Source organism: Emydura macquarii, unplaced genomic scaffold (genome assembly GCF_026122565.2).
Source record: "Emydura macquarii macquarii isolate MOO-44397 ecotype Brisbane River unplaced genomic scaffold, CSIRO-AGI_Emac_v2 contig_1483, whole genome shotgun sequence".
In the NCBI taxonomy this organism is placed as follows: Eukaryota; Metazoa; Chordata; order Testudines; family Chelidae; genus Emydura; species Emydura macquarii.
Window position 1 is genome coordinate 24,341,523 of NW_027131620.1, and position 58,636 is coordinate 24,400,158.

Sequence of the window (58,636 nt, forward strand, 5' to 3'; positions counted from 1 at the left end):
TCAGGAACAACTATTCTATTTAGATACCTGAGTTCCTGACTGCATGGTTCTTAGATGTCTACACTGCAGATTTTGTGCCTGCAAATTAACTGGGGAGTGAAAATTATTTGGGGATGTTCATTATGCATTTCCATACATTAAAGTATTTGGATTTCTTTTCAGTTTAACCTTAGTTCTGAATTCCCTAGGTTTATAATGCTTGTTTGGGGATAAATATACCAATCCTTTAATGTACTTTACCCCCACATTACTGATATGTTTTCTAAAGCTTAACTCCTTCTTAGTAAAGCTATTTGTCTGGGAATTTCCTTGGTTCTTTTAAAAAAAAATATTGAAATTTTCAGACACTACTCGTAAACGAGAGACCCAAAGAAAACGCTGCCATGTGGCATTTCTAGGGATTTAAGATATGTAGTATCAACAATAACACATATATTTTTTAATTATTTTAGCTTTTAGAACCAGATTCATCAATATGCATTGGCTGCGTCACACTGCACAGAGCAGCACCTGGCAGTCAGAGCAAATTGGTTAGTTAAATTGGATTTACAGCTGCTTTACCTTGCCAGGGTAGCACAATGCAGCTGGAGTGCATTACTTAGTTCCCTCCCCACCCCTTTCAGCTCTCTACATTCCCCAACCCAGCTGCATCCTGGCTGCCACCTCCCTCCTGAATTCCCCCTCCATGCACGCATGCGCTCATGCACACACCACCCTCATTCCCTCTCTACTGAGTAGATCTGGTGCAATGGGTAGTTTGGGGACAGAAATTTCTAGGATGAATGGTCACTTTTTGCGGTTTTTATTTAGCAAAGGCTGGTGCATGAAAATCTTCTCCTTTCAGAGAAACTCACCATTAAACTGCCCTCCTTCAAAATGGCTGCCATCTCCCACTATTCTCCTCAGGTCTGAGGCCACAGGGAGTAACAACAAGCCCCTTTAGGGTAGGCGATGACCCCCTAGGCTGTAAGGAGAGGAGCAGGTGATTAGAAGTGGCTACCATCTTTGTTGGGGGCAGTCTGTGGCCTCAATCTCTTTGAGAACAATGGGAGCTAGCACCATTTTTAGAAGGCCACGTTAAGTGAAGGCAGCCTATGGCCTCCATCCCACTGAGACCATTCGGTGATGGCAAGGCAGCTGTTTGGAAAGACGGCAGTTCCAGGTGAATTTCTCTGAAGGAGAATGTTATTCCTCAGGCTCTTCTCAAGGAAACGCTTTATTTTATGAAGAATAATGGTTACAAAAAAAATTTAAAAAATAATCTTCAAATATTACTTGTTGCCCGAGTTAGGCAGCAGTCACCTTCCTGCCAATTTTGGTGCTGCTAGACAGTGCCCCGGTTGAGATCATTTGGGACAAAAATAAAAAGGCCTGGCCCAGGGGGCTGAATTTCATAATGGATCCATTTAAAAAATCATTTTAAACAAATGAACAGTCTGTGCTCAAACAGTAAATAGTGTATAATTTGGGGGCAGGCATGCGGTGTTCTTCAGACGAAGCAAAAGAGGGAAATCCCAGCTTTCGGTGCAAAACTCAGCTCCACTTTTCTACTGAGCGTGAGCGGAACCTCAAAGACGATAACTATTGTTTATTGTTTGTATTACAGGTCATGCCACGGGGCAGGAAGCAGGGAGTGAGACCACATGGTGGTAGGCACTTTACACACATTAAATGATCGTCCCTGCCCTGAAGAGCTCACAGTCTATGTAAAAAGAAGAGACAAGAGGTAGATGAGACCACTGGTGGATTGAGTGGGAAGGGGAGGTGGCACTAATGGTGGATTGTGGCCGGAACTCCAAAGCTAACGCCCTATTCTCACCTGTGAAAATTGCCACGGGCTCATTACCATTCATTCAGTGCTGACACAGAGGGAAGAGTGCCAGCTTCTGAATTACTAACACTGCTTGCTGTTGCCTCCAGGTTTCCTGTGAAGGTCACCCACCCAAGTAGTGAGTAGGCCTGAGCTACTTGCCTTGCGAATCCTGAGGAGATCACAGGCTGACGTGGTATGGCTGCAGGCTATTATCTTTCTCTCCGTAGTTCCTTTCTGTTCTGTACCTTCCTCTCATTGATGCATCTTCACCTCCGTCTGCCTGGAGGGATCCCTGTGGAGCAGCACAGGCAGACGTGGTCCATCATTCGGCTCAGAATTAAACTCTGTCTGCGTGGGTTATTTGTATGATTGTTTCTCCATTATCCCTGGGAACAGTTCGCCTCCTCTCTGCCTGCCATATATATTCTTCGGTGGATACTAAAATAATTTGAGTAGCAGACATCCAATCCAAACTTCTCCTGTGGATAATCAGTGAATCAAATGACCGTAAGAAGAGGGTAATTTTTGTGCTCCTTGGAGACTTCACTGCAACAGATATTTTATTACCTGCACCAATCTAGTCATTACCCATGCGAGCTGTAAAGTCATTGAGACAATAACAAAGCCATTGACTTGTAACAGTCCTAAATCAGAAATTTGTTAGTCTTTAAGGTGCTACAGGACTCTCCTTGGTTTTTTTTAGTCCTAAATCAGTTCCCTATAATAAGACCTCACTGAGTCACAGCCTAAATAAATGTTTGGCTATTATGAGTCAAATATCTTCTGTCACCTAATCAAAGTATTTGCTTGCAAGGTCTTAAAGACAGGCTATATCCAAGCAGAGGATGCACTTACAAATAAATCTCTCTCTGACTATAATACTTGGCACTTCTATATTTACTTCTTTCAGTTTGTAAAAATATAATATGACTCTTTTCCTCAAAGGATCTCAGAATGCTTTACAAACATTACTGAACTAGGTCTAGTCAACCTCCCAGCTGGCATCTCTCTTCCACTCTCTGTCTCATCACTGCATAGCTGATGTAGGCAATGACTGTCGTCGGCTTTCTACCAATGGTGAAACTGAGGCACAAAGAGGTTAAGTAGGGGGCCAAACAGCCAGTCAGAAGCAGAGCCAGGAATAGAACCAGGGATTGGAGTTTTTGTTGTGTGTTTGTACAGCACCTAGCGCAGTGGGGAGCTGCTCCATGGCTAGGGCTCCTTGGCTATACAATAATACAAACAACAAATAATGGCAATAACACCCAGCAGCTGCGAGTCCTAGTCCCTGATCCAACCACTAGACTAGACTGTCTCTCTAATAACTACTTCAAGCACATTGATGTTTTACTATGGGAGCAAAAATCTCATTCCTTTTCTTCTGCTTCTCCTGGAGAAGTCACAGAGGCACAGGAACACAGGAATTTAGTCTGCAGAAGAGAAGAGTGAGGGGGATTTGATAGCAGTCTTCAACTACCTGAAGGGGGGTTCCAGGGAGGAATGAGCTAGATTGTTCTCAGTGGTGGCAGATGAGAGAACAAGGAGCAATTGTCTCAAGTGGCAGTGGGGGAGGTCTAGATTGGATATCAGGAAAAAAATTTTGACTGGGAGGCTGGTGAAGCACTGGAATGGGTTACCTAGGGAAGTGGTGGAATCTCTATCCTTAGAGGTTTTTTAGGCCTGGCTTGACAAAGCCCTGGCTGGGATGATTTAGTTGGGGTTGGTCCCGCTTTGAGCAGGGGGTTGGACTAGATGACCTCCTGAGGTCCCTTCCAACTCTAATCTTCTATGATTCTATGAATTGCCAGACTGGATCAGCTCCAGGATCCATCTAGTTCAGTGGCCTGTCTCTGAGAGTGGCCTTCATGACAGATGCTTCCAAAGAAGGTGCAAGGAACCCAGCCTTGGACAGTTGTGGGATAATCTGTGTGTCGTCCCCCCCTTTCCTCCTCCCCACTTTTGGTCTCCTTCTAAACCCAATTGCCTTAAACCCTGAAGCATGAGATTGACGTTCAAACCCAACATGAAGCTTTGAAGGCCCAAAGGGTACTCTACTAGCAGGCAATACCATTGCTATCTGTACCATCTCTGACACACCTTGTCATCCTGCCTCCTCCACTGACTCCTAGTCCCCTTCTGCTCCAAAGACCTTGGTCCTGATCTTCAGAAACACCAAAGGTCAGAACCAGCTGCATCAGAGCCTGCCTGTCCAGGCAGCAACTGTAGCCGGTACCTTCCCACAGCTCTTCCAAAGCCTCGCTGAAAGCAGCGCCTGGCTGAAGAGCAGCTGGTCAAATCAGTCCTCAGCCTGGGACCCTGGAGCCCCAGTGGCAAAAACACCTTCTTCCACTAAGACAAGCCAGAAAGTTGGGCCTCCTCCCACCAGACACAGACCTGGCCATGGGGATTCAGGCCCCCAGGCCTGTAATAATATAAGCAGATATACCCTGTTCTGAGAGGAAAACCCAGCACCCACCTCCCCTCCCGCTGCTTCTCCACCACCCAGCAGGCACCCATTCCCTGACTGACAGTCTATATGTATCCCAGGCCCCCTGCGTGAAGTGGGGGATAGGATATGTGGGAACTGGTGGGGGCTCAGGGAAGGGACCAGGGGGGTTGTCCCAGGCTTGGACCCAGAATGCCCCCATCTCAGCATCCTTAGGGGAGGCAAGAAAAGAGAAGGCAATTGTTAGCACAGCACAAACCGCCCATGGCAATGTGATGAGCTGTCCCGCCAAGCACAAGGTGATCAGCAGCGGAACAGCAGTGAAAAGGATACAAGCGCCTCCTCCAGCACCACTGCCCAGGGGTGACAGTGCTCATAGACCGCAGCCGCCCCAGAATCAATGGGGCAACAGGAGCTCTTGACCAGGGTCAGATTTACACCTTACGCACTCCCAGGCACAGCATCTTCAGTGCCCCCCGCCTACAGCCGACCTTTGTGTTTTCCATGGGGGTGACAGGGGATAGAGGTGCTGCAGGCCAGAGCCATCTGGGGCATCCAGTGGAACAACCCATCACCATGAATGAGTACAAGCAGACATTACATACTGCAGACATTCACATCTGCTCCCGACAGCTGTGCCAGGCACGGGTGCGGCAATCCACAGGCCCTGCAGCAGAAGCCGGGAGTGCTGGGGGTGCGTGCAGAGCACTGGTGTGCTTTGCACTGGCTCAGCCACACCGCTGCCATTAGCACTGGTACATTTCTCTAATGCAGCCAAGACCTAAAAGGATGGATCCAACTCCCCCTCGCATCATTGGAAAGACACTCACGGGGGTCAGGCTCACAATGCAAATCTAAAGACCCCAGGTGGCCCGTGATCCCAGCCTTGCACACAGGGCCATCTCTTGCCTGCGGGCTGCTATGTGCACCTGAGTAAATCAGACTGCAGAATCCATGGACCAGAAATCAAAGCAGTGGAACTCATTGGTAATAGGTAATAAAGGTTGCTCAGCTGGGTGGCTCTGCTCCCCTCCCTCCTATTGTGGCTTTTTAGTTCCTGATTTCAGACGTTTAGAGAGAGAGAAAAAAAATGGTTTTAATTAACAGCGGCGGCTGGTGAATGTCTCTCCTGTAATGAGCTATGTTTAAAACATTAGCCTCTAATTTATGAAAATTTAATGCAGTTTAGAGGCAACGTCGGAAATATTTTACAATTGCAAATATCGTTGGGAGGTGCCAGGAGCTTTCAGCAGCGGATGGTCTCGTGCCAGGGACAGAGGCAGCAACGAGGCAGGGCACACTGATGCCGCTTCAGCACGCACTGCAAACACTGCCAAGTGCTCCTAGAACATTAGCAAATGTAGAGCGCTGGTGAGAGGTACTGACCTGAGAGCCCTGCAGCCTGATCAGCACCCGTGGCACCTGGCAATGGGCTTCTGGCTTGCTCAGACCTTCTCTACAAGCCTAGGGGTGAGAGATGGCCCTTTCCATCCCTGGTCTTGGTGTTGAGATGTCCAGTGAGGTGGTGGCTTGGGTCATGTGGAAATTTATCCACTAGGGACTGGACTGAAGACCTCCAAACTCTCTTCTCAGGGAATTCCCATCAGAATTCCCTCTTTATCCTGGGATTCATCCCAGATGTCAGAGGGGTGGGAGTAGGGGTGAATGGCTGGGAAATCTCTACGTTTAGATAAAAATGCTTTCACATAAGCAGAGATTGAGCCTAGGAAATGGAAGAGCCCTTGTGTGAAACACAAGACCAATTCTGGAAACCCCATAAATGGGGCACGCTGTCCCATTCCTAGCTAGGAACTGTGGGGGTGGGTTTTACAATAGAGGCTGACTGCTAGAGGGCAAGGCTTCAGAGAACATCCCTGGTACAGCGCTGGTCCAGGGAAGTAAGCATGTGAATAGCCCCATTAACGTCACTGGAACTTCCCATGTACTTCAAGTTAAATATATGCCCAAGTGCTTTGCTGCTTGGCTGGTTCAGAGCCTCCCCACACCAGGCGTCACGCACCACCAGGGCCCGCAGGAGTCTGTGGCAGAGCAGAGACCTGAAACCAGATCTCCCTACTCCTAGGCCATTCCCCTAACCCCTAGACCAGCCTTCCTTTCTGCTGACGTGGGGGGGTGCAATGCCACAGACTGGACTTCCCCAAAACCCTGAGATTTCTCACATTATAGGTTCGGTTCATGCTGCCCCTGTAGCTGAGGCCTGATTTGATACAGACCCAAAGGCTCCACCTACCAACACCGTGTGATCTGCCGCCTGGAGCTCTGCACTCAGGTCAACATCAGGGGCAGACTGTCTCCAAAAAATGCAACACTACACAGCATTCACCTCTGGGAACAGTCACTGGGTACACAGATCTGCAGCGCCAAATGAAGGCAGCTGCAGCACATGTCTGGGAGGAGAGTGACACCCGCAGGTGAGCCCATGCCACAGCTCACAAGCTTGCTTGCACTCTGTTCTCATGGACTGGAGTCTTGTTACCCGTAGGAGGGCAATGCCTAGAAGGCTGGATTGAGAAACAGGGCGCCAGCGTGAGGGGTACTGTGCAAACACCCCTAGCGAAAGGGCAGGCCCAGCCCCAGAGGACTTACCAGCTAAATGGCTCTTTTCCTTTTTTTGTAGCTTGGAGCCACCTCTGCAAAGTTCGGCTCCAAATCCAAACAGTCCCAAAATTCAAGGGCTGGGGGTCGGTTCCAGGCCCATCTGTGCTCATTCATTCTGACCTGTAGATGCCCTTTTTTGGTTCTGATGCCTTTAATGTCGCTGGTTCACAAGGTATCTATTTATACTAGGTCTCCCACTTGTATCCGACGATCAGAGTTCCACTTTAAACCCCGTTGGGTTTATCATATAAAACAGAAGGAATAAATACACCTAGATCTCATCCTGGCCCTCTGCACAGGGGTAAATTTCACCTCAAGTGCCATAGAAGAGGGTGTATGAGGCAAGAGAGCTAAATTCTGCTCTCATTTATACTGTGCAAATCCAGAGCAAATCCACTGAAGTGAATGTAGCTGCTATACTTGGGGTTTACACTGGTGTATTTGAGGGCAGGCTTTGGTTCCGTCTGTCCCCAGGTCATTCCAGGGCAGTCGCCTCCCCAAAGCACAGAGAATGCACTTGGCCTCCCCTAATGAGAGCATACTTAGTCATCGGGCTGTATTGGCTTTCCTAAAGAATCTGCAGTCACAATAGCTCTGCTCCATGGCCAGGTGATAGTTGATTTCATGGCCTTGCAGTGTGGGTTGCCAGCTTTGCTTGGCCGTATTTCTGGAGGTTTCATCACATACATAGTCCTTAATTAAGAATTCCTCTTTAATTCCCGGAGACATCAGGGAAATCCGGGAGGGCTGGCAACCCATCAGTTTCCGTTGTTGGAGAGATACTGATGTTACCGAATTGGGTCTGGGTGATTTGCTCATTTAGGGTCTGTGCATGGGCCTTGTTACTCTGATGCAAAGATGGACTGGCCCCGCCTTGCACAGATAGCTCTGGTGATCCCAGCATCATTGCTGTCCTTCCAGCTTTCCAGCCATTCTGCCAGCAGCTACAGGACCGTCCCCTCCCACCTCCATGGCACTCCCATCTGCAGCCAGAAGTGCCGTGAGTCACCCGACTTGTCACACTGCCCACAGCTGGCCTATTGCTGCTCGGCCCATTCATTACACTGTACGCAAAACATTGTACAGGAGACAGAAAAGAATGGGAAAGGCTCTCCCAGGGGATTCTAGTGCATTGGCCATTCCTAGACAGTGTGATAGGAAAATTGAGGTTTGTGTAAAGGAGGTGATAAGCGGAGGGGAGGCATGACTGCTGCCTTGTCAGTAATAACATTTTATTAAACCCCTCTGTAAGTGACCATGCAGATGCATCTTTCCAATTTTCCATGGGCAACAGCGATAGCAAAGTCAGCTTGGTTTGTGACACACACAACTACGCAGACAGGTCAGGCACCTGCTTTCAGAACAACTGTCACCGCAGGGAATGCAGCGCCAAGGTGCTGGCAGAAAAATCCCAGATTTGGATCACTAATGACAGATGGGGTTAAGGTGCAGCAAGGGGCACTAAATGCGCATGCACAGAAGTGGGGGCTGTAATCATGTGGACATGGCTCCTGGGTCGGCCCCTTACTCAAGACGTTTTAGCGCTCCGTTCCAGACAGCTGGGAAATTCTACTACTCAGTCTCAGCTATCTGAACTTTGACTCCCAGGAATCCCTGTAGCCAGGATCATGAGCTAAGTTACAGAATGAAGGCAGGGATGGGCAGCACAAGGCTGTATGGGTCCCCCTGCATTGTGGGACACCTAGCACTAGGAGTTCCCCCAGCTTGTAGAAAATGTGTCTGCAGTAAATGCAAATCCTGTAACACTTCTGTCCCCCTCTCCTACTCCCTGCGCCTTTTCGCAGCCCCAGGAAGCATCAATTTAAAGCAAAGTTTGGGAATATTCCAAGAACAGCATCAGGCTGAGTCATTTTGGTTTTGGACTCTGAGACCATGGCCGTTGCTGGTGACTCGTGCTGTGTTTCTAGTCATTAGCCTAGAAACCCTTCAGCAATTAGAAACATGGCCAGCAGCAAGGTCTCTTGCTTTCAGCAACACAGGTGAAAATACACCGGCAGCTACAGCTTTAGTGCATCTACCACTAAAAAAAACAGCTCTGTTTAAACAAGATTCATATATATTGAGGAAAAATGCTTATTATGCATGCATGTCCCACTGCTTAAATTGCCTCTGCTTAGCCACTTTAGGAATAATAAACCTTAAAAGCCAGCAGATGAAATCAAGAGACTGTCCGTTTATTTTTTTATTTCTCTGCCCAAAGGTTTGTTTGGAATGGTGCAGCTTTGCCCCCTAGTGTTCAGATACAACATCACACTTTTTGTGGCATTAGCTAAGCGAAGCCTTTGAAACATCATCCCTGCGCTAGCGTGCGGCGGTGTGGAAGAGACAGACAGCGCGCTATAGGGAGGTTGAGGGCAGCAAGAAGAGGATGAAGGGTAAAATTTACTAATGACGCCTCAGTCCCATTTTCTGTATTTTAGGCACCTAAATACCTCTGAGGATCTGGGCCCATCTGCCTCCTCAGGCACCTACCCCCCTCATTTGGGCACTACTGACGTTTTCAAACCCACCACCCAGCTGGTGCCTGACACTCTGGGCACCCAACTTTCCACCGGTTGGCAGCCTATGTCCTGACACTGCCTCACAGCTCACAAGCTGCGCGGAGTCTCAGTGCAAGCCAAGTCCCGCAGGTGGATTCTCACACTAAGTGGGGGAACGTCTATTGCACCAGCAGGGCCCAGTCCCATAGGTCCCCTCTGAACGCACCGGAGAGGTGATACTTGCCAGAAACCACAGCAGGAGCGCTAGACACTGGCCACCAAGAGGTGGGGGGGGCATCCACCTAAGGCAGCCAGGGGCACAGAGACACATAGGACGAGCAGAACAGCCTTGAGAGCAAGCAGGAGACAGGCAGAAAGAGAAGGTTCTGGCTGCCTGCTGGGCCCGAGCTACCACTACATCCAAGCCAAGTCAGCCACTTACCTGCAGGGGAGGGCTCACAGCTGAGGAATCTGAATGGATGGGGGCACCCATGTCTGGCCTGTCCGCAAGGGGCACCAAGTCAGTCACTCAGGGTATATCCACACTGCACTAGAAGACCCGTGGCACAGCCCTGGCTGGCCCAGGTCAGCTGATGGGGGCTTAGGCTGTGGGGCTACAAAACTGCAGGATTTATGTTCAGACTCAGCCTGGACTCCGAGACCCCATGAGGCAGGAGGGTCTGAGTTTCCAGCCTCCACCCGAAGCCCGCCCATCTACATTGCAGTTTTAGAGCCCAGGGAGCCCCAATCAGCTGACCCAGGATCTGCGACTCAGTGCCGCAGGTTTTTTATTGCAGCACGGACGTACCCCTTGGGATTGTCACATACTCCTTGTTCGCAGTCAGGTGCAGGGCTGCTCTTAGCAGGTCACGCCTCAATACCAGATATGGACTGGCTACAGAGCTCCCATCATGGAGAGAGAGACAAGAGGCATGTTCTGTCTGAGACACTTCCATTAATAGCCAGGCGTGGCATCACCTGCCCAGGGAAGGGATGTTACACATGGTGTCATCTACTGGCTGAACATTGCAATGCAGAGTTAGAATTCCACCGCAGGTACCTACGCTCCTCTCCTTGGCATTTCACTCCTGGCTGTCTTAGGCAGCTCCCTGCTCAGCATGCCAGCTTCTGAAGACCACTTTCTTAGATGCCTAGGCTCCTCATACAATGCATGGGGAGAGATGGGCACCTAGCAGGGCTGGGGATGGCAGGCGGCAGGGCCCCTACGGGTTAGGTGCAATGCATAAGTACCTTTGAGGATCAGAGCCTTAGGAGCCTAACTCCTATTGACTTTCACTGAGCCTTGTGTGCCCCAGTGCCTAAAGCACTTCTGCAACTAGGACACAGGCTCTTAACTCACTGAAGTGCTTTTGACAATTGTACCCATGGCCTGTCTGGCAAACAAAAAGGCCCCACCCTGAGGTTATGAACCAGATTTTCAAGTGCCCAGCAGGCAAAATTGGAGCCAGTTTTTCATAGGTGCTCAGCTCACATTTTGGCACCACTGGGCGCTGAGCTCGTCTGAAAATCGGTCCAACATGCATCCCAAATTCTGAGCTCTTCTGACATTCTAGCCCTAATCTATCATCCAACAGTTAAGGGCCTACCTTAAAATGGCTGATGCAGGGAGGAGGAAAGGAGAGGTGGGGAAAATCCTTTCTGATTCTATATCTCTGACCCCAGGGCAACAGTCACATAGTGACACTAAGGCCAGTGTAACTTGTCATAGCAAATCCCACACACACACACACACACACGGCAATCTGGGCCCTGGACACACCATGACACAGGGTCCTCCTTTGACCACCCCCACATGAACCATCTGCTGGAAGGCCCACCACCATCTTCTGTGAGGAGGCTGGGGCAATCTTCCTCCTCCCACCAGCAAGAGTGGTGGCAGGGAGCTTCTCCTTTTCGCTAGGAGTAATGGCAGTGGCAGAGAGGCCACTCAGTACTTAAATAGCAGCCAGAGTGTCTCTGGGAAGGGAAGGGCCCTTGCACTCTTCCCTCCTCTGGTGGGAAATCTGTGTCACCCGGAGATACCATGCTATTGAAACACACTCCAAACCTCCCACAGTTATCGTTTCAGGCTCTCTTCAAACTCAGGAACTCGTTACTGCCTCAATTACACTCACATCAAGTTTCCAAACTTTTCATCCTAAACCTGAGGACTAGACACTTTTTAAAAAAAAAAAAAAAAAAAAAAAGGTTCACTAATCCAATTTGCTGACACAAAAGTCTCTGGGAAGAGAATTCCAGCATTCTCTCTAGAAGGTGCTACTTTAGGACATGTTCACCTAGGGCCCAGTCCAATCAACACCTATTGATGTCTCTCCCTGACCTCAATGAGTGTTGCAGCAGGCCCCCCACTCTGGCAAAGTGGTGCTGGAAAGCTGCCAGCTTTAGGCTTCAGAGTTAAGGCAGGTGTGGGTAGTCTGTGGTGTACAGTAGTAGCGGTGGAGTTATAAAGGGAGGGTTACAGGACAGTGTTGATGGCTTCACTTTTTATTTAATTGCTGTTCTAGGTTTGTCTCAGGTAAGTTGTGTATGGGCAGCAACCCTAACCTTGGTCAAATAAAGGATTGGGTGTAGTCACTTCCTGCTGGCAGAACTCGTCACAAGCACTAAAGAATTTTTGTGGAAAATGTAGAAATAAAAATAAAAATAAAAAATAAACATTTCTGTTCTGCAGGTTTTGAAAAAACAATTTCTAGAGCATTTCTGAGGTGATTTTGTCCCCCCAACCATAGTTTTCTTTTCCTATTTTGCCAGAGAAAAGGGAGGAAAAGGAGCAGAAAAGTTTTAAAAATGTTTAAAAATATTTCTAATGTGTGAAAAATTGCATTTTTCAAGGTACAAAATGGCATTAAAAGTGACAATGAGTTTGATTCCCAAGGTTTTTTAAAACTGTTTAAGCAATAGGTGCCACCGCTGCCTACAGTCCTGTGTAACTTCCGCATCTCTCTTCTCCCCTCCACCCCCAATTCGCTCCATTTTGTACAACCACAAAAACACCAATAATTTTTTCACTAAAACTGTTGATAAAAGTGCTACGTTTCTGGCATAAAACAGAATTCTTTGATAATGTCAAAATAGTTGAGAAAAAGACTTTCTTTTCAATGAAAAACAAACAAAAAAGCCCTTTTCATTTGAAAACTTTCAGACAGTTCAAATATTACCAACACCAAATGTTCAAAAATCATGAGTCAGGCTCATCAAAAACCATGAGATTGGTTTTAAAATCATGAGATTATGTAAAAATAATATGATGATCTTTTTATTCCCCTTCTGCTTTTGGCGTCTATAGGATGCACTAAGGTGACATTTTGAAGCTTTCTCCACAATCATGAGGGCTAGAAACTTTTTTTTTTTTTTTTTAAATGAGAACGTAGGCTGGAATCATCACATATCCATTTGACTCCAGGAACTGGGGTTTTAAGAAAAACAATCATCATGAGACTCATGACATAATCATGAGAGTTGGCAACACTGTCCCACAGCCAGGGTTGCTCTGGATTCTCACTTGACACCACAAACAGGAAATCCCACATTAAGTCCCATCACTCTCCACATCTTATTTAAACGTACCCCTCTTCCTAGCCCCACATCCGCCAAACAGCAAACAAGACTATTGCAGCAAAACATAATTCATCCTGCAAACTCTTAGCATGTGTAGGGGACAACTTGACAAATAGGGGGTCATCCATTTTGGATCTGGTTTTCACCAAGAGGGGTGAATTAGTTGCAAATAGTGAAGATGGTCAGGAACGTGGAAGGATGTGATCATGATCTGATAGAATTCAAGATCCTATGGAAAGGAGGACATGAGAACAGCAAAACAAGGACACCAGACTTCAGAAAAATGGATTTCAAACAACTCAGAGAAATAGTAGACAAGGGCCCATGGAAAGACCAGTGAGGAAGTAAAGGAGTAGAAGGGGGCTGGCAGTTCCTAAAAGATGTAATATTAGAGGCCCCACAGCAAGCTATTCTGATGAAAAGGAAAGATAAGAAGAGCCACAGGAGGCCACTTTGGCAGCACAAGGAACTTTTTAGCTATCTAAAAACTAAAAAGGATACATACAGGAAATGGAAGGAGGAACACGTCACCAAGGAAGGACACGTGGGAATAGCGCAAGCTTGTAGGGATAAAATCAGGAAAACCAAGGCAAAAGTGAGTTACAGCTGGAAAGGAATGTTAGAGACAACAAGAAGTGGTTCTACAAATATGTCAGACAAAAAAGAAAGATCAGGGATGGTGTGGGTCCGCTGCCCAATGGTGAAGGTGAGCATAATATACCTGGGCTTCAGCAAGGCTTTTGACACAGTCCCACATGGCATTCTGATAAGTAAGCTGGAGAAATGCAGGCTTGGGAGAACTATCATTAAGTGGATATAGAATTGGTTAAACGACCGGAAACAAAGAGTAACTATTAATGGAATGATGTCAGAGGTCTCTAGTGGGGTTCCACTGGGATCTGTTCTGGGTCCGGTATTATTTAATATCTTTATTAATGACCTGGATGTAGATATAGAGAGCATGCTGATCAAGTTTGCAAATGACACAAAGTTGGGTGGGGAGGGTGGCCAATACTTTGGAGGATAGAGTTAAAATTCAGAGGGATCTTGATAAATTGGAAAATTGGGCTACAGACAACAAAATGAAATTCAAAAAAGACAAATGTAAGGTGCTACACTTATGGAGAAAAAATGAATGCACAAATATAGAATGGGGGATAACTGGCTTGGCAGCAGCAGTGATCAGAAGGATCTGGGAACTGTGATGGATCACAACCTCAACACGAGTCAGCAATGCAATACTGTTGCAAAAAAAGCAAGTGTTATTTTAGGTTGCATTAACACAGACATGGCATGCAAGTCACGGGAGCTGATAGTATTCCAGCCTAACCTAGGGCTAGGTTAAGGCCTAACCAGTGCCGAGTAGAGAGATACTGTGTCCAGTTGTGGCCACCAATGTATAGAAAAAATGTAGAGAAACTGGAAGGATCCATAGGCAAGTGACAAAGATGATCAAAAGGATGGAACGCAAGCCATATGAGCAAAGGCTGAAGGACCTGGGTATGTTTAATTCAGAAAAGAGGTGATTAAGGGTGGACATGATAGCGGTCTTCAAATACTTGAAAGATGGCCTTAAAAAAGATGGAGAAAAATTGTTCTCTCTTATGACAGAGGGCAGAACAGGAGGCAATCGATTCAAACTACAGCACAGCAGATTTAAATTAAATCTCAGGAAAAATTGCCTACCTGTAAGAACAGTAGGACAATGGAGCAGACTTCCTAGGGAAGTCATGGAAGCTCTTTCACTGGAGGTTTTAAAAAGGAGGCTGGATAGCCATCTGTCTTGGATGGTTTAGACACATCAAATCCTGCATCTTGTCAGTGGGTTAGACTAGACGCCCCTTGCGATCCCATCTAACCCTATGATTCTATAATGATTCTATGAATCCTTCAGCCTCCATGTCACAGACACACACACTATGTGGGCCCTAACTTTGCTTTTAAAAAATAATTGTTTGATTCTTTCCATTGCTTTTCATTTGAGTGTGACTGAGGGGGAAATGCAGGTGAAATACTCCAGAGGCCTTGGTTAGCAATTCCATAGTTAAATCAATACAGAGATTTCAAAAGTGACTTTTTTTTTTTAAGCACTGTAATTTAATAACTATATTGTCAGAAAATTCAAACATGCCAAGCTTTAGAATTTCAAGTACCTTCTTCAAAAAAATATTCAAGACAGAACACGCTAAATGTCCCATTATCTTCAAATGTGGCCTACAGATGAGATTTCAATGAGTTTAAATTGGGATGAACAGTTGAAGAATCAGTTTCTTTTCAAGACCATTCCAGACAAAAATGTCTCTGACATGGGGCTGAATTTCTTAAACGATATTTTAAAAACATAATTTAAGTCAGGGTGGGATTGAGTTTCAATAGGGCTTGTGCTTCTCCATCCCGCAAGTATTTTGAAAAGCTCCCATTCTCAGACTCAATGGATTCACTTGTAAATTCCTTGTACATCCACACTGGACTCCAAGAGGAAATGCTGTCACGGTAGGGAGGACACACTGCATTTGACCCACCTACCAAAGAAACCACAGTGCAAAATTCAACTCAATCTTACCTAGTAAGACAGAAAGCCTTCATAATTGGGATAGTGTGTACAGGCCACTAATCAGACTGAGGCTCTGTTGTGCTAACCGCTGTATGGACACATGGTAAGAGAGCATTCTTGCCCTGAAGTATTTACAATCTAAATAGACAAAGAGCTGGTCTACACTAGAAAGTTAGATCAATCTAGCTATGTCACTCAGGAGTGTGAAAAATTCACACCCCAGCAGACATAGTTAAACTAACCTAATCCCCAGCATAGACAGCACGAGTTCAATGGAATGAAGGATTCTTATTACCACGTCTTGGAGAGAATTTACCCTTTCTGTCACTGTCAGTGTCTATGCTACAGTGGTGCTGTGCTGCTGGAACATTTCTAGGGAAGACATGCCCCAGTGTAGACACGCCCAAAGGTAGAAGATCCCCGTTGTCTCTTTTTGTGCTATCAGAGAGATTAAGTGATTTAGATTGTCAGGAATTGAAATTAGAGCTGCTGTGTGCCTTAAACCACAAACCATCCTTCCTCCCCAAATGCAAAATCCCTGACACACTAGAACATTTGAAACACACCCATCCTTTCCACACAGGGGAAGAAGGGAAACACTTTAATCCTCCAAACACACAACTGTGATTTCTGCCCATATAAAACTCAGAGCCACAAACGGGTGCTAGGAGCAATAGGTGAACCTTCCTGCACAAGCAGAGAAGACACCCCTGCAGCCTTGAGTTCCCAGGAAGCCGGAAAACGAGCACCCACCGTGAAAGGACTTCATGGATTCCAATTGAACAGCCAACATGAGCACTTCAGAATGACATTTGGAAGCAGCATCCCCGGTGGTAGATGAAATGCCGGATAACCACACCGAAGAATATTAGCTCTTGGCTGACAAGATAAAGCCAGCCACTGATAATCCAGCCTGAGCTGAAACATGAAAAACAAGGGGAAGGGCTGGGATGTGTTGCTGAACATAGCTGGATCTGGAAAGCATCGTTTCTAGGCAGCAAGACAGTTTCAGACTGAGGCGCATTTATATTTGAAAATTAAAATCAGGGAAGCAGTTTATTGACAGTAAGGCTGAGTGTGATCTGAATGTGAGCTGGCTTTAGCAAGGGGAGCAGTTTTCCTGATTAAATTTTATTAAATTTAATAATGGAGAAAAGGAACCCGACGTCTTTTAAAGAGGTGTGAAAGCAGCACAGAGATGGCATTTCCAATTCTCCCAGCAGGAGGGATAATACAAGCATTTAACCTATTACATTGATTAGTGGGATTACAGCTCTCTTGATTGAAAAGAAACTCCTTCTTAAAGGCAGGCTAATTTCATAAATGCTCATCAGCCTTTTGAAACCCCCAGCTGCCCAGTTTAAGGATAGGGCTGGGTTTTAAATATATAGCTGCAAAGGAATTAGCAAGAGCTGCGACCATGAATGGAATCGCTGGGGATCCGGTGACGTCACCGTGGGAACCAACACACCCAAACAGGAAGGGAAAAATGACATTAAAAACCTCCTTCATAGAAATCACCAGAGGGGCAGCAGCACTGCATAATTTCCAGGCAACCGCAGGCCTCAAGCCAAAGAGCAGGGATGTTGTGGGGGCCTCTAGACTCTTGGCCACAACTTTGGAACAACTAAAGGGGAGAGCAGCCTGGAAACCCAGCCCAGGATTTGCATTGAGCCCATGTGGAAGCTGGGCCAACATGATGGGAGCTTCATGGGTGGAGTGGAGTAAGATCAGCAATGCCCAGAGCTAGGGGGGTTTCCTGTCTAGGCTCCGTGCTGTGATTTAAGGAGCTCCCAGTAGCCAGGGCCACACAGGGCATCATAGAGAGCATGCAGCTGTCGCTTTGTCTGGTGCTCAATGGAAGCAATAGCGGAGCGATTTTGTTGTGCCCTTGGGGAAAGCGATTCCCCCACTGCAATTTTGAGCTCTCCTTTCACACCCCAAAATATTACTCCACGTGCTGGGGTGGGCCAGGAAGGTGGGTGCTGCAGCTTCTTGGTGCCAGTCCAGGCTATGGCTCTGACACCAACTCTTTAAATATACTGTGATACCCGCAGTTACTCAGCACCATAAACGTACATGGTACTTTACCTGTCACAGAGGGAGATTCTCTAGCCTGCAGAGCCTAACCGGGCCAAGGTGAAAGGTGAGGCACAGGAGGGAAGGAGTGAAGGGACTAAGGATGAGGAGATCTGCACAGGAAGAATCGACAGAAGCAGTGGAATTTCCGGAGAGAACCGAGGGCCAGAGAAGGGGCCTTGTGTAAAAGAAGGGGAGGGGGCAGCATGATTGAACGCACCAAGTCAGGAGTGAAAGGTGAGGGGAGCAGTACGGAGCACAGGCCGCCGAAGTGGGATGGCCACCATCTTGGGAACTGAATCAGGGACCTTCAGAGCTAAACACGAGTCTCCACAGGCTGAGCTACAGTGCCAGGTTCTGCGAGCTATAACAGTCTCCCAGCTCCCACTCCTGAAAGAAGCGTACCAGCACGGGGACCCCCCCCCCCCGTTAGACAGCTGTGTGGGTGACAAGCACCAGAGAAATGTAAAGCACTTTACAGAGGAAGGGAAGTAGCCTGAGTCCCAGTTTACAGGAGGGAGTCTCAGCTGGGGACAGATCAGGCAGCCTGAAGCAGTTAAGTCACTCTCTAGAGAAAGGATGAGGGCAGTTGCCAGGGAGGGAGCAGAGGCAGGGACAGGCCCTGTGAGAGGCACTGCAGCAGTTGTGCCTTCTGACACCTCGCCGGGGAAGTATGAGCTTAGGTGAGATGGATGTGTCTCTACACTGTTCCATTGCTTTTCAGGCTTTTCCCTTATGCTACACTATTTGTGCGGCTAAGAGCAAACAATACATTGGCTTAATGAAACTGCAGGGTCACTGTATTTACCACTGGTCACAGCTCCCTCCCCACCCACTCCCCTCCATCCCCCAAGGAAAGGTTTGCAGCAGCCAAGCTGAGATGGAGCAGCTGGGAAATCAGGGCTAGCGTATGGGATCTGTAAGACAAGGACCAGCCTAGATATGGGAAGGAAGGCCAGGACAGGACAAGGGAAGTAGCCTAGCACTCAGAGGGACCAGACACAGGTACAGGTGAAACTAGCCCTGTACCAAGGGATATTACAGATCTACTTGGCATTCACAGGTGCCACAGACCCGTGGTATCACCGAAAAAAATCAAGCCTCGAGTGTCAAAATACGAGACTAGAATCTGCGGCAAGCAAATGGAGAAGCCCTTTGTGACTTACAAACAGTTGACCAGCGACAGAGCCAGAAATACAGCTCCCAGGCTGCTCCTTCATGCCTCACAGGCAGCCCCTGAAAGGGAATGAGAGCTGCAGCTTGGCCAAGAAGGCAGGAAGGGATTGAACGTGGGACAGCACTGGTCAGGAGTGACAGGAAAAATGGCGTTCAGATTAGCATTTTAGATAGAAAAGTGCGAAGGCTCAAGGGGAGATTTTGAGATTTATACCACCCACACACCAAAGAGACACTGGCTTTAATTCTTAATTGAAACTTTGAAATGCCATGCTCTGCACTTTTTCAGGCTGCAGCAATTAATAAAATGAATGAAGGAAACGTTTCCCCTCCCTCCCAGTCCATTGCAATTAAATACATTGAAGTCTGGAATTAAAATTCCTTTGTTCATCTCTGTGGCCTTCAGAAAAATTTGGCTTCAAGTACCTCAGAAGATTTTTGTTTCTCACTGAAGTCCAGGAGAGTGGCACAAAGTAGGTGCTGTAGTTCAAGACAGATCATAGCCACTTCCTGGGCTCAAATGTGGAAGTCTGCCCATTGTGTGACCAAACTTGGTATTAAGTGTCATAACTACAGCTGACACCTAACCAAGAGAATTAAAACAGCTGGTCAGATTCTGATGTAACCTAGGTTATAAGCTCTTTTTAAAGAAACATGTGTACAGCACCAAGCACAATGTGATTTGTATTACAGTACAGCTAGAGGCTCTTGCCAAGATTAGGGTCCCATTGTACATACACCTGGTGAGAGCCCCGAACCCAGCTTACGATCTAAACAGGTTCTATAAGGCCCTGCTTCCTGAATGGAGCACTCAGATACTACAAGAATAGAGACAGCGTGGCCAACCAGTCAAGAGTACTGCATAGCATGTCCGGGGGGACTTGAGAGGAGAGGGGTTTCCAGTTAGATGCCTAGCTTAGTCACTCTGATTCCTCACCCTTCACTATCTTAATGGATTCTCATTTTGGCCCCTTTCCTTCCCCCACAGGCTACTGCAGCCAGGCTGCAGTTCAGGCTGTGGTCTCCTCAGCTAAACAATCAGACCTGGTCAGTAGTTGGATGAATGGCCCAGAAAATCCCAGAATGGATTGGTGCCATTTTTAGACTCATCAGCATTCTGCCTCACCTCAGTACCAAATCAGTCTTTCCATGCATATGGACAGAGGGTTCTGTGCTTCTGGAACATAAGAATGGCCATACTGGCTCAGACCAATGGTCCATCTAGCCCAGTATCCAGTCTTTCATAGTGGCCTGTGCTAGTGATTCAGGGGGAGTGTACAGGACAAGGTAATTTTGGAGACATCCACTCATCTTCCCCTCCTGGTCAGAAGTTTAGGGTTGCCATGAGCATGAGGTTACATCCCAGACCATCTTGGCTAATAGCCATAGGTGGCCATATCTTCCATGAGCTTATCTAGCTCTATTTTGAACTGAGTTATATTTTTGGCCATCACAACAGCCCATGGCAATGAGTTTCATAGGTTAATTGTGCATTCTGTGGAGTCGCCCTCTGCTCCAGAAGACAAAGGTCCAATACAAATGTGGTCATTAATGGCACTTTTTGCGATTCTGAATTCATGTTTTCATTGGCTTGGCTGTATTGCCCTGGGGGCTAATTCAGTGGTGAAGTGATTGCTATGCACTGGTGAGCACAGACATCCTTCTCTATTCGGAGGAGCAGGTTAAACTCTGAAGCTGTGCCTACACTCTGAAAGTTACTCATTGCTGACAACAGGTGCAGTCCAATGGGTGCAGAACTCCATTTAGCTACAAGTGCGACAAAACAAACAAGCTTTGACCCCATATCAGGAACCAGCTCTTAACCAGGCTTTCCGACAAGGGGGCATGGGCTGCATTGTTTGTCCTTTGTTAGGCTTGTAGTTAAAAGATGCTCAGCAGCAGTTCAGTCCAGTCACACCTGGAACCGACACTGGCTGTCACTTTCCTAGACAAGCTTCATTGACCAAGGTACAGTACCTCAGCACACTGAATTTGAACCACTTCTATTTACATGGGGAGAAAGGAAATTGACATTAATTCTCTCGGTACTGGAGCGATTATCCACAAACCAAGTCCATGTATACACTGTGGGGCCTATACAGGCATAGCTACAGCTCCAGAGTGATGCTGGAATAACCCTGTAGGGTACACCACTGAAAGAAGTTTTTTCATCGCTGTTTTTCACCGTCTCCCAAGCAATGGTAGCTAGGTTAATGGAAGCACTCTACTGACCTTGCTGTTTCCACACCATGGGTTAGGTCAGCATAGCTACGGCACTCAGGACTCTGGATTTTTTCACACCCCTGATCACCATAGCTGTGATCACCGAAATTTTAAGTGTAGACCAGGCCAAGGTGGGCCATTTAACTGCCAGCTAGCGAAGAGGAACGCCATTAATTCATGCAGTAATGTTCACACTGTATTCAGCATCAAGGGCTTTGACCCAAGTGCGGCCATTTTAAATTAAACCAATTAGGCAAGGGTAAAGAGGGGGATGATTTGCAGTTGTAGTGCCTAGTGAGAACCCCCAAGCCACTTAACATTTACAGTAGACAGGGAGTTTGTAACGGTTGTAGCCTTATGCCATGCAGAGGTGTGCGGTTGCATCTTAAATTCAGTTCCAGGAGTGATGAATATAGGTAAGAATCCTGTGAAAGTGGTTTCCAGAGCTAGGATGAAAAAGTTCAAGATCAACCAAACGATTCTTTACATATAAAGTAATCTTAGCCAACAGCTGAGGTCAACCATGGATTTTTGATATTCCTAGGATGGTCCTGGACAAAGTCGATCATTATATCTTTATCGCCTGTGGAAGCTCTTCCTTCTCCAGTAGAACTCGAGGATGACAATAAGTCATTCTGGATTTCAGTGGTGCTACCACTACAAGCTGTTCAGTCCTTACCAGGTTAGCGTTACATGTCTATCTAACCAAGGATGCCTGCACGACCCACGGTAGCCTGCATCCTTTGATTCATTGCCTGCATTCAGACCCGCAGTCCCACAGGTGTAGGCTTGCCGAAGTGGGCCCTTTATTTCCCTAGTTCCTTTTATTTACTACTGCAAAAAGCACAAACTGCTCTCCTTGAACTCCAGGGTGGTGCTTTCCTGCAGCCAGCCCCCTTGTCGAGGCAGAGCCGAGAGCAGAAACAACCCCTCCCCCCCCCCCAAAATGAGAATACACTTCATTATCAGAACCAGTGCCAAGAGGATAAATGAAAACAGCTACTGCTTCCTCTCCCTCCTCTTTTCATGCCAGCTTCTACTCCCTAGAGCTGGGATTAAACAATCCTCAGCCTAATATCAAAGATGACTTTATTAATCTCCATCAGCACACTTTTCTTACACCACTCCTCCAACCACATAAGCCTTATTTGTCAGCCTCCTCTCTCACTGTTCCCCCGCAAGGGCTTTCAGAAAAAGCAAGGCTTTTTGGGAGCCTAATATTCTTGCTGTTCATGCTCAGAAATAGGAGAACTGCCAGATGCAAGTCCTCTTAGAATTAGTGTATTGCAACAACAAATTCACATGAAATTAGTCTGCCATTTTCTAGGAGTAGCTATCCTCACTGGTGGACTGGCGATAATACACGATCATCACAAACACTCAGGGGATATGAATGTGGATGGTCACTCCATTAGATGCAAGAACTTCCTTCACAAGCAGCATAGTAAATATTGAGAAAAATCCAAAGTGCTCCTTGCTCTCTGCATTACAAAAACCACAGGCCAGTGCAATATCCTGGCATGTCTCCAGAGATATTGCCTTTTCAATTCTCCTCATTGCCCTACCCTATAGCAGCATCACTTTGCCCTGGGTTTATTTTGGGTGCAAAGACATTATCTGAACCACCCAAACTGGATGGGCACATGCCACTCTGAATAAAGAGCTTGAAAGCAGGATTGTTACAGTCTGTGCTTAGACAGGCAGAGAGATTCCACCGATATACTATAGGCTAGAACCAACAAATCCTGCTGAGCCAAAGGTTATTATCCAGAACCAGGTACCAACTACCTACTCGCACAGGCTTTAGCCATGGATGATGTTGCTACTTTGGCAAAGGGAGAAGCACATACCTAAAGGCAGCCCTGTTGTGGCAGTTCAGAGAGATACTGGGAACCCATTTATACCCTCAAGTTGTCCTTCCTTAAAAAGGATAGGGGGCTCATGGGATTTCACCTGCAGGGAGTGCAATGGGGCTGCTAAAGAGGGACCGCCTCTCTGTAAGCCCTACTGCAAGAGTTTGGGCATGTGTTATTGGTGAGAAGTTTTACCACTTTTCTGCAACTGGCATATTGCAAGGCTGGTGCTCTCTGCAGACAAAGCCCAACCACTAAGTCTCTACACTTGCCCATTCAGGGAAGGTGGTGACAGTGTAAATGAAGCCATTCCAACCTGGGAGATGTCAGTAGTTTACACCAGTCATTAGTGCTACTCTGTGCATTCTCCTGCTCTGAAGCCAAAAAACAGGCACTTCATATAACTGAAGAACAGAACTGTCTAATGGACTCATCATCAGATGACATGCTCTCCTGAACACAAGATAGCACTTAGCTACAAAAGGGCTTGAAAGACTTATCACACTCTGTCATTCTAGTTTTTTCCTGATTAACTTGCTAAATGACCTTAAGGTCAAGCTATAACTTCTGTGCCTCAGTTTCCTCATCTGTGCAGTGGGGATAATGCTTACCCTCCTTTGAAAAGAGCTGAAACATCTCCAGATGAAAAGCACTATGTAGGAAAGCACTGAAGACATACACCAGCCTGGATTACATTTTCCCCCTATTGTAGATGTTGGTAGGTTCTTTACTGGTATTGCAAGAAAATACAGAAAAGAAACTAAGCTTTAGCTAGTGCAACTGTTTATGCTAGAAAAATAAAAGCCTAATTGCATATTTAAGAGGTGAATCAAAGGATTTAGACAGCATTCTCCTGTTTGCCTACTGTAATACAGAATAGTGGATATGCAAGACAAAGCTGGCACAACGCTGTTAAAACCTCCAGTTCTTTTAAGAAAACATGACACTCATTTCGGATTATGAAATTGCATTTTTTGTAACTAGCATTGTGGAATTAGCTTCACCAGGAAAAAAGGCAATCGTAAGCATCCTGTTTACAGCCACAGGAAGATTAGCTTAGGAACAGTTTACCTTCTTTCAACATTGTTTGGCTGTTGTTCAGAGAACAAGACTTACCCACAGAATGAGCCTGGACTTGTTAATAAAAGCACAAGTGAGTGATGTCTATTTCCTTGTTTTATTCTTTAACAACCTTGTTTATACATGCTGGCTATTCACTGATGTAGGAAGGGGAAGTTGGGAAGAAGAATCAGGAATACAAACCAGAAGTGAGGCTCCTGACCAGTAATTAAAGAAAATCTCATATGAGCTAGATAAGATACATAGAACTGACCAAAATAAGGCTTCAACAGTCTGTTATTCTTCAGAGGAGACTTCTCAAGGTGAAAGTAAAAGTGCAGGGCTGCAAGAGAGAATACTGAATTATTCCATCTGTCTGCCCAACAGAAAACAACAGGCAAGAGTTATGGCGTTCAGTTCCAATTCTTGCAGTCATTCCTTATTGGAGGAGTTGTATTCTTTCCTTGTCTGAAGAAACAGGATGATGGTACAGATCAGAACACAATATTGACTCAGCTCCACCTTCCACAACTTTGGGAGCAGCTAGTGGTTCTGCCACCTGGGTCTCTTTGCCTTCTTTCCATTTAGGGTTTCCAGGCTTGTGTGTCAGTAACCAAGATAACAATATTGATGTTAAGGTGACTACTTACCTTGAGGTAGGCTTGCAGATTTCCAGTGAGTTTCACTGCATTTAGAGGTCAAAGCATAAATCCTAATGGAAATATTAGTGCGGTAAAATACAAGATCTGCTTACTAGCACAGAATATGCAACAAATCGTGAATGTCAAAGATCATTCTTAGGATAATTTACATTAGGGTAGGCAGAGAAATATAAAGTCAAAGCTACATGTTCAGTCTTTAAACCAATTGCTTCTACCTCAATTAGAGCCGCTCTTTGAGATCCCAACCAGAGAGCCTTATCTGGTGTTCCAGCCTATCATTACACTAAAACAGTCAAGAGTAACTGAGTTACAGGAATACTCTCAACCATTTTTCTCAGCTAAGGTTGGAGTTTGTATGGTAAATTGCCTGACTCTATCTGTTCCAATCCTGGACATGGCTACAATTATGGATTCAAAGATAAAAGAGTGTTTATTCCTCTATCAGGCAGGAGCAGACCAAATTTACTGTAAATTAAATTTATTTAAATGTAATAAATAGATAATTGACGACACTAGCCAAGAATGAAAATTAATCAAGGTATTTAATAGAGTGCAAACCATAGTTTCTTACTTAAAATATATGTGTGCATGTATCTGAATGGGCTATCAGTTATCACAAATAGCAATGAACACTGTACTGCTACAGAAAAAAAAATGTACAGCTGCATTTTAAGTGTAACTCTCCCTTACTTTCAAGGTAGTGTTTATCAATTTCAAATCAGTTTCACTAATTAAAAATGGGAACAGTGACTAGGTCAGTGCAGTGATGAAAGGGTGATCACACAGTCAATGGATATAAATACAGATTGCAAAGAACAAAAAACCTAATGCATTCTTATATCTAAACATGAGAAGACAATGGTGGCTTATGACATTTCCTTTTTAAATGCCTTACAAGACTTCTAGACACACCTTCAACTGACTTAAAATTATAGGCTGCGTATCAGGTCATTTAGATTCAATACGCCCAAAACTACAGAAGATGAAGATCCAGCAGTGGCGTTAGCATAGTCTGGAAGCTGAATGTTGGATTTCGCAAATACATTTTATTTTACAGAAATTCAACATTATCAACTGCAGGCAACTTTCCCCGACCCCCTTTTTGTTTCCTTTGTGCAGACCATGCTATGCAGAGTACAGCGATGCAGCACCCACTGCTTTGGGTTAAGATTAAAGAGATAAAGACATTTTGCTTTTTTTCTCCCCAACACACTACACGTGCACCTAGAATAGGTAGCCAAAGTCCATTTTGTTTTTCCAGCTGGTTGCTGCTGTAGTTATATGTTTCCAGCCCAAGCTTCTAGCTCTTTCATGTCATCATCATCTTCCTCTTCTTTCTTCTTGGCTGTAGCATAAAGAGAGCATGAAGAGTTAGGAGCTGATATCTTGATGTAAACCTACAATGTCCTGCTTCCCTTGGATATGTGGCTCTGGACTGCACAAGGCATTAGCTCCCATAGAAAAGCAAATATACCACATGTGGTTTTCAGTAACAAGAGTCACGTGCCTTTTTAAAAGCGAGCCAGGTTAAACTTCCGGAGGCCATATTTCAGAAAGAGAAAAGAAAAAACAGTGCGAAGAATGCACATGTGCATTTTAATCACACTGATACACCAGCAGTCCATATTTTTCATAGTCACCAAATTTCAAAGCTTGAGAAACTCTAGACCTGTTTATTTTAGGAGCTCCATTGGAGGATGTACTTTAGAGCCATGTAAACTCAACAGAAGAAAACTTCAGGAGTCAACTTGGCTAAATAGTAGCCATTTGGCAATGGGTGTCAATACTTTTTGGTTTTTTGCTGTTCAGTATGCTTAAATTAATCACTATGCAGTTTGTTTATATTTTAAAAAGTGAGTTGGGGCTATTGGTCTTAGACTGATATGAATGCAGCACTAACTGAAAGAACAGATGGAGTTGGGAGCCAGGAAATCCTAACCTGGGCTCTCTCAGATTCCTTTGCTGTATGGCACATATCACTTCACCTCTGTGTCTCAGTTTACCTCTCTGAAAATGAAGGTAATAGCTACCTTACAAGAATATTGGGAAGGACAGTTAAAAACTGTACAGTGCTTTGAAGATGTAGAACGCTAAGTACTATATGTCTCACCTTAAAAATTTCTAAACACTACACATCCCCCAAAGAAATTCCTGATGCAGCGAGATATAGAATTATTTTTGATGTAAAAGGCATCCATTCTCTCCCTATAATGAATCCAGACAGCAGCTTACAGTATTTTGGGTATTTGTGTGCAATTTGTAATACAAAGCCGGCACAAATGGGAAATTCCTAAAGTACGACCCTCGAAAAGGGAGCAGCCAAGGAATGGCAAGTCTGTTTCAAGGTTTCTCTTCTTAGGCAGGCCCTAAATTAAAGGGTCGTGGAACAGTAGAAATCAGGATAGATAAAAATTGATTTTTTTAAAATTTAATTTAAATACATATTTTCTTTTTAAAATAAGCTTGTTAAAATTAAACGTGAAATTATGACAAAATATGCTAAGCCTTACACTTACTATAATCTATTAAAATCATTTAAATGAAAAAATATGCTGCATCAGTCAACATTAAAATTTTAATGAATTAAAGGTGCTGCTTTTTATTAAATTATATACAGAATTGGGGGGCAACATCTTTACCTTTTTACCTTAACTCAAGCTTTATACATATGGCACAATGTCTTGCATTGCATTAAGTATCTATATTATTTTCATTTTTGATAATGGAGCAAATGCTGGTATTTACATTTTTACCAGATGTCTGTACATTTAGTTTCTGTTGTGCAGAAAAGCTTTTGCCTTAATTACTTTTGGTTTCAGGTTAGCTAGGAAGTGCGGAGAAAATATTTTCTTCATTTGGGCTAGCTCATTCAAAGTTGAGAAACCAATTGAGATGACAAAGCAGAAAAGCTTGTTTTCCTCTTTTAGTCTATGAACAAACACCAGGAGGGAAGAGGATTCACAGATTCTAAGACCAGAAGGGATCATGGTGATAACCAAGTCTGACCTGAATAACACAGAAAACTTCCCTGAAATAATTCCTAGAGCAGATCTTTTACAAAACACCCAGTCTTGATTTAAAAATTGTCAGTGATGGAGAATTCACCATGACCTTTCGTAATTTTTTGCAATGGTTAATTACCCTCACTGTCAAAAATTGACACCTTATTTCCAGTCTGAGTTTGTCCTACCTTCAGTTTACAGCCATTGGATTATGTCATACCTTTTTCTCTGCTAGACTGAAGAGCCCATTATTAAATATTTGTTCCCCGTGCAGTTATAGACTGTAATCAAGTTATCCCTGAACCTTCTTTTTGTTATGCTAAATAGGTTGAGCTCTTCGAATCTAACACTATACGGCTTGTTTTCTAATTTAATCATTCTTGTGGCTCTCTTCTGAACTCTCTCCAATGTAACAACATCTTTCCTGAACTGTGGGCACCAGAACTGGACATGCTTCCAGCAGAGGTTGCACCAGTGCCAAATATATGGGTAAAGTAACTTCTCTAGTCCTATTCAAAATTCCCCTCTTTATGCATCCCAGGATCACAATTTCTTTTGGCCCCAGAATCCCATTGAGAGTTCACGTTCATCTGATAATCCACCATGCTCGCCCCCCTCTTTTTCCAGAGTAACTGCTTCCCAGAATAGAGTCTCCCTTTCTGTAAGTATGGCCTACACTCTTTGTTCCTGGATGTATACAGTTAGCCATATTGAAACACATATTGTTTGATTGTGCCCAGTTAACCAAATGATCCAGATCACTCTGTATTAATGACCCATCCTCCTCAATATTTAGCACTCCTCCAATTTTAGTATCATCCGCAAACTTTATCAGTGATGATTTTGTGTTTTCTCCAAGGTCATTGATAAAAATGTTAAAAAACGTAGGGCCAAGAACCAATCACTGTGGGACTCCACTGGAAACACACCCACTTGATGAACATCTTTTTACAATTACGTGTTGAGACCTATCAGTTAGCCAGTTTTTAATCCATTTAATGGATGACATGTTCATTTTATATCTTTCTTGTTTTTTAATCAAAATGTCATGTGGCACCAAGCCAAATACCTTACAGAAGTCTAAGTATCTTACATCAACTTTATTACTTTTATCAACCAAATGTATAATCTCAAAAAAAATATCAAGTGAGTTTAACAGGATCTATTTTCCATAAACCCATGTTGTTTGGCATTAATTACATTACCCTCCTTTAATTCTTTATTAACGGATTCCCACATCAACCACTCATTATCTTGCCTGGGACTGATATCAGGCCTATAATTACTCAGGTCATCCTATTTATTCTTTTTAAAAATGAGCACATTAGCTTTCTTTCAGTCTTCTGAAACTTCCTCAGTGCTTCGAGACTTATTGAAAATCAACATTAACTGTTCAGCATGCTCCTTAGCCAGCTCTTTTAAAACACTTGGATGCAAGCTAACTGGATCTTTTGATTTACTTTAGTAGCTTTTGTTTAACAGTCTCCAGAGATACTAGTGGAACTGAAAGACTTATCACTATATGATGAGATTACATCATGTTTCCCCCCCCCAAATACAGAACAAATATTTACTGACTTCTGCCTTCTCTGCATTATTGTTAATTCTACAATTTCAATCTAGTTATGGACCAATACCATTATCATGATTCTTCCTGTTCTAATATTTTAAAAACTCCTTATTGTCCTTAACTCTGCTGGCCATAGATTTCTCCTTGTGTGCCTCTGCTTCCGTTATCCATTTACTATAATTCCTAACTTCTAAATTAGGATGAGATCTTTTAATTCTAAAAACTAGAAGGACAGAGTCAGACTTTCAAAGGGATTTGATTTCAATGGGAGGTAGCCATCTAACCTGCTTAGATAATTTCAGAAATACTGCTAGGCAGTTAAATACCTTTGAAAATATGGCTCATGGTGGCCAGAAACAATCAATTCACTAACTACAGTTAAGAGTTCCTTTGTTTAATAAGTCAGTTTTAAATAAAAAAGGTTTTCTTCAACTTTTCTTATGTATATAGCACATTTAAAATTTTTATTAGTTAAATAAAACAATTGTCATCCAAATGCATTGTCATCCAAATGATGTCATCCAAATGCAGCTTGCCACAAATCCCAGGTAAAAAAAATGATCTGATAAGTAAGAAATACATCATTCACCATTTTCTAAAATAATCAAAAATTAAATGTCTGAGTAAGTATATGTGATGCCATATCAATGCTTAAATAAATGTGTACAGATACAGTATCCTCCTGTTTAGCAAAAAGTACCAACAAATTTAGTGTAAAGAGTATATTTGGATGCAAATAAATGTTTTAATGATTATACCAAACCATAAGAATGAACCTCTCTTTAGGAAAGTAACTAAAAAGTAAAAAATGCAAAACAAGATTAAAATCAATTATTTAAATCAAAATTACCTGCTTGCTGATTTAAATCATGTTTAAAATAGGTGATTTAAGTCAATCCACCTTGGCAGAAGTTTCTAAACTCCTCTGTGGAATGATTTTCTCCAAAGTGAAACATACTTAACAGTTATAAAAGACAGAAATATAGCAGGCTTTGTAGAGTGCCTTTATTGAATCCAGGCAGAAATCTGCTGTACAGAAATATCTGCTATTTACAGGTCCTCACCAGCCGTGAGAAGACAGACCCTGATGTGGTGAGTGGGTAGTGAAGTTTCTACACTTTGGCTTCATAATAAATGCAGTAAAACTGCACATTTTGTCTGTGGCATATCTGTATTGTATGAATACAGAGCCTGTAAAGCAGATCCAATAAGGCTACATATTACATTATGGACATGCACACAGCCAAAGACGTTTCATGTCTGCCGGATTTCATTAACTCTGACTTTTACTCTACATATAGGATGAGGAGTCTATGAAACCCTATATTATTAGCTTTGAACCAAAACTGTGTAAATACAACACTCTCCCCCATTCTAAAACATAAGGTTTTCATGCAAGCCAGTGAAGAAGTTGGTAATGGAGACAGAGATACTATAATCACACCTGCCCAGTGCAATGCAGAGAATAACACTGGTTTTTCTCTCTCCCTCCCTCCCTTTTACTTTTTCCTATTAATGAGTCAAATCCTGACCCTGACAAAGAATGGGTAATGAGTCCAGCCAGAGCTCTGTCTCTGGATCATTAAATCAGGCTATGAGAGAGCTGCTCTCTGGCCACTCACCTGCATCCCTTACATCTGGTTCAGAGTCAGCGACTGCTCTCACATGACTGCCATTTAGGTCTGATGAGGCACTGGGAAGTGTAGTCTGGGGAAGGCAGTGCCACCTGTGTGGCAGCTAGGGAGCTCCTGAGGGGACTGAGCAACAGGGCCCAACAGGGATAAGCAGGAAGATAAGCAGCACAGGCCAGGCCCTTAAAAAACATCTCTACTAGCTAGGTTTTTGTGTGTGGGATCACAGTAACCCTCCGCCAGAACTTGGCTCCTCTTTCTACCTCCTGAAGACTGTTTTGGAGGAGCATCTTCATCTTTGGCGTGCAACAGTGGTTGCTGCACAGAGATGGCAGAGGGGACAATAACCACGGAGCCTGTTTTCATGGACCCAATGGCAGAACTAACAAAGAACCCCATCACAACAGAATCAGGTAGCATGGAGCTTCTCTATGCAGCAGTAATGCACCTGCATCAACCAGGATTTGTCTTTGTGATGTGCCTCCCCAGAGGCTTTTGCTCCAAGGTTTTGCACAAGACTCAGTTTGGTGTCCTCTGTTTTGAGTATCACCCTTAAGGTAGGGCCCCATGCACATTGGGAAGACAGGAATCAGCAGCATTTCCCAAAACAAGATGCTATGAAAATAGATGGGTCAGCTATGTAAGGTCACAGCCTCCCAGTACAGATGTGAGAGGCAGACTCAAGGGCCTTGAAGCATGGTTCAATCAGGGCACTGAGACCAACTTGCAAGACTAAATTCCAAGGGCTATTTTTCACTCAAGTCTCCCTTGATTTTATCTATGTGTTTGGTCTTGTCAGGATTGCTTCCCATTAAATCAGCTGCCATTAATACCACAAGACTCCCAGCCCGCATTTCCTCCTCCTAGATCTCTATTCTACCCTGAATCTTGTTTTTAAGATATTATAGGATAAACTAAAAGTTCAGGAATACATGCTAACTTCTCCAGTTACAGCCATTAATTTTCATGGATCTAATGAAAGGAGACGGAGGATCCTCTGAGAATAACACATCATGTGATTCATGAAACAATTCCATATTAACTCTACATGCTGCTTATAGCTAGAAAATTCAACATTCAAATTCTTATTAAGAACTGCTGATTTGATGAATGCACATGTTAATGAACTAAGCTGGCTTTGGCAATGGCAGACAATTACCTGGCTTTGATGGTAATGATATTGAGGGCACATTTGGTAGTGGTACTGTCTCGGGACCACTGATCTCCAGCAGGTTTTTGTCTAATTCTTCCTGTTCTAGTTCCTCTAATTCTGCCATCAGTTCATCCTGGTATTGTAAAAGAAAAAGAATGATGCAGATCACACTTGCCACCATGTAGCACAAACAGACAAAGACAGACTCAGCTAGTTGCATTATTATAGGAGATGGCCTAAATGACCCAAACACATGATCCTAAAACTGTGAGGGCAGGGACTGAATCTCAACCTTCTGAATTTATAGCTGCACTTTCTGACAGGAACAGAAAGTGATCTGATCCAACATCCCCCAAAACTTTGGGGGCTTGAAGTCCCATCAGAATTTTGTAGTTGACATGCACATAATTTTCCGAGGTAGAAGAGACCACTTGCTAGGGAGAAATTTTACATCCTAGAACTTGCACTGTGTCTGAATGCATGCAGCACACAGATCACACAGAGATGGGTTTTAATTTAAAACAGAGCGAAAGCTGTCTGTTCTGCTACACTCTTACCTCATCAAAGTCTTCCCCAAATCCTACAGGCTTTGAAATAGCTGTTGAAATCTCATCAGCCAGCTCCTGCTGCTCTGCAATATCCTGCATCAATTCATCTACTTTATCGATGTCCCTGTAAAGAGAAGTGTACAACATATTAGGTCATTAACTTGGTTTGCACTGCCCATTGACTACATTTGCTGATTCTTTGGCAATGCAAACTCCACACCGTGATGTCATTTCAGCTGTGCATGATCTCTCATCTCCAGCCATTGCAGAGCTCCTTCCCTCAACAGCTCCATCCTGAGCAATCTCCATTCCCTACTCCCCACCAGTGAAATGCTGTCACTCAACTACCCGGCATTTTTACCCACTGCATGAAGCTTCCTCTAAAGCATATGCCATTTCTGTTGTGCGGATTGGGCAGGAGAAGGTGCTCATTGCCTTCCTCCCTCCTCCCCAGTAGATTACCTCCCTAATGAGTCTAGAAATCATCTGTTTGCTGTTCTTAAATTTTTCTCTTTGGTGGAAATTTATAGAGCCCTGTGAGGATATAAAAATGTGGATCTGCATCCGAACCGCACCCTCCAGAATAAACTTGTATCCAACCCATGATCCGCACTCCATATTATATCTCTATGGACATCCACACCATCAGCAGTCCTGGGCTGCCAATCAGCTGTTTGGAAGCCAACCCCTCCCCATCAGCTGTTTTGCCGGAGCCGTGGCCCTGGGGATGACAGCTGCAGCAGCTCTGCCCCAGAAGTCACAGAGGTCCTGGAAAGCCACAAAATCCTGACTTCCATGACCATCTGCATCCAACCCATGATCTGCAAAAAATAGTCCGTGGATATACGTGGATTTGCAAGGGTCTAGAAATTTAGTGCTGAAAGATGCACTGAGAGCCCTGGATGGCAAAAGCCTTCCATTTGCCGACAGAACAGACAAACACATGGCAAGATGGACCAATTCATTTCACACAGGTAGCCAAGCAGCCATTGGATAGCATGGCAACTACTTTTGATTACTACTACAGATCTAGGTCAGCTTCAATTTGTCAGAGGTGAAAGACTCCTTTATCCCATTATCAAGCCTGTAAGCCATCAAGATCCAACTATCAGTTCGTTTTGAACTCAAATTCTCAGTGTAACTCTTATCCATTTGCTTTAGTCAATGCTGGGAAAAAAAATGCCTTCATAGGACACAAAATCATCATCATCAGTGGCAACTCCCTAATTAACAGTGAGCTGGGTTTTGCACTTGAAACTGGGATTCAACTTCTTAAGTATGAAAAATACAAGATGTCCTCCCCAAAATTCCATGGCTTACTCTCCGAGCATAGAATGACTTCTGAAAATTTACAAGCAAATCCAATAATTAGTTCTAATTAAATTAAAAATGGATTCTTTAAGAAACTTGGCACTTACTATGTCATGCTTTTGTCACCAATGACCTTAATGAAATAATGCACTTTTCCAACTTTCCATATATTTAACTCTGGAATCTTGTGCATGAATTATATTTAAAGGGTTTTGTTATTAGGATTGTCATTCTCCCCCCATTATTCTTCATAATCAAGTTTATCTAGGGGCAGAAATTCAATATACTTCAGAGAATTCCATGAAGAACTAGCCTCTTTCAAAATAACCACTCTCCCCCATTAACTTCAATGGGACAGAGGCCACAGACTGCCCTTAGCAAAAATGGCCACTGTAACCACGCACCTATTCCTCAGTGTTATTCTCCATATCCTGACAGCATAGGGGGTTATCTTTCCTGAGGTCAGTTTACATTCACTCCCATTGGGGACAATGGAATGTGGTGGCATTTTGAAAGAGAATACATTAACTGAGGTCAGCATGTGGCCTCATTTTCATCGCAAAAAAAATATGGGATGCCAGCCATTTTGAAATAGAAATTCGTGAAGAATTGTACTCTGGAGAATATTTTATGCACCAGCTTCTCCTAACTGAAAGCTTTTCTGTTGTGAAAAACAGCAAAAAAAATTTAAAAGTTACCTGTTGCACCAGAGTTACTCAAGAGAAAGGGAAAATGAAAGGTATGCATGCAGGAGATTGTAGGAGATAAAGAAATCTGAGGTGTATGTGACACAATGAAGGGAAAAACCTCTTCAACAATCTCATGCCTTTAAAAATCAGTTTAATTTAATCTAGGCCCACAAACACAAAAATGCCTTAATCACTGGTGTCACTACAGGGCTGAGTTAAGGTTATGTAGGAGCCCTAACTGTGCATTCCTATAGCTGAACAGGTTTGGATCTCTTAAATTTAACCAGCGTTTCCTGGTTTATAAATATTGGCTTTGTGTTAATTACAACATGTAGTTGTAATTAGTCATGTAGTTTACTCTTAGTTACTGATATGTACTCTCAAACATAACTCCATCTCAAGGCCATTTTTTACTGCAAATTATATTGAGTAGAAGAAAAAAAAGGAACAAACTATTAACCCCTTTTAAACAAGACTTTAAAAAATTGTGCTGGTATTAGATGGATCTGTGACCAGTTCATCTCTGAAGTCACTTAAAACTATTATTGACACTATACTTTAGCTAGACTTTGTGCTATACCCCAGGAAATGTTTCTTGGTTGAAAAACCCCAGTCTTTTGTAGCTTGATCAATAAGCGAATGTGTCTTGTATCATATTTTAGAATTTTTTAAAAACACTTTTTACTGGTTTGTCTGTAACCTCTGAAAAATTGCAGTTATTTCATGTCAACATGATGCAGAGCATTTTAACAGATTGCATGAGACTCAGCTCTTTATTCTCTTTCTATAATTTCTAGTTTGATTTTGATAGAGTGGACACTCATTCAGGGATACAATAAGAAATTTCTTACATGTTATCATGAGCAGCTTTCATCGCTTTAGCAGCCAAGCCCATATTCTTGAGAACTTCAGTATTGGTGTTGGCATTTTCAAGAGCTTCCCTCTGGAATTCAATTGTTGATAACGTGCCATCTATCTGCGCAAGCTGCTTCTCATACCTCTTCTTGCGTTTCAGGGCTTGAAGAGCAGCTAGCCAAAACAAAAACAAAATAGGATTTATGTGATTTGTGTCCAAAACAACCATTCAAATGTGTACCAAATTCCTTTCACAATACAGAACAATGTTTAATTCATTCTACTACTTACACAGTCTGCTTTTCTTTCTAGTTTAATTAAAATTCATTACTGTTGTGTGTTCCTGCCTAAACAAATGTAACAATAGCCAAGTCCCTGATGTCCACTCCATGTTAAAATATAGACCATAAACCAGCAACTACAATGTTGGCAGTCTAAATACTCAGCATGGATGATGCTATAAAGTACTGCGTTTTATAGCAAACACCAGACATACCTCAAAATGTAAGCATGCTTATTTAAAAGTATCATTTTCCTCCCTCTTTTCCCTTGGAACACAAAGCAGGCCATGTTATAGTAACTGCCAAACATGGCTATAACGATGCTGCAGGATCAGGCAGCAGCTGCAGCTAGATAGGAGTAACTGGGAGAAAGCATGTATATATTTTACTTGCCGTTATTACTCATGTTTGAATAAGAGCAGTGGTAAAGGAAAGCTCATCGTATAGAAACACTCTTCACATCTCCCCTGGTGTAAGGATCTGTCACACTAAACCTTCTAAACATGATTTTTGTAACCAATTAGGGGTTAACTCCTTAACTGGTTACAAGTAACCCTATTAGTTTGCATCTATACAGCAGCTTTTCTACTGTGTTTGCTTCTAGATCCACACAAACATGAATAGACATCACTAATCGCTTTCTACAAAATTATGGGCAGTTGAGCTATCCCACAGTGCCTTCGCATGTGAGAGTACCTAGAGGAAATCCACACAGTGACACTAACACATGGGTCTATGTACTCTGAAATGTACCACTGTACAAAGAGCTGGGAGGAAGGAAAACAGTCAAACTGGATACACAAACCAGATCAGGGTTTTCAGTTCACACTAAGCACGCCGCCACTCCTCCCTGGTGCATTTGCACAACCAGTTACAGGAAGACGGTAATACCCCTGATTACATCACTGGCAAAAGTGAAACTCTGCTAGCTGCTCTGTATCAATTGTGTGTAGATTAGAGCCGGGTGGAAAATGAAAATCCCTGTAAAAAATTACATGTTTTTCCAAAAAAATATAATCCCAAACAGAGACAAAATGGCAAAAAGATAACATTTTCCCAGAAAGGAATTTTAGGAAAGCTCCGTTTCAGGAGAGACGACATGGAATTTCTTATTTTTCTAAGAAAGTGACAGTGACAAGAGCTTTGCAGTCAAGGAACAGGAAAAGCAGAGCTTAGGCACTTAGCCTCCCTGGCTCTTGTGGATGGGGGAGCTGAGCTGAGCAGCTGGGAGGAGAGTCAAGGGAGGTCAGCACTGCCATCATTTTGATCGTCCCCACGGAAAATTTCAGTTTTGCAAAGAAGGCATTTTTTGTTGAAAATCATTCTAATAAAAAACTTCTGGGGAGAGTCTACTGAAGGAGCCCCCACCTCCCTCCCTCAGTGGACTCTCCTCCCTGCCAACTTTTCTGACTAATTTTAGTGTGGATACAAAGTAGGTTTAGAAATAACCATGCCTATAAGTGGTTACAAATTTAATTACAAGTAGCACTGTGAACAGGGCCTACCAAAGGACAGATTGGGTGAGGATAGAAGGACCAAAGAAGGACCAGACCTAAAAGTTAAATATTGTGCACAACCACATATGCATAGGCATATTCCTACTATACTGATCACCTTAAATATACATTACAAAAAAGTATAAAGCCTTGTCTACACTACAGAGTTTTGTTGACACAAGTTATGCCGACATACAGCCACCACTGTAATTAAACTGCTGTTGCATGTCCTCACTATGCTTCTTGTGTCAGTGGAGTGCATTCACGCTAACAGTTCTTGCATCAATAGAGATTAGTGCACCGTGGGTAGCTATCCCACTGGGCAACTGCACAAAGGGTGTTTTGGGAACCGTTTGCAATGCCTCCTGGGGCAGGCAGAGCATCACATGATGAAGGGGGGGGGGGAGTGTGTGTGACAGGGAGTGTGTGTGTGAGAGTGGGAGTGAGAGAATGTTGTGGGACAGTGAGTATGTCCACATGCTGTCTCTAAGTTCAGAGGGCAGCAGGAAGCAACCAATCCTGAGGCAGAAGCTGGTGCACAGACAGCTGGTGCCCCCCCATCCCAGCTCAGTGGAGACCTATATACTAGCAGGGGGAGGGAGACATCTCAGCATCAACCCCTACCTCCCTCCCTCAGTAGACTCCCCCACTGCCCCCAGCAGCAGCCCACACTGCCTCCCTGCCGCTGAGGTCCTAGTGCTGGGGAAAGCAGGATTTTCTTGATTCCCTCTGAGTTCTCCCACAGCCTCTGCACAGCACACCAGGAGTCTCTCCCCCATCCTTCCCCAGCAGCAGCCCACGCTGCCTGTACGCCTGCCATAGGAGAGAAGGATTGATTCCCTCAGAGTTCTCCCATAGCCTCGTCTCTCCACAAACCCAGGAGAATGATCCACCCCCTTCCCTGTAGTCCCGGCAGGAGAGCATTTGCTGCTGGAAACTGGCATGCTCAGCTCTGCAGTAGCTCGTCACACTGAGCAATTTCAAAACTTCCTGGGGCTTTGAAAGGGGAGGTGTGCATGCCTGTATAGCTGGGAATGCAGGGCAGTGCAGCAGAGTTCAAAACAGTGAACACAGCGGTCAGGGCGAGCATTGTGGGATAGCTCCTGGAGCCCAGTTATGGCACACAGTGTCCACACTGAGGCTTTGTCACTCTAACTTTGCCACAAGAAGCCCTACGCCTCTTGTCGAGGTGGTTTTATTTTGTCACCAAAGCAGGGGAGTTTTGTCAGCGGGGTGGGGGGGGGGGAGGGGGGGGTGGGGGGGAGGGAGAGCATTGTAGTGTGAACACCAGCACTCTTGTTGACAAAAAAGTCAGCTTGTGCTTCTATTTTAGGACCAATTTAAATTCTATTGACAACAGTGATAGTCTTTCCTTTGTCATGAATGGAAGTTCAACTAGACTCTTAGATAATAAAAGCATATAATATTTGTTCTGCAGTATCGCACTGAATGCTATTGGCTCCTGCTTTATGCCATCACAAAATTATGTCCAATTCATTAAACAAATGTTAGAGATAATAATAAACATACAAAATGCAATTTAATTTGGAATAGATCAAGTTATCTTGCTCAGAAGGAAAAAGCCTGCTATTTGGATGTGTTTGTATTCAGTAGTGATGGTACTAGAGAGAAATCTGAGAAACATGGGGTAGAATACTCAAGTACAGTTGATTTTATGGAATATGTAGAATTGTATGCAAGACCAGAATTCTTACAGCTGTTGTATAAACAAAAGGAAGGTCTTACAGTTTATGTACAGTTCTTCGTGAAAGCTATGGGACAAATATATATGGTTCATTTAGACTTCATACTTACTGTGAGTACTTTGTTACAGGGGCAGAACTCAGGTTGTGTGGGCATTAAGCACTGAGGATGTGTTTAATAGTGTGCGTGGATGAACTAGGTGTCAGACTACTAATGAGAATTCTGTAAAACTTCTCTTTCTCTTTTCATTTTCTCCTCCACTTCAATTGCATTTACTAATCTTATATCATTTGAGACTCTTTGTTTTGTAATTTTCTTTGGGTTTTTTGTAAATCTCTGGTTTAATACAATGTCAGGTCCTGCTCCTTCACATGAAAACTTCTGTGCAAATGTCTAAAGTAAGTGTTAGTTCACGCTTAAGTTCTCTCCAACCCTGGCTCTCCAGTCAATCTGCATTGTCCTGATCAGGGTCCAATCAATGCCCCAGCATTAGACCTATTTCCCCAAGTTATCTCCTGCCACCTTGTTTCAAAAAAAAAAAAAGCAGGCATGTTTTTATACCCAGTAATCATCAGGCCCATGATTTTAAAATCTCATCACTCAAGTTTTCCATGGTCCCTTCCATTTTACCGCTATAGGATTACACTATGAGAAAACAGTAGAAAAGACTTATGTTTAAGAGATGTTGAGGTGAGAAGGAATACAAACAGGAATGTGAGGGCAAATATGTGTAGTCTTACTCATATATACACATGTACCACACTTTTCAATACGTGGACAGTTCAGGGTAATATTTAACAGGTCAATTAACATCTGGATGGAAAACACATTTTTGAAAGGAAAAGAAGACATACAACTGATTAAATCTTACTGCGCCTGGCATTCAAAAAAATAGAAAGCGCGTACTGAAAAAGGTCAAACAAAATACTGAAATGTCTCTAATCATAAGATTGTACCTTCCTGTAGTTTATTTAGCGGTCCTTTAATAGCAGCTACCTTTCCACAACTATCTTTAATCCAATTTAGAATTCTTACCACTTACAATTGGAATCATTTATTAAATTGGAAAGATTACAAGATGCTTGACAGGTTAATTTAGGTCATTTCACTTTCATTTAGTCCTGTGAGTTCTATTCATTAATTTATCCCCCTATAGTAGGATGCATTTCACATTCAGGATTTTTCTTTTTTGCAGTGATCAGCTGTGTCTTTTTATGGCTTTGCTTTCACAGATAAACCAAGGCACAGAAGTCAGACTGTGAATACAAGTTAAAAGAACATTCTGTCCAGAACAAGAAATATCCCCCATTAGATCTTTCACAATAGAATGTTATTACTTCCAAACAGACCTGCCCACCCAGTATTTATCTTAGATACTGAACCAAAATTCATCAGATGAAAATAAAATATATTTATTAACTCTAATCTGTATCTAGCTCTTTTTACTTTTGACCTATAACATACAAAATAACCATCAAGATACAAGAGAACCATTAATATTTTGCACTTGAAAAATGTATACAGCCAGGATGTTTGCAAGCTATTTAATAGTCCAGGCTCAGTGGCAGCCAAAATTCAAGTCTAATTCCCAGGCACACTAGAATTCCACCCTGCAATCAAATCCATTGCACCCCAGAAATAGCAAATAGCATGCACCCCAGAAGCCTGTGTACTGTAAACAGGAATACCTGACTTAGAAGTGATAGACAGCAAATGATATATGGTAGCAAAAGAGGCCACAAGTGTTTGGCTAAGTCATATCATAATAACTGCATACATATTTAAAGGATAGAAATACCAAGAAAGGAGATGACTTGTTAGACTAGTAAAAATAGGGTATAATCAGGAGTAATAAGAAAGGAGTCTGAATATCAGAAGTTTCCTGACCTTAAAGTCTACTGACCTATGGCAGAATTTTCAAAGGGAAGTAATAGAAGTCCTTTCTTCTGGGAGACATAAAACTAGATTAGATAAAGTATTAGAAAGTGTGCAGTATGGAACAATCCTACATCATTAAGGGAATGGACTAAACTTAAACTAGTCTTTTCTGCTTGAGAGTTCTGATTCTATGATTCACTTCGCATCAGTGGCCATCTATTACCTATCCACCAATGTATCAGTTCCTCGTCTCCTTCTCTAATATGGACCACTACCCGCAGCCCCCTTCTGTAGCTCCAGGTCTCTGAACTGCCACCGATCATAAACAACTTAAACACAAGCTCTCCTCCACTTTGTCATGACACATAGTGAGACTCCATGACATTTCGAACTCTGATCTGCCAAATACATTCCCAAGCCACCTCTCCACTGTAAGCAAGAGAGCCAAAGTTACCTCGTTCAATCTTTAAAGCATAGTGTGGCTCTAGAGGCTAGATTCACAAAGTGGACTTAGGCTCAGTGTTGCAAAACCTAACTTTATGCACCCTGCTGCCTAGTGGAATACTCAGCCCAGGCTCCCCATACAATGCATGGGAGAGTTAGGCACCTAAGAACGGCATCCACAAAAGCCAGCATGCTGAACCAGGGCCTGCCTAAACTAACCCACAGGAAATGTCCTGTCTTCCAATAGGAAATATCCTAAGCACCATCCCTCAAGGGACTGACATGCCTATCTCTGCTTGGGATTCACAGCCAAGAACTTTCATCTGGACTTTGGCACCTTTCTTACAAATAACCAATGAGGCACGTGTGACATCCTGTTATGTCTTCCTGTCTCTCGTGTGTCCCTTACTGTCTTCTTCCTCTCCAATTGCCCTCTCTTGGCTTTTCACCTGATCCTGAGACCAGCTGCACTGCATGACAAGATGAGATGATCCATCCAGCTCTGAAAGATCTGAGAAGTACCAAAGAAGGAAGGGGACCTAACCAGACCAACCAGATAACGTTCTTGAATAGAGAGGCAAGTTGGGATACAGAGCAACAGCTGTCATAGCCAACCTGCCAACCCAAACCATTTGTCTGTGACTGACCAACTACTCTATATCCTGAGAAGTTCAACAAATGCTGTATTTCCCCCACATTTACTATTCTACCTTCGGTGTGGCTATTTTGTCTGAAGGAAGAAAGCGACTACCATTCCTAACTTAAAAACCGAAAAAACAGAACTAACCTACCCTTCCTTCCTCACCAACAAAGACTCTGAGAGAATAAAAGACTTTTACCAACATTCACCCTCTGCAAAAAGGGTTCTGATTTCATAGATTTTCATTAAGCTTGTTTTGCATAATCACTCAATTTCTGTTTCAGTATTTTGCCCTGTTTGTATTCTTTTCCTTTTGTGTATTTCAATCAATACATTTCTAATCTTTGGCATGAATTTCCTGCCATGGTACTAAAAAGGTAGAGGTCTCTGTATGCCAAAGTTTGTTTAAAACCGTTTCATGTTGGACAGTTAGTCATGTTAATGCCATTAACTCTTTGGGATCTTTATCCCACCAATTTTAACAAAACATGCCCCAACCTCTGGGCTATGGTTTGTTCTGGGGTCTCAGTCCCTCCTGTTGAAACTGTTCCACTTTGTATAAATAAATAAATAGTCATGGGGCCAGAGAAAGACTCTCTAGCCCAGTGATTAGGGCACTCACCTGGGAAGTGGTAGACCCAAAGTCCCTGTTGAAGTAACTTTTTATACAAAATGGAACAATTACAAAGGAGAGCTTGAGCCCTACTGCAGAATACCCCATAACCCAGCATTCAGGGAACACTCTTGAGAAGAGGGACATGTGGGTTCAAATCCCTGCTCCACATCAGGTAGACAGAGGAACTGAACCCCAGGGTCTCCCACATCCCAGGCAAGTTCTCTAACCACTAGGCTAAAAGTTGTAATGGGGGCAGCAACATCACTGCTACCTCTTCTGACAGGACTGTTTTGTATGGGGCCTGATCTGTTAGTAAGCATTTGAACACACATGGGCCCTGCAGGTAAGACAGGTGGGAGAATGCCTAGTTTGAGGATCCCACTGGAGCTTAGGCATGAACTGAGCAATTGGACTGAGGCAGCTGCGCATATGCCCAGTGGCAGATTTTTTTGATGACTCGGAGACTTTACCAGTGAAAACTTAAGTACCAAGGGAATTTAGTTGCCTAAAGGATTAAGCAACTGCTGAGCAGGGTTTTGAGGATCTAAACTTTGGACTTAGATACCTAAATCCCATTGTGGATCTAGCCCTGATACCCCACAATTTCTGCTCTTTTTCACTTTGAATATGATTCAGATACTGCACCATTGGCGACTTTCATACTTGCAACCCTCGGAAAGAACGGAGAAGCCACACCATGAGTTATACACTTGCAACTGCAAGTAAGTTGGTGGTATAGAGATGACAAAGTCAGTATTTCTCCAAGGTTATCAAACAGGTGCATAGCAGATTAGCTCTCCTGTTCCAACTATAACAAAATGAGTGGCATATGGATACAATGCTAGTAGTTTTAATTTTAAATGGCAACCAATGTACTTGATATGGAGACCAGGGATATACGGTCAGTTAAGGTTGTTTATGGACCTTCACTTACAAATTTCTTGGCTCTCAATTTTTTTTTTTTTTTTTTTTTTAAAAAGAAAACTGCCTTAGTTTTTTTTTATTAAGATGTCAAGAAAAAAAAATACTGGTATCACTGCTACGTGTACACCAAGGCTCAATCAAATCTGCAAGTGGATCTGCAAATGTCCACCAATACCGATCCAACTGCAGGACTGGAGCTCAAATATGTAGACTAGACTAGATCTGAGATGACGGCTGTGTTAAAGGTGACCACCAAAAGATGAAAATTTTAAAGATTTCTGTGATATATGAAAGAGGTCTGAAAAGTGTTCTATATTTTTAGTTCCCCATTTTCTTTATATAAAAAAATTCAAGTCTTGTTTAAGGTTTATGACATCAGACACAAGGAAGTGAAACCAAACTGGGAGATAAGTGATTTTTATTCAGACAATTAAAAACTTATTTTTTTAACCACTACTAAATGCCAAACAAAGTCAGAGTCCACACCCCACCCATTCAATTAAGAACTGGTTCTCAGACTTTCAGTATAGGTGCATGCAATGTTCTGGAAGAGTATGAAGCACTACCATACAGCCTTAACAAAGTTAACAAAATTCTGGGGCAATGATTTTCTATTGTAAAAACAAAGGGATGTATTTGTGTTTGGGGTGGACAAGGAAGGGGAAAGAAGAGAGGTGGAGCTTTTCAGACCTCCTTTACACATGATCCCAAACAAAGAATGGTACAAAGACAGTAAGTTTACAGGCCACCTTTAACTTGAAGTGTGCAGACTTGATTCTAAATTATTCCACACACTTCCAAAAGTCCTTCAAACAGAATAGTCCTAGTTCATAAACTCTAAAGAGCTCTGATTTCAGTTAAAACAATGAAGTGAGAAAAACAACTTTCTCATGTTTTAATGCACTATTTCACATGAGCATAGAACAAAACAGAACTTCAAGTCAAAACAATAAGCTGTCTTAGACAGGACATTTCATAAATTAAAATTCTCCAACAGTGAAAAACCTAATTTCTCACATTCTCATATCTACCAGTGTCTTGAGTGGCTAATCAGAAACATTCTGAAAAAATATCCTTTGACAAACACCACACCCAAGAAACCCACAGGGAATAGGGAAAATACTGTGAACTTGGGGGAGGGAGGGGGGAATTCAACTTAACATTGGAAACTAACTACTACTTTACTACAAAGATTGTTGTGGTAGCAGGCTTTTCATATATTGCAATTAATGCTTTAGAGGATCACCACAGTACTTACTCTGGGATGTGCATTCAAGATGATTTTGTTCTGATCTACAGCTATTCTGTATGTGAACTCATCAACTACAATGCTTAATTCTGAAAACTGATGAGCAGTCCTGCCCTTTTTTAGAGCCTGTAGAACAGTTCTTACTATCTGCATAAATGCATATTAAAATGTGACGTGTTGTCATAGTAGATAATAAAACTGTATTAAAAAATTCACAGTGAAGCCAAAACTATACATATACTTAATCTATACTTAATCAGGAAGTAATGACAAGAGCTCCCCTTCCCACTAAATCCACTACCCACTTCATGTAAATACGTAAAAAAGAAGTTTATGAATTTTTCCCTCTAGCATCTCATTATTTCATACACACAAAATAAAGAAGCATGTCTGAAGTCAAAATATAACACAGCCCATCTTTGTTCTTTATGATGGCTGCTATTACATTAGGCAGCCATGAAAGAGGCAGCCTTTGGGATATGAATATTTAATTATGCCTTTACTATTTCCAAGATATTAATTACAGCAGCAGGCAACGTAACCCAATACCCAATTTTATTTGCTGTGGAATTGCTTAAGCAGAAACAACTGTAACCACACATTATGTTAAAAAATTTATTTTCTATACTAACCGGACAAATTTCCACACAAGATAAGAAATTATTTGATGCTAGTGTAATCAGCAGTACAGTTACCTGGAGGGAACACAGATTTAAGTTTCCTTGTCAATGTACCAATTTCTTCAAACATTCTCATGATTTTAGGGTGAGAGGTTGTATTTGATAAGCTCTTTGGGACAGGAACCTGATGTGTTTTCTGGGAAGTGCTCAGTACACATGGGTTCTATCAAAATAGGTACTACTAACATTTGCTTTGGAGATTAGAGTGTGGAGTAAAGACATTTTATAGAACTGCATGGTATATACTTGTGGGAGCATGACTGTGTTAGTACAGCACTTAGCACAAAGGGGCCTGCAGACATTATTGCAATATTAAATAGAGTCTGTAAATCAAGCTGGTTTTGGGAAGTAGATATCGGGGCAGAGGATGTGTCTATTACAGGATTATCCAAAGTGGTTTTGCTGCTGTGCAAAGAAAACAGATATTTGCATTTACTAACAGCCCAATCCTTCAGTCCTTCTGCATACAGAGCTCCCATTGACTTCAACAGAAGCTCTGTCCATAGAAAGTCCCTGGGAACAGGCTCAGAAAGATGCAATACCACAAGGTTTTCCAGTGGTCATTTGTTAGCTCACTGTACCAGGACCAAGTAGAAAGCTCTGGCAGATTTCCATATCCACCTGCTGAAAAAGAGGTCTGTGCTGATACAAGAAGAGATGGTGACCAGTGGGTTTAGAATTTTCCCATTTCCATGGAAAAAAAAATCAACTGAGATCAAAGACTCATCATAGAGCATTCACAAGACCATGATGGTTTCTCTTCACTGAGAGAATTAAACCAAAGAACAGCAAAAATATTCTAATACTATATCACACAAGAACCATCACACAGGACCATATCAACAGTCCATTTAGATCAATATCTTATTTCAGACAATGGCAGATACAAGAGAAAAGTTTTACAGCCTCCACAATTAATTATGCATCAACATGCCTTACAGGATATATTTATTCCTAATCTTTGGCAGTCTGTGGTTTGGCTTATGACCTGAAGCACGAGGATTTCTATCCATTATAAAGTTATCCTATAGAACGCAACGGTGAAAAGAATTTAACTAAATCTTCTTGTCATTCATACCTAATTCTTTTCAATTTTACTAAGTTCTTTGGTTTAGTAAAACTTTATGGCAGGAAGTGCCAGCAGTTAATTATGCAGTTAAAAAAAAGCACTTCCTTTTATTAGTTTTAAATGTATTGCCTTTAATTTAATTGGATGACCCCTTGCTCTTATTATGTGACACAGTAAGCAGGAACGGTGATATTAAAATAATGGTATGGTGAAATATCTGTTACCCTGTCACCTCTCCAAACTGAGCAGACCTAGGGCCTGATTTTTATTCAAAAGGGCCCCTTTATATAGCTCTCACAGAGGGAAGGCAAGACCAATAAAAAGCAGCTGGGTCATAGGCAGCTAGATTTGGAATGTCAATTTTAATTGCTTGAAAGAAAAGTGAAAGAAGGGAGGTTTTTTAATTGGAAGTCAGACTTATTAGCATATTGCTAGTTCCTTTCTTTTTAGGGTCTTAAATTGCAAAGTGGACATTCTTGTTTCTTTATCTCCCCTATTGTTAGCAGAATTTCAGTTTTTACAGAGGAATTTTTTCTACTAAAATTTCACACTTAAAAAAATGCTCTGCTGTGATGAAAGAGACAAATCAGGGTCTCATTAACAACCTTATTGTGATAACAACCACAGACTCAAAAGACAAAATTGATAACCACCTTCCAATATATGAACTTCCACAAGTGACGAAAGCTGAAGTGCTTCAGTCAGGATATCTTCCTCTACCATGGTTTGCAGTCTGAAGTCAATAAAACACGTGCTCCTAAGTCATGTAGGTACTTTTGAAAATTCTAGTTAAGAACCTAATTTTAGATTCATGTTTGAAAATTTTGGCTTGTGCATAAAATAGTTCACAAAAGCTTTTTATTAAATGTAATAGAAGTCTGAAGTTTTCATTATAAACACTTCACCAATTTAAGTGAAAAAGAAAATATTTGAATAAAAATACAATTTTAGTCCCAGATGCTGCTGCAAACACTTATCCACAAAGCTTACCTTTAAGTGAATGAGTAGTCTCATTGTGCATGAAATGAGGTACCTGCTTTGGTGTCTGTCAACTCAGGGCCTTAGCATTATTTTTTGCTTATAGCAGTTTCATAAAATTCAAATAAGGCACTTTTAAGTACCTCTACTAGTAATATATTACAATTTATAGTACAAAGAAACTGAAGCACCTAAGAATGTTTAGGGTTTCATATACCCACAGGTCCAATTTTGATATCTGAAGTGAAAGTGTGTTGGGTCTGGGGACAACAGGAGGACAGTCTAATTAAACATTGTGAAGAATCTGGAGTAAAGTTATATTGTTATTTTACTTAATTCAGAAACAGACACAGCTGTAAAGATCTGTACATAAGTGAACTTATAGGATTCCTTTCCCCCAGCCTGATCCCTAATGACTGTATCTACCTACTACCCACTCAACTCCCATCTCTGCTATCCTGCAGCTATCATTCTTGGCCATGGAAGACCAGATCACATACTTGACAAAGAAACGGAAAGACATCCAGCCCAGTGGAAACCCAAGGCATAACAGCTCTAGTCAGCAAGACTGAGGAGAAAAACTTAAACCCACTAATTACTTCACTCTAGAAAGTATGACAGTTTGAAGAAGTATTTTATCAGTAGCAGACATCCCATTAAAAACAAACAAAGGAGACAAATGTATAGACTTGGAAGGAAAAAACCTCCAAAAGCAACCTCAGAATAAGGGTATGCCAACTGCCATCCGTACAGAAAGAATATAAAATGGACTCATTTATTAAACCAATCTATCCCATTTGCTTGTCTCTTCTGGACACATCTCACTATTTTCTATGACCCACATAATAAGTCTAAATACCAGAGTAATGAATACTTGAGAAATATCTAAAAGATGTATAGCTTACTACTGTATAACTGTCTTCTACACAGATACTTAACATCATTGCTTTGTTTCAGTTGCCAGAGTTTGCATTAACTTAGCTGTTTCTGCACATATTTGTGTCCATATTCCTGGTGCTCACATCACAGGCAACAGCTTGAATCATCAACAGTATCTCATTTCAAAGGCAGCAAGGACAAACAGTGGGTGCCTCAGATTGTGGGGGTTGGCAGTGTTAAAATCAGAGCATTTTTTAACATCTCAGACAACTGTCCTGGATCTCTGAGTCTATCAAGACCCAGCAATTTATCTTCAACATGTCAAGAAACTCTTGAGATGAGATCCTAATTAAAACAAACCTTAGACTCTCCAACACTACACATACACATTAAAAACAAACAAATGGGTTCATAAATGCCAAGGCCAGAAGAGACCATTGTGATCATGTAGTTTGATACAGGCCATAGAACTTCTCCAAAATACTATACAAGCCCAACAGCAACAAATTATAGACAAAGTGATGGGTTAATCTGGCTATCTTTATCTCACCCCACCAAGCACAATGCTTGTTTACATATGATTTTATAGGGGACCAGATGGCTCAGGGGATTAGTAAAAAAGTTATAGAATATTCACCTCTGCATAACTGGTCATTCAGTGCCATGTACCAAGCAATGCTTATCTCAGTCCAAGTCCAGTTTCTATTAGACAAGTGTCTCCTTACAAAACCCAGCACTTCTTAACTCTCCACTCAGACCCAGAGGGGTGAGGTGGCCCCTCTGGGACATAGCTGGGTACAATAGCCTGCAGAACACTTCTGCAGACAGAGTACTTACCTTTCCATTTCAAGTTTGTTGTTTTCCACATTGTAAAAAATAAAAAACAAGTTTTCAGGAAATGCTGTTGCGATCGCTTCCTACACAGAAGAGAAAGAGCATGAGACCATTCATACACTGGCAGGAGGAGAGAGAAAGAGAAAGAGAAAGAGATGGCACCCCCTCCTGGAAGGAGTCATCAAAGAGGACGATGACAAAATGATTCCTCACTGGCCACTGACTGGAACCTAACTTCCAGAATGAGGAGGAGCAACAATCAGCTTTAAGTGTCTGAAGTTGCAGAGCCTGGTTTAGAAATAAAGCTGAATGCCTAAAACTTTTATACTGAAAACAAAGAATATGACTTTCCTCTAAAAATGAACACTTTATCAAGGTGCAGCGCTCTAGATACGTACACACAAGCCCAAATGTCTCAGAATGACAAACAGATGAAGCTCTGCAGCATCATCCACCAAGCAGAAGTGATTTTTCTAGCTCAAAAAGCTCTATACTGTGACTAATGCTCAGGTAGGACTGTTTCCAATTTAAAAGATACCAAACATATTTAACATTACTACATAGATATTTGAATTAAATAGCATACAGACTAATTAACTTTCAGTTTCTGATTAGAAAAAAGCGACAGATTCTAACAATATAGAAGACAACTCTAGCATTGAAAATCCACATTACCAAGTTGTTAAATTGTGATATTTGACCCAAATTTCCTTTCCCCACTGCCAACTCAGAGTGCACTGCTAATTATTGTAAAAAAGTCCTTATATAAATTGTAAAGAATTTTTTTAAATGAGTCCTATAAAACTTTTCATCAGAACAAACTGCAACATACACTGAAGCCAACAATGTTAACACTTTACACTGTATACCTTCCATCTGAGGTCTGCAAAGCATTTCAAAACTCTGATTTAGTTAAACCTAACACTGTTCATGTGCAAGACTTGAAAAATTCATCTATTAGTTGCCTCTGGCAATTTTGAGAGGGTGACAGCAACTGTTGAGAAAAGCTTCTATTGCGAAAACACTCCAAAAGTGACCTGAAAGTGAACTGACATAGTGGTGTCTTCCTGAGTATACAGAAGCCAAGCCAATGTCATTTGCTGCTCCCAACCTTCGGATATGGCAGGAGCCTGACATTAATAGGAGTCTGGTCAGTTTCCCTACTGCAATGGAGAATCCCATGAGTAACCCTGCAACTGACGAGAATCATGTCAACTTGGCACTCTCCCTGAGGAAAGTAGCAGAGGCTGTCATTGGGGCTATTTAGAGGGGACCACCATTCAAAGGCTGAGTAGGAGTACAGCAGCAGCCGCCCAGCCTCCCTTACAGCAGCCAAGTGGATCAGAGGCTGGGAGAAAAAAAAGTTCCTTCCTCCCAGCAGCAGGGGCTTCTATTTATCTTTCACCTTCTAGGCAGAGGCTGATACATTAAATTAAGTCCCCCAGCAGGCCCAAGGCACAGCACTTTGGTAAGAATCCAAGCACCGATCCTCCTTGCCTAGATGCTATGAGCAGGTGCTGAGCTTTCACCAGGGAATTACTAATGACATTCAGTGGTGGGTTCCCCACTTATCTTTCACTTCTGCCTCTGTCTAGTAAGTATCTGGTAAAGCTTTTCCACAGACCTTCCCTTGTAAGGTAGGCAACATCCTCATTTCAAAGAGGTTAAATAACTTCCCCATGACTGAGCAGTGAGGCTATAAAAACACAGATATGGGGAAATGGAGGGCTGGTTCTAATCCTGATTATGACTACTAGACACTACTAAGCAAATTAAATATGTTACAGCCCAAACAGAAGTTACGGTCTTAATACAGAAATTACTGGATCCGGTTCTTTAGTCTGCATTATGCAGGAGGTCAGACTACAGACACTAAAGCAGGGGTCCCCAAACTTTCAGCTGCGAGGGCCACATGACTCAGTCTTAATCTTATGGTTGGACCGGAGTGGCTGGGCCCACGTCACGTGGGAGGAGGTGGGGGAAGGGCCAGGAGGGGGGAGTGGCCACCATGCGGAGCTGCTTGGGGCCAGGAGTGGCATGCTGGGCCCACATGGGAGAGGGGTAAGGGGAAGGGATGGGACCGGGAGGGGAGAGCGGGCCAGTCAAAATGTGTCGGCATGCCAGATGCGGCCCATGGGCAGTAGTTTGAGGACCTCTGCGCTAAAGGATCATAATGGTCCCTTCTGGCCTTCATGTCTATGAATCTATGGAAAACAGCAAAGCAGTAAAAAAAATACATGTATGAAGTACTGTGGCTGGAATCAAAGCTTGAATATATGGATGGGGAGAAATGCTGCCAAACAAGGAAGTGATAACCATTAGCTATATACTTACAAGCTAAACTGACACAATTTGTGACAATGATCAATATTCCCTCCAATCAATGCAATTAACTGGACCTCCTGTATGAACTGGGTAAATCCTCAGCTGTCTGAGATCAGTTCAACAGGTACTTATAGCTCCTAGCTCAGCTCCAAGGCAGCTGTCACACAACCATACTATAGCTCCTTATCACACCCTGTTAAGCAGTGAACCACCAATTTCTATAGCAAGCACAGTAAGTTTGTTCCTGAAGGCTACAAATTATGTTTATTCAGCTATTATTCATTCCAGACATACATTTGGTGACTAACCCACTCAGGCCATTATGCAGCCTGAAATGTAATGTGATACAAAACTAAAATTAGTAAATTAAAACACATTTTCCACTATGGCTAGCTGCCTATAGGGCACTGGACATGAAGATTTCACCAGAGAGGGAAGCTTTCAACATCAAAATTCAACTCCTGTTCACTCTAAAATTAAGTCACTGCTATCACAGTCAGATATTGGAACATCTCCAAATCAACTGTGGGACAGTTTTGTTTGAGAAATGAACAGAAAAAAGTGGACTACAGTGAGAGTTCTTATGCAGAAAGGAAAAACAGAGACAGGGAAGGAATCTAATTACACAGAAACATTTGACTGCTGTGTTTTGAGGAAGTCTGTATACAGGAGTTAAAGCTCGCCTATGATGTCTCAAATTCACCTCCAGCCTGGAGAATTTGTACTTACATTTGGTTAGTGGGCCAACTTAAATTTTAATTTTCCTGCATGGGGGGGGACGACGAACAAGAATATTCATGCTGGTTCTGTCACAACAATAATTTAAATGTAGTACTGTGGCTCTGTACACATCCAAAGCACGGCACCAATATTAATTTATTAAGCCTCCTCACATCCTTGTGAAGTAAAGTGAGCAGTATCCCTATTATACAGATAGGGAAAATGGAGACAGAAGCAGATGTTAAGTGCCTTGAGCAGGTCATGAAGTATGTCAGCGGTTACAGCTGGGATGAGAAGTCAGGACTTCCTACGTACCCGTTCTAAACTCTGAAAATGCTGCCCCCTAATGAACATTCTTCAGTTGTATGTATTAATATTTTAAATCTTGCATTAAAACAACTCTTCCTGAACTGATTGCCCACTATAACAAAAATTTAAGCCACAGAACAGATCACATCTGTACATTTATACCTCTCCAGGAACACAGAATCCCACTTAACAAACACCAAATTATAGCCATTTGAATGCAAAGCAGCATAGCACTGTATACTATTTCCTGTTACAGTTTTATGAGAACCCAAAAGAAGCAACAGATAGGTTAGATCAAAGAATTTGCAGTTATTTTTTAAGTCTGCTCTAAACCAGCATGGATTTTTATATTAAGTAGCTTTTGTACTTTTCCAGTTTCTTGAAGTTAAGTTTCCCAGCTGTAAGACTCTACCAGTAATTCACCCAGGTTCAAACACTGCATTATCTTTCTGACATTCCAGGCTATCCTCTACACGGAAATGAAAGTCAGCAGTATACAAGCCACCCTCACTCATCATGACATAATCATCATGTGATAAAGCTGTGTTCCCACAAAGTATACTTTAGAACTTCATGACATAAATCCTGCCCTTCCCTAACCACCAGTCCAGATGAAAATTTGTTAATACTGTGTACATTTTGCCTTTTAAGATTCCTACACACACACCAGACAGAACCATGGCAGCCTCACTTACCACCCCCTCTCATAAACTCATGTTTGGGGGTCTTCTACAGTTTTATTTGTCTACTTACAGCTTTACAAGCTCCTACTTACCCAGATATTAAAACAAGTCTCAAAGTAATCAATAAATACCCAAGGACATACATAGTGCCTTCTCTCCAAGGAACTCAAATCATAGATTAATTAAATAGTTAATTAAGTTTCACAACACTCTTATTAGGTTTTATCCCCATTTTCCTGACAGGAAACCAAGGCAAAAAGAGGAGAAGTTACTTGCCCAAGATCACACAGCAAGAGACAATCAGAACCAGCACCAGAACTTAGACCTGACAACCAACCCCACAGTCAAATACTAGATCATGTTACCTCAGACAGTTTTCCACGTACCATATCAAAAAAGGAATGGTTACACTTCCAAATGGACCAGTTTCAGAGGACAGCTATCAGTAGTAAGTCCCACTACACTGAAGCAGAAGACAATTTTTTCTCATCCACACCAGAGGATGATCTGTTTGCAGAATCAAGCGCAGGGAGACCCACTGCTGACAACTTATGTCAGCAACAGGTCCATTGTCAGAGAGTATAAGCCTAATGTTTCCTTAACATTCATGCACATATAGAATGCTGGTTAAAATGTACTGAATGCAGACAGTGTTTGGTGCTGAGCAGAAAGACATACACGGTTTCTGCCGCAAGAAATGTATAATTAACTTACTCCTTCATATAATGTACAGAGGCTGGGTCCAGTGAACTGAAGCTAGACTGTGGTACATTTTGTTGTCTCACTGATAGCAGGGAAGACAAGTAATATAAACGGAGCTTCAAATGAAGCTTCATAAAACAAAGGCCTGGGAAAGTAGCCTCTAAAAGTCACCATTTGATAGGATCTCTCTGCAGTGTGCCTAAAAAGAACGGATACAGTTGTTTACCTGACAGGCCGCCAACGCCAATAGCTCATGGAACTTAATCCTATAACCCCAAGCAAGCTAGACTGTTCAACAGATCAAGGCTCATGTTAGGACTAGATATCAGCAGGACAGACAAACCTACTTTCGCGGCCACCTTCCCACCCCACTGCAAACAGGAAAACATTCCCAACTGTGCCAAGGGCTGTGTGGGCTGAGCGAGCAGAGAACTAAGCCTTGGCCAGCGGGAAGTGACATTCTGGGCAGACTCTCAGGCTGTGCTCAGCACCTTGGGAGCCAAGGGCCTCACCAGCCCTGCCCATCCTGCTCTGGAGCCCGTCTCCACGGGCATCTCAGCCTGAGTGCTGAAGGACAGCACAGCCAAGGATCCAGGCTAGGGGCCCAGAGCCGGGAACAGCGCGAGATAGCGAGCCCAGCACCCAGCCAGCAGGGACCGGCTCTGGAACCGGGAGAAGCCAGCCCCAAGGCGGGGAGGAGGTCGTGGGGGGGGGGGGAGGCTCGTGACTGGGGATTTCATGGGCATCCCGGGGCTCCGCCCCACGGCGATATGGGCCGCCATCAGCTCCTGCCCCTGCGGGTCCCTCCCCGCCCGGCCCAGCCCCTCACCCCGCTTGTTCTTGGTGCCGTGCTTGCGGGCCGCCACCAGCTCCTGCTCGATCTTCTTCTCCAGGAACTCCTGCTTCTTGCTGAGCATCTCCTCGGTGTCGCGGAGCCGCTGGATGGCCTCCTGCGGGGTCGGGCCCTTCCCGGCGCCCTTGCCGCCCGTCCCGAATAGCTTCCCCAGCATCCCCGACATGGCTGGGCCGCGCCGGGCCGCGAGCAGGAGGAGAGAGCGGGGCAGGCCCGGCGGGGACAAGGAGACGGAGCCCGGAGAGACACTCGGCCGTACCTCGCAACAGCCGCTCCCCGCCCGGCGCCGCGCGGAACACAGCGATCCCCACACCTCAGCCTGGGCTGCGCCCGCCTGACTCACTCACCCACCGACCGCCTGCCCCGCCTCAGCCGCAGCACGTCACTGCGCACCACGGCAACTCAACTGAACTGAACTGAACTGCGGCCGGGCCGGCCCCGCCCCGCCCCGTCCCGTCTCCCAGCCCCCACCGCGGCGCCAACCATGCGCCCGGCGAACGAACCGGGCAGGGGATGCTGGGAGCTGTAGTCCCCGCTTCGGCTCTTACCCTGAGGCAGCAGTGCATGCTGGGAGCTGTAGCCCCAGGCTCGCCTCCTACCTTGAGGGAGCCGATTCCGAAGTTAACGTTGACCCGCCCCACCCACCATGACATCATCATCATGTGATGAACCCACCGCACCGTAAGTAAAGTCTTCGTGACGTAAGAGGTGTGGAGCTATAGCAACCACCAACCGCACTCAGACTTCCGGCCCTTCCTCCCCCCGGGGCCCGGCCGGAGGATTTATCTCCGGTTTGGAAGCGGATCTCGCTCCCTGGAACTGGGACAGTGGTGGTGGGGGTTGGCTTGGCTCGGCTCGGCCCGGCCCGGCCTGGCCTCACCTCGGCCCGGCCCGGCCCGGCCCGGCCCGGCCTGGCCTCACCTCGCCTTCTATGCGGCAGGAGGCTGCAGCCCGGTCGGGTCTATCCGCTTCCGGCCAAGGGGCCTGGCGTGGCCCCTCACTCCGCGGTTCCTGGCCACCCCCGGCTTGGGCTGTAGCCTGTTATCCGGCCTGTGAGGCCGAGTCATGCGGGGTCACAGCAGGAGCAGTTCCCTGGGGGGCTCGGACTGCACCGGGTCCACTCCCCCGAGCCTGGCCATGCTGTAACTCCATGGGTCACGGAGCCCCCTGCTGCATCTGCTCACTCCCCTTTGGCCTGGCGGCTCTGATTATACCACTAACAAATCACCTTGTAAAGCTATGTTTCCTATTTACTGTATCATTCCACCTCTGCATCTGATGAAGTGAGCTGAGTCTCACAAAAGTTTATACCTACAAAAATTAAATTTGTTAGTCTTTAAAGTGCCACAGAACTCTCGTTGTTTTTGCTGTATACAGACTAAAACGGCTACCCCTCTGGAACTGTTCTTGGTGGTGGGTGTCACGCTTTGAATAAGAGCCACTTCTCTGTTGTAAACTTTCCTCGCTCCTACTTCTAGTTCCCCACTCTGATCTCATCTAGGAAAAAGCTTTCTAGAGCACCAATGTTATACTATCTAGTCACTCCTCACCACCATTTGTCTAGGACACTGTAACTTGTGGCTGGAGAAAAACCAGCCAAGGATCAAGATTAGACAGCTCACACTGGTCTGTCTCATATTAGCTAATCCAGGAGAACTAGGAAATGGTAGACTTGAACTTGCAACACCATTATGGCACAGATTTATCCATAAATAGGCTTGGAGCCTATCCCCGCAGAACGGAAAAGAGTAAATGGTAGGAGAGCTAAGTAAATCACACCATATCTGGGAGTTCACCCCCTACATCCTTAATACATCCTTCAGCTGGAGAGGGGCCAGGCAATTAATTCTTTAAAAAATAAGGTTCCTGTTTTCATTGTAATATTTCCTTGCCGTAGTAATACTGAACATACAAGAGTAGATCACCTACAACTGTAATCTTGGTTCTCCCAAGGGATTGGGCCAAGTCAATAATAACATGAGAAACTTCCCAGAAAAATGCAGATGCTACATAAAGTGGTCCAGGAAGCTCTTCTTCATAAGTCAGCATTGAATCAATGTCCCATGATGGTGCTACTATTTGAGTGCTGGGGGAGTGGGCGGGCGCAAGCCCAGCCACCGCTAAAGGCCTCTCCCCCAGCCTAAGGGGAGGAGCCACCGGACCCAGGACTCAACTGATTTCGTGGGACAACAAATGAAAAAACAGGAAGGGGGTGAAGGTCAAAGGGTCAAACAGCGGGAACCGGAAGGGGACACCGAGCAGAGATCCCTGGACAGCGACCACTCCCCGAAGGTGTCAAGGGAGCCAGCGGATGCCACCCAGAGGAACTCCGCCTGGATGCGTGAACGGACAGAGGAACAGAGATAGGCCCTACAGTCGCAGGGCGCCCCTCCAGCCAATCTCTTCCTGGTGTTATAGATGGCTGCTTTGGCCAGGGCCAGGAGGAGGTTGACGAGATCCCGTGACTTTGTGGGGCCACGGATGGGGTGCGCATATAAAAACAAGTGTGGGGAAAAGTGCAGCCAGAACCTCAGCAGGAGGTTCTGGAGGAGCCGAAACAGGGACTGCAGCCTGGCGCACTCCAGATAAGCCCCATGATGGTGCTAGGAAGTGGTGGTGGTGTAGGAGGGGACCATACTTCAGCTGTAAGATAATACTAATGCCTTGAGTATGTAGAATCATTACAGTGCCCTTGGCACTTTTCCTGGAGTAGGAGCACTAGCACCAGTTTTGTGATCTAATTTCAATTTGGAAATTTTGCTGGGTCCTTCAACCACTTTACACTTTAATTATATATAATATTATTTAATGCCTTACCTAAATTATACTATACTGCTAAACAGTGGCCATGTTCCATACGAGAGGAAGCTGCATTTCAACGATGGATGACAATTCCTGTGTAGAATTAGCATTGCACTTTGTTTAGTGCCTTTGAGACAAAAGGCACAATACAAATAATAACACTTAGCATTTGCCTGGTGCTTACACACAGAACAGACACTAATCAAATCCTCACGTTATGCCTGTGGAAGTATGTATGTATTAGCTCCTTTTTGCAGATGGGAAGTTGACAAAATGGCTCATACTCATCCCTGCTAACTTCAGTGAAATGTGAAAGCTCAGGATAAGTAATTTGAACAAGGCCACACATCAAATAAGAGGGAACTGGAACCTCTGCCCAGGCATGCTGACCCCTATTGTCTCCTTGTTTTCTTGTACTCCCCCTTCCATCAGTGTGTAGCCACCTGTTATCTCGTTTTATACTTAGATTGTAAGCTCCATCGTTTTGTTCTGTTTGTACAGCATCTACCACAATGGGATCCTGGCCATGATTAGGGCTTCAAGGTGCTATGGTAATACACCGCACCGTGCCCACTTCACTGCCCCACACTCCTTCTGCATATATGTAGAATATTATTAAAAATAAAGACAATTATAGATCACACATTTTTCCTGTAGTAGCAGAAGACTTTTTCTAAACTAACTAAACCCTAGTCTCTTCCTGGTAGATTTCTTTCAATGTCTGAGTTTAAATTTCAGGCAGCAGAGCTGCAGAAACGTGAGAGCATTTTTTGTTTTAAATCAAATTACAAATCAATCATCTTTCTATCCCCTTGTCCACCAAAAGGAAATAGACTTCACTATACCTATTTCTTGAAGGATTCTCAACAGGACATTACAGCAGCTTGTGGAACAAGCTGTCACAGCTCCTGTTTGCTATTGCGCAGCCTGAGACATGGCACAGACTGATGCTCTGACACAGTAACTCATTGTCTCTCCTGAGATTTAAGGGGATTTCTCAGCTTCCACCAGACATGCTCAGAGCTTCCCAAGACAGAAGCTACACCATAAACAAAGTTTGTTTTTTCTCTTGTTCCAAGACCTCTATAAACCCCATTCTGTATTTTGGCATTTAGATTTTCCCTCTAGAAGAGCAATCATGCCAGCCAAGCTGGGTGGAGAGCTGGAACTTGGAAATCAGTGCTAGTTTTTGTATGTAAAGGTAATAAAATCATGCAGCTTTCCAACAACAATCCCTCAGCCTCTGA

General features: G+C 43.6%; 1 protein-coding gene across 1 annotated transcript; it reads right to left on the minus strand.

The window, feature by feature from the left end:
* Positions 1-25,087: 25,087 nt before the first annotated feature.
* CHMP4B (charged multivesicular body protein 4B) lies at positions 25,088-55,015 on the minus strand. Its single transcript, XM_067554481.1, has 5 exons — positions 54,564-55,015; positions 35,320-35,497; positions 32,478-32,592; positions 31,927-32,053; positions 25,088-25,909 (listed from the first exon to the last, which is right to left on the minus strand). The coding sequence occupies exons 1-5, from the start codon at positions 54,751-54,753 to the stop codon at positions 25,842-25,844; spliced, it is 678 nt and encodes a 225-aa protein (XP_067410582.1). The 5' UTR covers positions 54,754-55,015; the 3' UTR covers positions 25,088-25,841.
* Between the last annotated feature and the right edge of the window lie 3,621 nt (positions 55,016-58,636).

Excerpts from the sequence above, each read along its gene's own strand:
- CHMP4B (XM_067554481.1), bottom strand. The coding sequence starts at position 54,753 with ATGTCGGGGATGCTGGGGAAGCTATTCGGGACGGGCGGCAAGGGCGCC. Across the intron at positions 35,498-54,563 it reads CGGCACCAAGAACAAGCGGG|CTGCTCTTCAAGCCCTGAAA; the intron begins GTGAGGGGCTGG and ends TGTTTTGGCTAG. Across the intron at positions 25,910-31,926 it reads ATCATTACCATCAAAGCCAG|CCAAGAAGAAAGAAGAGGAA; the intron begins GTAATTGTCTGC and ends TTTATGCTACAG.